This window comes from Camelina sativa, chromosome 17 (genome assembly GCF_000633955.1).
Source record: "Camelina sativa cultivar DH55 chromosome 17, Cs, whole genome shotgun sequence".
NCBI lineage: Eukaryota > Viridiplantae > Streptophyta > Magnoliopsida > Brassicales > Brassicaceae > Camelina > Camelina sativa.
In genome coordinates, this window is record NC_025701.1 from 11,055,062 (window position 1) to 11,121,962 (window position 66,901).

The 66,901-nt window shown below is 36.9% G+C and overlaps 13 protein-coding genes across 17 annotated transcripts in view; 7 read left to right on the forward strand and 6 right to left on the reverse strand.

Annotated features, from left to right (window-relative positions):
- LOC104756648 lies at positions 8,038 to 12,027 on the forward strand. Of its 2 annotated transcripts, XM_010479268.2 has the most exons (13): positions 8,038 to 8,576; positions 8,698 to 8,785; positions 8,902 to 8,967; positions 9,057 to 9,122; positions 9,218 to 9,283; positions 9,379 to 9,444; positions 9,540 to 9,605; positions 9,701 to 9,766; positions 9,862 to 9,927; positions 10,065 to 10,152; positions 10,944 to 11,186; positions 11,284 to 11,472; positions 11,563 to 12,027. In XM_010479268.2, exons 3-13 carry the CDS (start codon positions 8,918 to 8,920, stop codon positions 11,743 to 11,745), a joined length of 1,149 nt encoding a protein of 382 aa, XP_010477570.1. In that variant the 5' UTR covers positions 8,038 to 8,576; positions 8,698 to 8,785; positions 8,902 to 8,917; the 3' UTR covers positions 11,746 to 12,027. The 2 variants fall into 2 exon arrangements, with proteins under 2 accessions (XP_010477570.1, XP_019094270.1); XM_019238725.1 differs by lacking the exon at positions 9,862 to 9,927.
- On the forward strand, positions 18,630 to 23,413 carry LOC104756649. Of its 2 annotated transcripts, none has more exons than XM_010479269.2 (11): positions 18,630 to 18,990; positions 19,104 to 19,222; positions 19,327 to 19,771; positions 19,889 to 20,004; positions 20,082 to 20,838; positions 20,937 to 21,362; positions 21,483 to 21,671; positions 21,754 to 21,981; positions 22,101 to 22,416; positions 22,504 to 22,687; positions 22,775 to 23,413. In XM_010479269.2, the coding sequence occupies exons 1-11, from the start codon at positions 18,775 to 18,777 to the stop codon at positions 23,196 to 23,198; spliced, it is 3,420 nt and encodes a 1,139-aa protein (XP_010477571.1). In that variant the 5' UTR covers positions 18,630 to 18,774; the 3' UTR covers positions 23,199 to 23,413. The 2 variants fall into 2 exon arrangements, with proteins under 2 accessions (XP_010477571.1, XP_010477572.1); XM_010479270.2 differs by having other exon boundaries at positions 22,507 to 22,687; positions 22,775 to 23,198.
- LOC104756650 (thiamine biosynthetic bifunctional enzyme TH1, chloroplastic) lies at positions 27,647 to 30,333 on the forward strand. The gene is made up of 8 exons (XM_010479271.2): positions 27,647 to 28,029; positions 28,119 to 28,194; positions 28,295 to 28,370; positions 28,453 to 28,587; positions 28,801 to 28,865; positions 28,955 to 29,082; positions 29,217 to 29,470; positions 29,564 to 30,333. Exons 1-8 carry the CDS (start codon positions 27,721 to 27,723, stop codon positions 30,090 to 30,092), a joined length of 1,572 nt encoding a protein of 523 aa, XP_010477573.1. The 5' UTR covers positions 27,647 to 27,720; the 3' UTR covers positions 30,093 to 30,333.
- On the reverse strand, positions 30,528 to 32,846 carry LOC104756651 (uncharacterized PKHD-type hydroxylase At1g22950). The gene is made up of 9 exons (XM_010479272.2): positions 32,417 to 32,846; positions 32,286 to 32,333; positions 32,015 to 32,191; positions 31,762 to 31,912; positions 31,570 to 31,656; positions 31,351 to 31,475; positions 31,076 to 31,194; positions 30,841 to 30,952; positions 30,528 to 30,754 (listed from the first exon to the last, which is right to left on the reverse strand). The coding sequence occupies exons 1-9, from the start codon at positions 32,729 to 32,731 to the stop codon at positions 30,689 to 30,691; spliced, it is 1,200 nt and encodes a 399-aa protein (XP_010477574.1). The 5' UTR covers positions 32,732 to 32,846; the 3' UTR covers positions 30,528 to 30,688.
- LOC104756652 (pentatricopeptide repeat-containing protein At1g22960, mitochondrial) lies at positions 33,148 to 36,035 on the reverse strand. 2 transcript variants are annotated; one of them, XM_010479273.2, is made up of 2 exons: positions 33,595 to 36,035; positions 33,148 to 33,510 (listed from the first exon to the last, which is right to left on the reverse strand). In XM_010479273.2, the coding sequence occupies exon 1, from the start codon at positions 35,978 to 35,980 to the stop codon at positions 33,725 to 33,727; it is 2,256 nt and encodes a 751-aa protein (XP_010477575.1). In that variant the 5' UTR covers positions 35,981 to 36,035; the 3' UTR covers positions 33,148 to 33,510; positions 33,595 to 33,724. The 2 variants fall into 2 exon arrangements, with proteins under 2 accessions (XP_010477575.1, XP_010477576.1); XM_010479274.2 differs by having other exon boundaries at positions 33,148 to 33,524.
- LOC104756654 lies at positions 36,328 to 38,203 on the reverse strand. The gene is made up of 4 exons (XM_010479275.2): positions 37,849 to 38,203; positions 37,661 to 37,754; positions 37,356 to 37,565; positions 36,328 to 37,205 (listed from the first exon to the last, which is right to left on the reverse strand). The coding sequence occupies exons 1-4, from the start codon at positions 37,921 to 37,923 to the stop codon at positions 36,520 to 36,522; spliced, it is 1,065 nt and encodes a 354-aa protein (XP_010477577.1). The 5' UTR covers positions 37,924 to 38,203; the 3' UTR covers positions 36,328 to 36,519.
- On the reverse strand, positions 38,327 to 40,111 carry LOC104756655. 2 transcript variants are annotated; one of them, XR_762317.2, is made up of 6 exons: positions 39,996 to 40,111; positions 39,810 to 39,903; positions 39,489 to 39,698; positions 38,723 to 39,381; positions 38,527 to 38,622; positions 38,327 to 38,433 (listed from the first exon to the last, which is right to left on the reverse strand). XR_762317.2 is itself a non-coding variant. In XM_010479276.2 (5 exons), the coding sequence occupies exons 1-5, from the start codon at positions 40,083 to 40,085 to the stop codon at positions 38,578 to 38,580; spliced, it is 1,098 nt and encodes a 365-aa protein (XP_010477578.1). In that variant the 5' UTR covers positions 40,086 to 40,111; the 3' UTR covers positions 38,327 to 38,577. The 2 variants fall into 2 exon arrangements, 1 of the variants encoding a protein (XP_010477578.1); XM_010479276.2 differs by having other exon boundaries at positions 38,327 to 38,622.
- On the reverse strand, positions 41,195 to 42,027 carry LOC104756656 (ethylene-responsive transcription factor ERF069-like). The gene has a single exon (XM_010479277.2). It carries the CDS (start codon positions 41,729 to 41,731, stop codon positions 41,204 to 41,206), a length of 528 nt encoding a protein of 175 aa, XP_010477579.1. The 5' UTR covers positions 41,732 to 42,027; the 3' UTR covers positions 41,195 to 41,203.
- On the forward strand, positions 44,737 to 45,831 carry LOC104756657 (heavy metal-associated isoprenylated plant protein 22-like). Its single transcript, XM_010479279.2, has 3 exons — positions 44,737 to 44,891; positions 44,987 to 45,062; positions 45,359 to 45,831. The coding sequence occupies exons 1-3, from the start codon at positions 44,805 to 44,807 to the stop codon at positions 45,652 to 45,654; spliced, it is 459 nt and encodes a 152-aa protein (XP_010477581.1). The 5' UTR covers positions 44,737 to 44,804; the 3' UTR covers positions 45,655 to 45,831.
- LOC104756658 (myb-like protein I) lies at positions 52,281 to 54,057 on the forward strand. Its single transcript, XM_010479280.2, has 3 exons — positions 52,281 to 52,544; positions 52,658 to 52,733; positions 52,890 to 54,057. Exons 1-3 carry the CDS (start codon positions 52,506 to 52,508, stop codon positions 53,855 to 53,857), a joined length of 1,083 nt encoding a protein of 360 aa, XP_010477582.1. The 5' UTR covers positions 52,281 to 52,505; the 3' UTR covers positions 53,858 to 54,057.
- LOC104756659 (multicopper oxidase LPR1) lies at positions 57,290 to 59,830 on the forward strand. The gene is made up of 4 exons (XM_010479281.2): positions 57,290 to 57,824; positions 58,121 to 59,245; positions 59,325 to 59,660; positions 59,744 to 59,830. Exons 1-4 carry the CDS (start codon positions 57,591 to 57,593, stop codon positions 59,795 to 59,797), a joined length of 1,749 nt encoding a protein of 582 aa, XP_010477583.1. The 5' UTR covers positions 57,290 to 57,590; the 3' UTR covers positions 59,798 to 59,830.
- LOC104756660 (ferric reduction oxidase 3, mitochondrial-like) lies at positions 60,134 to 63,684 on the reverse strand. Its single transcript, XM_010479282.2, has 9 exons — positions 63,509 to 63,684; positions 63,232 to 63,399; positions 63,030 to 63,132; positions 62,743 to 62,943; positions 62,070 to 62,304; positions 61,539 to 61,866; positions 61,206 to 61,449; positions 60,466 to 61,118; positions 60,134 to 60,362 (listed from the first exon to the last, which is right to left on the reverse strand). The coding sequence occupies exons 1-9, from the start codon at positions 63,603 to 63,605 to the stop codon at positions 60,223 to 60,225; spliced, it is 2,169 nt and encodes a 722-aa protein (XP_010477584.1). The 5' UTR covers positions 63,606 to 63,684; the 3' UTR covers positions 60,134 to 60,222.
- LOC104756661 (U-box domain-containing protein 11-like) overlaps positions 66,408 to 66,901 on the forward strand; it is a gene marked incomplete at its 3' end in the record, with an annotated part of 2,119 nt that continues 1,625 nt past the window's right edge. The window contains exon 1 of the mRNA XM_019238888.1: positions 66,408 to 66,779. Within this exon, the coding sequence (XP_019094433.1) occupies positions 66,498 to 66,779 (282 nt within the window). The remainder of the gene's footprint in view (positions 66,780 to 66,901) is intronic.

The window sequence follows — 66,901 nt, forward strand, 5'->3', positions numbered from 1 at the left end:
AACGCGTTCCTCATGGATGCAGCGGTGAAATAATCCGCACCAAAAAGCCGAGCCCAGTCTCGCATTCAGCTAGCAGGCGGTTAAGTCTGTATAAGCCAAGTTCTCACTTGCACTTTCTTGCCGACCTCGTGGCACACACAGGATAAGCCGGACACCAGGGCCGCACCTAAAAGGTACGACGAGCTCATCTTGACTACCACCCTAAACACTTGGAAATCGATACGTAATAGGATAAACCGAGAGACGTCTCGTACCGTAAAGTACAAATCGATACCAAAGATAGGCGAAATACAATTTTTATTTCATAACAAGAACGACCAACAAAAGCCACGCTCGGCACAAGTTCAAAATAATAAAAACAAACAACAGAAGGCCATTCTCGGCACAAAAAAAAACAGAAACAAAAGGCCATGCTTGGCATATGCATCACGCACAGGCGTTCAATCGTCTAGCCCCAGATCGGCATTAGAGGGAACATCAAACTCCAGCTCATTGATCGTCTCCCGCCAGGCCAGGCACTCCTCACGCAACTTTTCCAGCGTATACATCGGGACATCCACACCCTTAGCGGCCAGATTCTCGAGATAGGAACAAATTCCTTCAGTACGGTTGCTCTCAACAAAGATGTGGTCCGTACACTCTAGCTGAATAATGTAACGGCGCAACACATCTATCCGAGTTCGGCAAGCATCGATCTCCGGATTACCTTCGAAAGGCCTAGTACTGGGGGGGTCGAGATCACCCTCTTCAAGAGCAGGAATCTCCTCCGCAGCTAATACCGCTTCTCAATGAGAGCGTTCCTCAAGCAAGCGATCCCATCTCCACTTTGGAACAAGGAACCCTTCGTCGATCATAGTCTCAAGATACGCAATAGTCCCGTCCACACGAGAAAACTGGAAATGAAGCTCGAATTTCCGACGCGTAGCCAGAGTGTAGGCTCTCAACCTTCGGATCCAAGCACGATAAAACTCGATCTCAGAGCGAATTATATCATCCGATCTCACAGAAAGACGCTCTCGCGCCCTCCTCAGCCATGCCGACCTCGTTGTCACTGGCATAATGCCGATCTCAACTGTGCAAAACCAAAAGAGATTTTTCTTTAAAAACGGAATGAAGTGGAATGGCAAGAAATGAGCATTTGAGGAGCAATTTATAGAGCAAAGGATACAACATTCAAGACGAAGTAACCAATACAATGATTCTCGAAAAACACATCCATCAAACGATCAACACATGTCAAAGACCAGAAGGTAAAACATAGGAAAGTTCCAAAAAGTACAATGCCTAAACGACTCAATATCCGGTCAACCCAACGATAATGCAAGGTCCCAAAAAGAAAAAAGTACAACGCCTAACAAGGCTCAACATCCGCTACATCACGGGGATAGGATCCAAAGATACAAAAATAACACAAAGATAACTAAGACAAGTCACTGGTCGGCATCGACCTGAGCGTCCGAGGTCGCGGGTGCCCCTGCCGTAGCGACCTCTCCCCCGACGATCACAGGAACCTCAGAACTCACCGGTGCCACCTGAGGAATCGCGTGGCCGAGCATGCTCTCCAGGCTGATCGTAGTCTCTGGCAGGACCTCGAGATCGCTGTCCAGAACATCAGTAACATTGAAACCAGCGATCTTGTCCTCCAGTATCTTCGCGTCAGTTTCCAGCTGAAGCAAATTCTTCGGCGGGATGGCCACGCCTCCCGCCAATAGCTCCTGGAGACACTCATAAGTACCCGACACCTGACACAACGACATCAGAGACTCATTCGCCGCTCTGTTATCAAGGATGTGTCTCCTCAATCTCTCAATGCGAGGCCTATAGCCAGCAAGCTCGGCATCGAAGCCCTGCCTCTCTGCTCGCAACTGCTGCAGCTGCGCTCCCTGAAATGCGTTATCTGCCTCAAGCTGCTCGATGCGGGAACGGGAAGCTTCCAAAGAAGCCTTGTGCTCGGCCAGAGAAGCCTTGTGCTCGGCCAGAGAAGCCTTGTGATCGGCCAACTGCTTCCTATAACCGGCGGCTTGCTTCGTCAGGGCAGCAGTCACCCCTCGCTCCTTCTCAAAATCCTGGCGAAACTCCTCGGCCGATCTCCTGGGCGGATCGGAAAGGCGAGCTCGGCAAGACGGCGCTCGTATGAGATGACCATACGGTTCACCAAACCACCATCCTGAAAGCATCAGAGATAAAAAGTCAAGACAACAATTAAAAGTGCTAACTCAAAACATGAAGAGAAATGCCAACCTGAAAGTGTCTGCGAGCCCATGATCGGTACAACTCAGGATCGTGAAGGGAATCCACATGAGGCAACGGATCGGACGAGACGCGAAGTTTGCTAGCAAACTCGCCACAAGCAACTCCATGGTTGGCAAAAAACTCGCCCTTCGTCTTGTAGGAGAAAGAGAACGTGTCATCAAGCTCAGTGGTATCACGCGATACGCCGTCCCTCCTAGATCTCTTGGATGACTCGGGCTCAGAAATAACCACCTCACCAAAAGAAGCTCTCTTCCTAGTCGAAGTAGAACGACCAGAATCAGCAACAACAATAGCTAGGGCATCAGAAGTCTCGCCGCGCGACTTCTTCTGTGCGCGAGGGGCAGCAGAAGGAACAGTAGCAGCCCTCTTGTCGGCACGAGCAGAAGCCATCTCCACCGATCTAACATCACCGGCAGATCGCTGCTCGGCATCGGTTCCCGCGGCAGGATCAGCGATCTCGGCATCAGCAGCACGCGCAGAAGGGACAACGTCAATGCTCTTCTTGAACTGATCGGCGTAGCGAGGAAAACGAGTGTTCACCTTTCCCATTCCTAAGCGTGGTAGGCCTGGGAAGAAAACAAAGCGTGACAATCTAAAAATCATCTAACACAACCATCAAAGACACCGGAGTTTATAGAGAACTCACGAGATCTTTTAGTAAGTGAAGGCCAAGCAATCGCCCCTTTCGCTCTGATCTTCCTAAGATTATCGAAGAAGCCTGGAGGATGAGCACGCAAGCGAACGACGGGCTCTGCAANCTTCCTATAACCGGCGGCTTGCTTCGTCAGGGCAGCAGTCACCCCTCGCTCCTTCTCAAAATCCTGGCGAAACTCCTCGGCCGATCTCCTGGGCGGATCGGAAAGGCGAGCTCGGCAAGACGGCGCTCGTATGAGATGACCATACGGTTCACCAAACCACCATCCTGAAAGCATCAGAGATAAAAAGTCAAGACAACAATTAAAAGTGCTAACTCAAAACATGAAGAGAAATGCCAACCTGAAAGTGTCTGCGAGCCCATGATCGGTACAACTCAGGATCGTGAAGGGAATCCACATGAGGCAACGGATCGGACGAGACGCGAAGTTTGCTAGCAAACTCGCCACAAGCAACTCCATGGTTGGCAAAAAACTCGCCCTTCGTCTTGTAGGAGAAAGAGAACGTGTCATCAAGCTCAGTAGTATCACGCGATACGCCGTCCCTCCTAGATCTCTTGGATGACTCGGGCTCAGAAATAACCACCTCACCAAAAGAAGCTCTCTTCCTAGTCGAAGTAGAACGACCAGAATCAGCAACAACAATAGCTAGGGCATCAGAAGTCTCGCCGCGCGACTTCTTCTGTGCGCGAGGGGCAGCAGAAGGAACAGTAGCAGCCCTCTTGTCGGCACGAGCAGAAGCCATCTCCACCGATCTAACATCACCGGCAGATCGCTGCTCGGCATCGGTTCCCGCGGCAGGATCAGCGATCTCGGCATCAGCAGCACGCGCAGAAGGGACAACGTCAATGCTCTTCTTGAACTGATCGGCGTAGCGAGGAAAACGAGTGTTCACCTTTCCCATTCCTAAGCGTGGTAGGCCTGGGAAGAAAACAAAGCGTGACAATCTAAAAATCATCTAACACAACCATCAAAGACACCGGAGTTTATAGAGAACTCACGAGATCTTTTAGTAAGTGAAGGCCAAGCAATCGCCCCTTTCGCTCTGATCTTCCTAAGATTATCGAAGAAGCCTGGAGGATGAGCACGCAAGCGAACGACGGGCTCTGCAAACATCAACAAAAGAAAAGTGTTAGAAACTAATCAGAAAAAATCCGCAGGCAAGGATAAGAAACAGCAAAGCTACCGGGAACCATATTCCACTCAGTAGCGTAAAACATATCGAGGTTTTCAACCGAAGTCTCATCTAGCTTGACAAAGAAAAAATAACGCTGCCAACGACGAATCTTCTTCTCAGCTCCGGTGACGATCTGATAACCCGACTTAGCACTAGTATAAAAGTACCCAGGACTACCTCTGACTTTCGTAAATCAAGTGGCTTCCTCGAGGAAATGCGCGTCAACCTCTACACCACAATCGGTACCAAGTATCGCCAAACCAACTGCGTTGCGGATACCTCCCACAGAAAGCTGTGAGATAGCAATCTTGCGTCGCGCACAGTAACGCGTCAAGAACTCCGGCAGCGGAAACCAAAGACCGCAATCAGTGAAGTAATGCGTATAGAGAGTGATAAAACCTGCTGGAGGTGTCCAGGGACGCTCATGAGATTTGGGAATCTGAAGCACCAACCTGTCGGCCATCTTACACCACTTCACCATATCAGTAATGGTGTCCGATTTACACAATGAAGGACCCTGATCGATCGGACCAACGGCGAGCTCGTCATCGGCACCAACAGGAACGGCACCAAGACCCAGAATAGCTGAACTCGGAACCGCATCCTCAGCCGGTACAACATTCATAGGACTCCCACCAGAACCACTCTCGCTACCCTCACTGAACTCGGGAATATCATCAAAATTGAAATCGTCGCCCAAACTATCAATACTGAGATCTCCACATTCTCCCCCAATGTCAACACCATCAAAAGAGTCCCAACAGTTAATATCACATCTCCTAGAGAAAGCGCGTCGAATTCCCGCAAGAGTTTTGCCACGCGCGCGAGCTGGAGCTTGTGGTCCCGTTAGAGGCCGATTTCCCCTACTCGATGTCAAGCCGAGCTCAACCTCTTGCTGATCCGACCCAATTCGCCGACCGACGAGATCTCCGCTATTAATCTCTCGACCTCCTAACATGAGATCAGCATCCCTATCGTCGGAATCAGCTCCGGATTCCCCGCTCAACAATCCGGAATTGACGACCCGCACACGAGAAACGCACATATCGTGAGTATCCACCAAACTAGCTCGCCGACCGCCGAGCTCACCGTCACTCACATCGCCGATCATATCGCTGCCGAGATCACAGCAACTGAAGCCGCCAACATCGGGTCCGCTGATCTCGGGACCGCCGACCATGTCTCTACCGAGCTCACCGTCACTGAAACCGCTGATCTCAGATCTGCCGATCTCATTTCGCCGTTCCCTCTCCACACAAGGACTGCCGACCTCCCGACCTATGGTTCCATCAACGCCACCCTCGATCCGCCGGCTTCCCATGTCAAGACTGACATCCCCGGTTCCTTCCTTGCCGACCTCGAGTTCATATACACCAATCTCTCCTCGCCGAGCTGCCGTACACGCGGCGACCTTGATNCACACAAGGACTGCCGACCTCCCGACCTATGGTTCCATCAACGCCACCCTCGATCCGCCGGCTTCCCATGTCACGACCGACATCCCCGGTTCCTTCCTTGCCGACCTCGAGTTCATATACACCAATCTCTCCTCGCCGAGCTGCCGTACACGCGGCGACCTTGATCCCGCCGAGCTCAAAATCAACGGACTCACCGCCGAACTCACGACGAACAGAACTCGGCTCGCAAATAGGATCGAAGTTCCTACCTCCATTCTTAGCCATCGAACCAACACGGCGCCGACCATCATCACGATGATCGTTATCTCCGCCGTTTTCACTATTCTCACCGACTCCCGGTACCATGACTCGGTGTAGCACAACAAGGGCGACCAACTAACGGATCTTGCCGTTCGCCAATCGTGGACAATCTCAAGCTGCTCGGCGGCCGAACTAGGTCTAAGCAAAGATGCAATCGACCAAAGAGAAAAGTAGAGAGAGAAAGAAGTAGAAACATGAAAGTAATAAATGAGAGAGAGAAGAAATTACCTTTTATGAAGAGGAAGGAGCAAGTGAAGGGAATGAGAAGATGGAGATGCATAAATAAGTAAATAAAATGGAAAAATTACTGACAAGTCCATCACCTCAATCCGCAACTCTCTTCTCTATTTCGGGGATGTCATTGAAAACCGCACTCAGGATAAAGACCGCGGGATTTTCCCGGTGTTTCTCGAGAAACGAGCCTGGAGGTTTCATAAAAAAATCACAGAAGAAACTACGGAAGGATCACTGTAGCAGTTTCACTCCCAAAAGCAACCCGAGACGATCTGTGCCGAGCAGACATATTACAGATAATTCACGCGCGCCCGCCGATCGCAGAAAAAAAACTGACGCTCTCCGGACTAAGGGGGGGACTATTGTTGGACATGGGCTGCGCCCAATATGTCACTCGGCCCAACAAGACAAGATAAATGTGATTTCGGCCCGACCAAATTGGGTGAAAGTCATTAGTAACTCGTGAAAGGGCAATCTCGGAAATTCACGATGGAAACCCTAGAAAACCCTCGGTCTATAGTCCGCTATATAAAGCAACAATACTCACTGGATAAATGATCGGACTCACGGACAATACCCCGAGAGCAAAACTTTGTGTCGAATCATAGTTATTGTTTCCTGTATAATTCTCGTTAGCTTCCGAGCTCGTCATTGTTCGCTTGTCAGTTCTCCTGTGAACTGACGAGCACAATCTTGACTCGTTTTAATGACGACTTCACATTTCTATCGTTAATAAAAGAGCAAACTTCACTCTTCCCCCAAAAATCGATATTTATTTAGTGTTGTGCAATCCTCAGTACAAACAGCTGGTGGTTGTAAGGAACGCTTTATGGAAAAAGAAAGAGTTTTGTAAGTTTACGTTACGACTTTGAAGAAGAAATAATCTACATACTTGAGGAAACCAAAGGGAGAGAGAGCATGACAACACATAATGAAAGCTTGCATTGAAATTTGTGGAAGAGCGTGAATGACTAGTAGATTTAATGGTATAGTCAAGGAAAACATCTACTAGTCAACTATATGATAAATTCAAAAAAGCTATTAGTAAATACAGTAAGTTTCTTAATTAACCACGTTTTTTAGATAGGTTTTTTCGCATTATTTCTCTTACTTCACGACGTTTCTGTCACATAATGGCTTAAAATAACAATGAGTCAAGTGGATTCTGACGAGTGATATAGAGTGAACCCTTATTGTCTTTTTTAAAACATTTTGGCTTAGTTTAACAAGTAATGGGTTAAAGTAAAATATAAATATATGTGTTTCAATCTTCACCGTTGGAATTACACGTGAGGGAGCATACAGTAATTCATATTCAATGTTGTTAATCAAATAGATTATATCCAAAGTTAGACAAGTAATTTTAAAATTTTCATTTTTTTTGTAAGAGAGAATATTATAAGAAGAAGAAATTTGAAACCTTACTTTTCAACCGCTAATATGCTAAGTAAAATTATATCATAAGAAAAAATGAGTATTTGAGAGAGTAACATTAACAATGTGTGTTTAAGAGAAATTTGGAAAATTCTATCAACGAGATACTTGAGCTGGATGAGGTTTGTTTGAGGCTTTGAGCAGTTCTCATTTGTGGTTTGTGGGATCGTTATGAGAGATTTAAAAATGATATGTTCCCTTAAAGAACGGGTCGGAAACATGGTTACATTTGTGTTCTTCATTCTTCCTTGGTTATACATTTTTTCTTAACCGTTCGTGTCGTGGGATTGTTTTGAGAGAGTTCTTGCACAAGCCTGCATACAGTGTGAAAATCAACAAATTACTTGTGTTGCATGCATAATCATATAGTGTGAAAATCAACTTTTACTTGCGTTTGCATATACAGTAGTGTGAAAATCGAAAAAATAACTTTTTATTTTATTGCGTCTTGTGAAAATCAGAGACGAGACTAGGGTTGTAACGAGAGCCAGATTCAGAAATGGGCCAATGTGAAGTTAAATTAAAGCCCACTAAATGCCCTGTAAAGCTAAAACCTAAAAAGAGCTAAATTAGAACATATACAGTGCAAATTGGTGTGTTACTTTTTAAACCTGAGAGCAAAAAGCCGCCGCACGCATAAGAGATAAGAGGGCAAAGTACATGTGTGTTAGATAGAGAGACGATCACCACCGTTACTGTGACGGTCAGCCTCCATTTTCGCGGCCGCGTTTCCGTCGGGTCCGTTGGTAATGAGAAAGATAGCCGGAAGAGGAAGAAGAGCTTGTATTAACTCGATAGCAAGGCGCCGAGAGAGAGAGAGAGAACATGTCTTGGGGGTTAAATAGAAAGGCCGTTGCGTCCGTTGTTAAGGGAGATCGACCTCCTTTAGATGCGTCCGTTGCAAATGAGAAAGCGTCGAGCTTGTCGGAAGAGGAAGAATGGCCGCGGGAAGGTGACCCTTGGGGGCGGAGGAGAGAAGCGATCGAGGTTCCGGCTTAGTGTGAAGGATGACGTGGCATTTTATGATTTAAGATCCCGCCTAAAAAAACCCTACAAATTACAATCTTTCTCCCCACTCTACTGCTGTCTCTCCCTCTCCATTATAAGGTGATTTTCCCCTTGTTCTTTTTTTTTTTTTTTCTGGCTGATTTTAATTTTTTCTTCCACTGATATCAGTTTTTTTCTTCTTCTCCGCTCTGATTTTTTTTTCTCTCTCTCTGCATCAAAGGAGAAAATCACAATATCGAAGGAGAAAAGCACAATCGATGGATGGAGAAGAAGAAGCAAACGCTAATTTGCTCTGAATCGAGTTCATAGTAAGTCTCTGCTTCGTCTTCTTCCTTATAATCTTCTGATAGGCTAATTAGGTATGAGATATCAGTTTTTTTCTTCTTCTTCTCCGCTCAGTTTTTTTTTTCTCTCTGCATCGAAGGAGAAACGCACAATCGATGGATGGAGAAGAAGAACCAAACGCTAATTTGCGTGAATCGAGTTCAGAGTAAGTCTCTTCTTCGTCTTCTACTGATATCAGTTTTTTTCTTCTTCTTCTTCTCCGCTCTGATTTTTTTTGTTTTCTCTGCATCGAAGGAGACAAGCACAATCGATGGATGGAGAAGAAGAAGCAAACGCTAATTTGCGTGAATCGAGTTCAGAGTAAGTCTCCTCTTCGCCTTCTTCGTCTTCTACTGATATCAGTTTTTTTCTTCTTCTTCTCCGCTCTGATTTTTTTTGTTTTCTCTGCATCGAAGGAGACAAGCACAATCGATGGATGGAGAAGAAGAAGCAAACGCTAATTTGCGTGAATCGAGTTCAGAGTAAGTCTCCTCTTCGCCTTCTTCGTCTTCTACTGATATCAGTTTTTTTCTTCTTCTTCTCCGCTCTGATTTTTTTTGTTTTCTCTGCATCGAAGGAGACAAGCACAATCGATGGATGGAGAAGAAGAAGCAAACGCTAATTTGCGTGAATCGAGTTCAGAGTAAGTCTCCTCTTCGCCTTCTTCGTCTTCTACTGATATCAGTTTTTTTCTTCTTCTTCTCCGCTCTGATTTTTTTTGTTTTCTCTGCATCGAAGGAGACAAGCACAATCGATGGATGGAGAAGAAGAAGCAAACGCTAATTTGCGTGAATCGAGTTCAGAGTAAGTCTCCTCTTCGCCTTCTTCGTCTTCTACTGATATCAGTTTTTTTCTTCTTCTTCTCCGCTCTGATTTTTTTTGTTTTCTCTGCATCGAAGGAGACAAGCACAATCGATGGATGGAGAAGAAGAAGCAAACGCTAATTTGCGTGAATCGAGTTCAGAGTAAGTCTCCTCTTCGCCTTCTTCGTCTTCTACTGATATCAGTTTTTTTCTTCTTCTTCTCCGCTCTGATTTTTTTTGTTTTCTCTGCATCGAAGGAGACAAGCACAATCGATGGATGGAGAAGAAGAAGCAAACGCTAATTTGCGTGAATCGAGTTCAGAGTGAGTCTCTGCTTCGTCTTCTTCTTCCAATTTTTTTTCAAAAAAATTGTTACGATTTGCCTTGCTATAGCTTTAGCTGAATCAAACGCTGCCTGAATCAAACGCTGAACAAACCTGTTTGTTTTTGTTTCCTATAGGCTCCGAAGGATTCGTACTGCTTTTTTCATTTTCATGGAAGACTTCACCAAGAATCACTCCCAGAACCAGAACCAGAACTTTACGGATGTGAGATTTTTCTCAACTTGATAATTTTTTATTAGCTCGTGTTGATGTGTGATGTGTGAGTAAGCTCGTGTTGATGTGTGAGTAAACTCGTGTTGATGTGTGTTGATGTGTGATGTGTGAGTAAGCTTGTGTGTTGATGTGTGAGTAAGCTTGTGTGTTGATGTGTGATGTGTGAGTAAGCTCGTGTTGATGTGTTTATGTGTGAGTAAGCTCGTGTTTATGTGTGAGTAAGCTCGTGTTGATGTGTGTTGATGTGTGAGTAAGCTTCGTGTTGATGTGTTGATGTGTGAGTAAGCTCGTGTTGATGTGTGTTGATGTGTGAGTAAGCTTCGTGTTGATGTGTTGATGTGTGAGTAAGCTCGTGTTGATGTGTGTTGATGTGTGATGTGTGAGTAAGCTCGTGTTGTGTGTTGATGTGTGATTGTGATGTGTGAGTAAGCTCGTGTTGATGAGTTGATGTGTTGATGTGTTTATGTGTGAGTAAGCTCGTGTTGATGTTGTTGATGTGTGAGTAAGCTCGTGTTGATGTGTTGATGTGTGATGTGTGAGTAAGCTCGTGTTGATGTGTTGATATGTGTTGATGTGTTTATGTGTGAGTAAGCTCGTGTTGATGTGTGAGTAAGCTCGTGTTGATGTGTGTTGATGTGTGAGTAAGCTGTGTTGATGTTGATGTGTGAGTAAGCTCGTGTTGATGTGTGATGTGTGAGTAAGCTTCATGTGTGTTGATATGTGATGTGTGAGTAAGCTCGTGTTGATGTGTAAGTAAGCTCGTATCTTTTTTTTTTTTGTAGGCTCTAAAAGCTGCTACTCTTAGATGGTGCTCCTTATCCATCTATGCGAGACTGTGTTACTTTGCAGCTGCTTTCATGTACAGTGAAAGCAACTACAAAGAACACCTTTTCTGGCCAGAGGAAGAAGATGAAGAAACTGATGATAAAATTGATGAAGAAGTCGATGAGAATTCTGCCCTAACTCCCTTCCTCATCTTCCTTGCAATGGAGTTTCGTACTTCTTCTGATATTGATATTTCTATGGTAAGAGTGTCATATCTTCTTCTTCTGATCTTCCAATTGATGGCTTCATATTTTTTCCCCTAAACATCAAATTCTATGCTTTTTCTGTTTGAATCAGATTGAAACAAAGTGGCAATACTTGACTGAGAGGCAGAAGAAGCCATATTATCTCTTAGCCTCTAAGAGATTGGCCGAGTATGAGGAGAATCATATCAACTCTCAACCGCTTCCTGATGACTCACCCGTAGCTACTGGGTTGACCACTTTTCTCTCTGAGAATAACATAGCACATGATGTTCGTTCTTTTGTGAGTCTACTTTCTCTCTCTCTGATTTTGATCTCTCTCTCTCATTTTGAAATAGCTAACATTACATTTTACCTCTGTTTTTGTATACAGGTTGAGAGATGGACATCTCTCTCTTCAGCAGAGAGAATGCCCTTCTTCATTAAGGCTGACAAGAAGATGAAAATATATGAAGATCGTTGTCTCACATTCTTGAAAACTGAATATGGCGTCTCTCTCTTCCCTCGGAACTCCTCCATGGTAAAGAGGCTTCACAATTCTGGAATTTTTGGTTGACAAGGAGAGATTGGATAGATTCTGGAATCGTTAAAGGTTGTTAACAAGGATAGATAGAGAGTGAGCTTATGAGTTGTTGATCTTTTTAGCTATGAGTTGATAATCAGAAATTTGTTGATCTTATGAGTTGATAGAGAGTGAGCTTATGAGTTGATAATCAGAATTTTGTTTTTTAGCTACAGTTTTTGCAAATGTAACAAGTGACAATTTGTTTTTTAGCTACGATGATTCTGAACCTTACAGGTGACAATTTAACAACTACGCTACACATTTAATTTTCAACTTGCGTGTTTACTGATAAGGAGCATCTTCAGCAGAAGCTTAGAAGATAACCTTTGCTTTGAGGCTTTGATTCATTTGTTTGTAAACCAGAAATTTGTCAACCTAGCTAGTTTCTATACATACTGTACCTTCTTAGGCGCAAAGTCAGGGATGATATTTGCATGCATGTGGTGAGGCTTGCTATGAGTTTCTGATTTTTCTGAGTCTAAAAGGATTGCAAGTACTAGTTCCATATCACGTTTGTTCAGCTGGAGGAAGCTTGTTGATGATTCAGATCTCGGTTTAGCTTCTTCATATGCGTTGCTTAGCTTTATCACGACGTGTTGACTGTCGTTTGCTTCTGTGATAGATCCAGTGGCTGATTCATGTAAGCCTCAAGGAACGTTTGTTGTTGTTGAGACGTTGACTGCAACAAAAATTTCATGGCTGCACTTGATGATCGAGCCGGTGTTCTTATACAACTCTCTTCCACGACCACCAGATTAGCAATCTAATGTGGTTAGTACATGTTTTCTCTGACCTTGCTCTCTGGGATTGTGGATTCTGGAACACTATATGTTGTCGTTAATAATGTGTTCTGGAGATACTTGACAAGTAGATATACTCATCGGAAGGGGGAGCTTTTGTTAGATAGTTATAAGGGGATTCTTTCACTTCTGTGAAGCTGTTTGCTATGGATATTGCTCTTTCTCAGTATGAATCTTGCTTATGGAGTAATATTGATAGATTCTGGAATTATCTTAGTTGTTCCTCGAGAGGGGGGGCTAATTAGCAAGTCTTGGCCAGAATCTTGCATATGGAATTGCTGTGGACTGTTGCATAGTGCTGGAACTTTGGTAGTTTATTCTCATCGCTCACAAGATGTTCAAAGACTCATTTGTCCTGGCCAGAAGCTTAAGTCTCTTTGTCAAGCCACTAGCTGTTGGGTGTTGTGTGATATCGTTGATCCTGTTGCAGTGAGATTAATTCAGTTGGATGTAGTTGTTGATATAATGGAGCAACGTATTTTTAGGCTATTCATGATGGTGTCACGGTTTATAAGTTCACTCCAAGTCAGGGGGAGCTCTGCTCAAACTTTTTCACACTCACAACATCTTTGCGCCATCAGATTAGTTTATTCTGCTTTCAAGGAGTTCGATCAAATCTCTGTTGGTGTTGCGCTTTGATGGAAACAGATGTCATGGCATTGAGAGTTAAAGTTGATCTCAGTGTTACTAGCACATGGAGACTCCTTGGTTTTCTCTTCATTTCAGTGGTTCATAGTGACAAAGGAGATGGTTGCTTCGTCCTCCACATACTTAGAACGAGTTTCCCATATGTTCTTCTACATTGTACAATAGAGTTTTTCTACTTGAAGTTGTTCATGAGATGAGATGGAGGCCTCACTTGCGGTTGCTCTCATCTGATCCAAGACAGGGGGAGATTGTTTTGCATCAGCTTAATCATCTGCTTTATTGGACAAGAAGTGTCTCAAGACCAAGACCACGAGATTTCATTTTGTTCTCAGTCTCATATCCCTCAAGTTCACATAGTCGTTTTTTGTCGTTAAGGAGGTTATGGAAGTCTCACACACATATGCAGTTATTTATGTCCAAGATGGCAGAGACTTCCATCTTGAGGGGGAGTATTAGATATCATATATAGGTTAAACTAGATTGGTTTAAATTGATTTAGATTAGTTTCGGTTTAGTTCATGTATTTAAGAACTTGTGTACAGTTCATTAACACTTGAATGAAGATATTTTCTCAATTCTGTTTCTCTCCTGATCAAACTCGAGAGAAAATCAATCTCGTATATTTGATACAACACAAAGTCAGCAACATTATTATGACCATATCACAGATCTCACCAGGTAAATTAATGTCATACTGACTGACATATCCTTCCATTAGCCAACAAGAAGTAGTTTTTGTCTTTAGACTAGCAGAATAAACCCCAAGCTCCACCATTTTTCTCATTTTCTAAGCCCTTCTCGGTCTTTCGTTTCTGATCCTTTTCACAAGCTTCCTTAACTGCCTGAGGTGTGAACTTCACTTTTCATCATGCAGAAGCTACGGAGTTGGCTGATCCTGTCACCCTTGGTTATTAAATAATATTTATGAAAATTGTGAGAGTATTTTCGTTTTTTATTTGTAAGAAGGTAATTAAACTGCAGAAATTAGTATGTATAATTTATAATTTTTTTTTTTATATATATATATACTATTAATTTGTTCGTTAAAAACTTTATTTGTAATGACGACGGGAGATATTGACAAACGATAAGATTAACTTTAAGTATTTAACTATGTAATATTAATAAAGATGTATATATATATATATTAGATATGGAAACGAATATTAGGACAAATTAATTAATGTATCCCTATCTTTTTAATTTTATTTTAAGTATTTTTGTTTATAAAAACAAAATCCTCTTTTTAGTAAAAGGGAAGTACACAAAAAGTTTTTGTAGACTTTATATTTTTAATAAATGATTACAAATTGTTACAAATAGGTTATAGATATGTTATAGATTAATCCATATATTAATATTAATGGTTACACCTAAATATTAGGGATATTCTAAATTGATAATTAATATATTAATGGTAACAAATAAAATCATGGATATCCCAAACTGTATTTTTGGAAGATTTGTCTTATATCACGTTGTTTCCAAAGATATTTAAACGTAATATTACAAATTTATTTTAAACATATTTTATCGATAAACCACAACGTTAACCAAAGATAGATTACGAAAGTGATAGATTACGAAATTGATAGATTGATTGGTTACAAGTTAAATAGTGAGTTATAAGATAGATTAGAAAATAAAATTTAACCAGTGTTATAACACGGATACTTATCTAAAATCATTAACAATATAAAACTTACAAGATAGGTAATTTTTTTCAATCCTTCATATTTAGCATATGATTTTATTGCATAATATTTTATCCAAAAAAAACTTTTTAAAACAATAACATAAATCATATTTTATATAAAAAATATAATATAAATAAAATGAATTTCAATCCGTGCTCTAGCACGGGTCTTAATCTAGTATATTATTATAAAGCAGGAAATGCGAATTAAAAAATAATTTCACTAGTGAGAGAATAAAAATGAGATTTATAGAGATGAGAAAAATTCAAATTTATAAACAAATTCAAAAATTCAAATTCAAAAGATATATTATCATACTCTTGTCCGACCCCGGTCGGAATAAGCTTGAAAAATCTTATAGTCCAAACATGCTGAATCCAAAAGACCCAATTTTTTCTGGACATATATTTTAGGACCGGCTTGGGCCAGCCTGATCAACACCCCTACCGATATATAATTTCACTTGTAAACCCAAACCGATATATAATTTCACTTTAATCGTAAAATATAAACTCTAACCATCTCATTTGTAAATTCAACCGACATAGAATTTCGTTCTAATTGTAAAATCTAAACCCTAACCATCTCATTTGTAAACCCAAACCGACATAATTTAGTTCTAATTGTAAAATCTAAACTCTAACCACCTCATTTGTAAATTCAAACCGACATATAATTTCATTTTCATTGTAAAATCTAAGAGGGGGTTATTGGTTCTATGATTTTAATGGATTTGGAAATCCAAACAAAAATCATGTGTTATTCAATCATTGATTTTAAAATATTTATCAAAATTATGTGTTATTGGTTCTATGATTTACAAATATTTGTTAAAATCCCATGTTATTCATTTAATGATTTGTTTTTAGATTTCCAAATCCATATTATGTTTTAAATGGATTTGAATGGATTCGAAAGTGTAAAATAGAAGGATTCAAATCCAAAGATAAAACATGTTATTTCAAAATCCATGTGTTTTGATTTTTAAAATTTAAAATTCTATATGGATTTAAAAATCATCTCTCCAACCTTAATTCTCACTTATAAATCCAAACCGATATATAAACTAGTTTAATTGTAAAATTTAAACCAGACGAATATTTAACTTTCCTTAAATAAAAGTATACAGAATTTGTTTCTTTAATTTGTTTTACTTTTTTAATTTAATTTTGACTTATTTTTTAAATGATATATTAGATAAAATATTCTGATTGGTTGAAAGAGGAACGGGTGAATACAAAGGTTCACCTCTAAGTATTTTTCATCTAGGACAATACTAGAACTTAAGTATTTTTCATCTAAAAATCTGATGATTAGTTTAGCTGTCGATTAGTATAACTTTTAAAACTTTAATTATACTATTATTTGCCATTATAAGATCGATCATGCGAGAATGTGGGTAAAATAAAATTTTCTAGAAGTTTTAATGACTAAAAGAGAGTTGTCCTTGCGATTAGTATAACACAAATTTCTAGAATTTGGTATTTGTGTGTTGTCCTTGCTACTTTTAATGACTAAAAGAGAGTTGTATGGAAAGTGTGTTTAGCCGTTTGTGTTGTTTATCTCTGCTATGTTTTTCTGCTTAATAATGTCTTAAGACTTTCAATGATTAATACTATTTGTTTTTGTAAAAAAATTAAATTACTGAACTAAGCTAAGAAAAGATTTAAGCATCTCACCATCCATCAGATATAAAGTTTGTGTTGAAACACTTACACACGTTTCCATGATTTCACATAAGTGTTGTAGTTTACACACGTCTACACACTATGTGAAAAATCATGAAATTATTGACAAGTGAACCATTCATTTGCCTCACAATTCAGTAATCTGGTATCAATACTCGATTAAAACCTCACTACAATATTTAAATACGCTCAAATATATTATCATCATATGTCTCACAATTTGGTAATTCGGTAGCTTTTCATGTTACTCTCCACTTAATCCCATTATGATTTAAGCATCAGAATGTCATTGTACAAAATTTTATTTTGTCAAATAAAGCCAAACTACGTTTTATTTGCTACAACTATTGTATTGGGTATAACGTATTAATCGAAAAGACAGATTGGTTTACTACAGACGTACGTAAGACTGTTTTATTGTAGTGTGGAGTTTGATCAGTTACAAGCAAATCCTCTTTCTCGATAGCTCAAGTACCTAAACGTGGGTGGACAAAAGATACTCCTCCTATCACCAACAAACATTCTATCGAAACTAATTTTCTTTTCTTTACGATCAAAATATATAGTGAGTTAATATGCTTTTCGGCTTCTTTAGTATATACGATGGAGAATTATATCGAGTTAACTCTCAATCATTTGCATATTCAATATATCGCATTTCATCCATTGATATGTTAGTGTAAGTTTATATATAACAAAAAACAAAATTCGTTAAAAACAATTCATACGTCTTAATTAGTTTATATATAATTAGAACCAATCCTCAATATACTTTTATAAACTTGATACATTTGAATTTTGATGACAAGTCTACGCAAAGAAGGTCGCAGAAATTGAAGTGTTACATTCTTATAAAGATAATACCTAAGTGCTTTTGCATTATACGGGTGACCAAGGTTTGTTACTCAAAAGCTCAAAAACTCGAATCTTTGAATAGTGACAAGTGGAATAGCCTTTAAAGCCAAGTTGATTAATAAATTTCTTCCACCAAAAAAATTTTCAATTTTTTTTGGTTGTGATCCTTCCGGTACATAAAATTTGAGTGAATCATATTAGATAAAAGGTCCAAATCATGTATAAAACTTTAAAAAGCATTTAATCCCTCTTATATATAACCTATTATAAAACTTTTATCTTAATTATTAGTATATGGAGATATAGATTAAAATGACAACTGTCGATTAAAAATCAAACTTTCAAATTACCATGGAATCCTCCATGAATTAACAAAATTGTTCGTATAATGCACTTTGGCCTTTTGTAATTAGTTTCGTTGTTGGTCTAGAGATTAACAATCATACCATAGTTTCGAGATTCAATTCCCATGAAGATACACTTATTTTTGTTTGATCGTGGATGAAAGCAATCATACAAACTGAAATTTATTAAATAACTATATTATATGCGTTACGATCGGTAGATTATGATTGTATAAAATACAAATTAAATTAGTAAGATCCTTTCTAATAAATAAAGATAACAAAACAAACAAAAAAACGTTTGCTTGCTTGTTAACGCAAAAAATGGCATACATCATGCCACCACCACTAAAGTCTTCTAATCTAAACTTCCAACGACCTTTTTTGTTTACATCCTCACTCAAAACCAGCTGCTCGAGAAAACATATAAACCGTGTTGTCGTGGTAAACGAAAGAGGAGTGGAGAACTTTTTTGATCACGTTGGTTTATAATCTAAAAATCTGATGATTAGTTTAGCTGTCAATTAATACTAAAATTATACCATTTTCCATAATAAGATATAGATCATGCGAGAATGTGGGTAAAAATAAATTATTTCTAGAAGTTTTTAATCAGTAGAGAGAGAGATCAGAGAAGTAGGTAGCGTCAGAAAATTCTGCTACAACAATAGGGGTATTAACGTCATTTTAGTCAAACAAACACGGTTCGGTTCCTCGCTGACGTGTCGTGTTTAGTTTCGATCCACGTTTTGTGACCAAACACAGTTCTTTGTTAGTATTTTTCTTTTCTTTTTCTTATTAAAATTTTTTTTATAAAACAAAACTGACTTTTTTTTTATTTAGTTATTAAAAAGAAGCGAAAGAAAGAAAATACACAAAGCAACTTCTTTTCTTTCTTGTTTTCAGAGATTTTTTCATCTCTGAAATTTTCGGTTGGATATAAAAAAGATTCGTTGATCGAGATTGGTTTCACTGATTGATCGAAGGTATGGAGGAGAAAGATCGAGGGGAAGCGATGGTTTTGGAAATTTCTCCGGAGGTTATTAATAATAAGAATAATACTCCGGCGGTGATGATGATGAGAGTACCACGGAGGATTCGTGAGAGGCTTTTGTCTGACTGTAGTAATAGTAGTAATAAGAAGACTGTATCTTCTGTTCAAGATATTGAAGACAAGCTTCTTCATGCCCATCTTCGAAGACAGGTTCTTCTCTTCTCTCTTCTCTTCTCTCTCTTTCCTGAAATGACTTAAGTCTCTTTTTTTGTTACTTATTTTAATTCTGTTTTTTTCCCTTTTTTTCTATGTCTATGTGTTAGCAATTTTATCATAACGTTTCGAGAAAGGCTCGTGCCAAACCTAGAAGCCCTTCACGATCATCTGATGAAGAACTTGGCCAACGGATCGAAGCAAGGCTTCTTGCTGCTGAACAGAAAAGGTTTGATTTTTATCAATTCAAAGTCTTGAGTCTTTACCAATCGAAGTCTCTCTCTGTCTCTGTATGTGAAGTTTTATTTTTGATTGTTTGGGAAATTTTGTCAGGTTGGAGATACTTGCGAAGGCGCAGATGCGTTTAGCGAAGTTAGATGAGTTAAGACAAGCGGCGAAAACGAGTGTTGAGATACGGTCTGAGAGGGAACGTGTGAAGCTTGGAACACAAGTGGAGTCTCGTGTTCAAAAGGCTGAAGCTAACAGGATGAAGATACTAAAGGCGTCGCATCAGAAAAGGGCTTGTGCTAAAGAGAGAACGTCTCAGTCTATGATGAGGAGGATGGCTAGAGAGAGCAAGTACAAGGAACGTGTTCGTGCTTCGATCAATCAGAAACGTGTAGCTGCTGAGAAGAAACGTCTTGGGTTGCTTGAAGCTGAGAAGAAGAAAGCACGTGCTCGTGTTCAACAAGTACGTCACGTTGCCAACTCTGTTTCTAATCAGCGTGAGATGGAGAGAAGTAAAATGAGGGACAAACTTGAAGACAAATTGCAAAGAGTAAGCTTTGGTCTTTGTGTTTACTTGTAGTTTTTGTGTTAACTTGTATTTGTAATTCTGTTTTCTTTATCTTACGTTTTGTTTCTTTTTTGGTGTGTTTGATTGATAATAATTCAGGCTAAGAGACATAGATCCGAGTTTCTTCGTCAGAGAAGAAGACAACGTGATTCCATTAGTCTCTTTTGTGATATGATGCAGGAAGATGCTGATCTTCTCTCTAGGAAGCTTTCAAGGTAACACAGCGTTACATAATTCTATGTATATGCTTTCTATTAATAGCTTCTTGATAGTAATATGTATTACTTTATAGGTGTTGGAGGTGCTTTGTCAGGCAGAAGAGGACAACCTTAGACTTGGCTAAAGCTTATGATGGTTTGAAGATTAGCGAGTCATTGCCGTTTGAGCAGCTTGCGGTGCTAATTGAGTCTCCTGCTACTCTTAGAACGGTTAAATCATTGCTAGATCGTCTTGAAGTTCGCTTAGAAGCTTCTAAAAATGTTGTTACCATCGCTTCTCAACCGTCCAGATTGGATAACATTGATCACCTTCTTAGAAGAGTTGCCACTCCAAGGAGAAAGGTAACGCCAAGTAATTTGAGGAGCAGAAAAGGAAAAAAGGTTTCTTCTGTTAGGAATGTGACCGGGACACCAGTGAAGACGTCTAGGTATCCTGTTAGAGTTGTTCTCTCTGCATTTATGATACTCGGCCATCCAGATGCTGTTTTTAACGGCCAAGGTGATCAAGAGGCTGCTCTCAATAACGCGTCTAAAGGATTTGTGAGAGAGCTTAAGTTGTTGATAAAGGTTATTAAAGAGGGTCCTGTTGAGGTTTCTGGTGGAGAATCAAAAATTCGGACCTTGAGATCTCAGTTGGACTTATTTGATAAGGCATGGTGCTCCTTTTTGAATTCATTTGTGATTTGGAAAGTTAAGGATGCTCGGTTGTTGGAAGATGACTTGGTAAGAGCGGCTTGTCAGCTTGAGCTTTCCATGATTCAAAAATGCAAGCTAACTCCAGAAGGGGGTGGCACTATGCTCACTCATGATAAGAAAGCAATTCAGTTGCAGGTTTGCTTACTCAACCATCATCTTTGTTTATTGTTAGTAAGGGAAGTAAGGGACTCTTTTTGATATTTTTTGTTACGTAATGTGAATTCTTGTTGTAGGTAACACAAGATCAAGAACTTCTAACGGAGAAAGTACGACACCTGAGTGGAGTTGCTGGAGTTGTGCGTATGGAAAGTGCGTTGTCGGAAACAAGAACAAAGTACTTTCAGGCCAAGGAGAATGGTAGTCCTATGGCTAACCAACTCGCATATTTCTTTTCTCCAAGTCCAGTTTCATCTCCAGTTCAGTCTGTGTCTAGTTCAAGCAGCAGAAGTAAAGATAGTGTAGGTGTTGAAGGATCAAAACGTGTTAGTCGTGCTTTATTTAAGGATGATACTCCACCTTCATCTGGACCCTTAAGAGTCAGTAATGGCACTGTGGATGAGGTTTCAAAACAGAATGAGTTGATGGTGAATGCGTTCCTTCACGATTGGAATTTCAAGTTTCCTGGATCCACTGTCAAGGATGAAGAGGACAATCTTAAGGTTTGTTTTCTTTGCATATCCATTCATTGTTTGCGTTTCGACAAGTTGTACTCTAGGAGGATTAGATATGGCTTCTGCAGTTCTCCACATTGTTGTTGATTTTTTTAGTGTGTGTTGCAGAAAAAGATAAAGGAGACTATGGAGAGAGCTTTCTGGGATAATGTCATGGAATCCATGAAATTGGAGGAGCCAGACTATAGTTGCATCTCTAACCTTATGAAAGAAGTGCGTGACGAACTTTGCCAAATGGTACCAGATAGCTGGAAAGTAGAAATAACTGAAACTATCGATCTGGACATTCTCTCACAGGTTTGCCTCATCTCTTTGGTCCCATATTAAGTGACTGTCCTTTCTATATATATTTTGGTTCTTATTTCGATTTTTTTGGTAGTTGCTTAACTCCGGCACCTTGGATATCGAGTACCTTGGAAAGATGCTTGAGTTTGCATTGGCTACTCTGAGGAAACTCTCTGCCCCAGCTAATGACCGTGAGAATGAAAGCACTCACCGGGATTTACTCAAGGAACTTCATAGGTTGTGTCAAGTTAAAGATGAATCTGGTAACCTCCGTGCTGTTGCAATAGTCAAGGGGATCCGCTTCGTTCTTGAGCAGATTCAGGTCTGTATCCACAAGTTCTCTTCATTCATCATCAGCGGTCACATACGAAAGAAAAATGATCTTTTTGCTTTGCTAGTGGACTTATCAATATCTTCATTGTTTTGTTTCATATCCAACAGGAGCTTAAGCAAGAGATAGGCAAAGGGCGTGTAACAATCATGAAACCCTTTTTGCAAGGGCCAGCAGGGTTTGATTACCTTACACAAGCTTTTGAAAAGCGTTATGGACCTCCCACTCAAGCCCACGAATCACTACCAGTGACACGAAGGTGGATATCAACTCTTTTGTCTTGCAAAGACGAGTGGGAAGAGCACAGAAATACGCTTTCTGCCTTGAATGTGGTTGAGAGATCCTCCTCCATGGGAATTTCTCTCAAAACGGGTGGAAGCTTTGCAGTCAATACCACGTCCAAGCCAACTGCTACGGACACTGCAGGTATTGCTTGTTACCCAACTTTGCGAAGACTGTACATACTTTTAGCTTATACATACACTTATGAGTTTCATATGCTTTTTGGTTCAGAAGGTCAAGTATCAGAATGCAAGGGAGAAAGAGTTGATCTGGCAGCGAGGCTCGGATTGTTGAAGCTGGTGACTCAGGTGTCTGGTTTAACACCAGAAGTTACACCGGAAACTTTTCAGCTTAACCTCTCTCGCCTGAGGGATATCCAAGGCGAAATTCAGAAGATAATTGTGGTAACCACAAGGTATGAATGATTGGTTTATGTATGGTAAAGACTCATTTAGAGAACAAGAGTACTCTTTAACTAAAAAGTATTTGTTGTGTTATGCAGCTTGCTCATTTGGCGTCAAATGCTTGCTAAGAGCGAAAGCGAAACAGAAAGCATGGCAAAGAAGTTGTTAGAGGTGTTAGATGGGAAAGAAGAAGCAGGACTAACGGAGATTGTTGAGACAGCAATGAGTGAAGAAGATGAAGAGAAGAAGAACATGATGAAAGGATTATTGGGTAAGAGTTTGGCAGAAGGCAACACAGTGTATGAAAGAGTCACAGGTTGTATATACAAAGCGGCTCGAGGAGCTATGTTGGCTGGGAATGGTGAAAATGGGAAGAGGTTGGTGGAAGCAGAGATGAAGAAAGTAGGAGGAGGAGGATTGAAAGAGAGGGTAATAGAGACAGCTCGAGCCCTTGGTGTTGTAGCTTGTGTCTCGGTCAGAGTTCATGGTCTATGGTTGACTCATCTCATGCAGCAACATTGAACCAAACCAACCAACCAAAACTCGGTAACTTGTATAGTATCCATTTGTATATATACATATGATATATATCTACAATAATTACACGTGTAATGTTAGCTGCTCTGTGATTTGATGATGCATGATGCTGATTTGTAAAACAAAAACAGCTTTGGTTCTTTTATAATCCTTGCGTGTCCGAATGAATAAAAATATTATAGCTTGTGATTTGTAAATTAGTCTGAAACGTCTTTTAAGATTTGTATGTACAGTATATGAATTCTTAATAATCAATTATATAAAGCTTGCTTTCAAATTGATCAATGTATCTATCTTCTTTTATTTATTGTTTCTTTTTTCGTGAACCACAAGTATAAATAAATCTATCATAATACTTGTTACTTAATTTTGGGTAAAGATTATCTATCATTATCCTTTTTGGTAATGAGATTATGTAACATTAATTTGTGTATTTTATTGGATAAGATCCGCGTTATTATGCGGGTAAAAATTAAAAAAAATTATTGATAATAATTTAATAATATATATGCTTTTAGATTTTATTTTGTAACATTTTAATATTAAATATAGATTCCTCATATTTCATTTTAATACTCTTTCAGTTTCTTTATATAAGAGTTTAAGGCTTTTTTTTACTCTACTTTATAATATTGTCTCAAATTTCTATTTACAATTTTTATTAATATAACAGATTATGACTATTTGAACTATGCAGTATATTTTCCTTTTGGTTGAAGTTTTATGAAAGAAATAATATTTCTTGTTTATTAATCTTTATTCTTTTACCCAAAAACTATTATAAGACAGGAAGTATTATTTAAATATCTATATCATCATAATAAACCATATTTTAAGTTTAATTACACATTTCATCTTAATGCATAGAACTAAATATCTTATATCAAACACAATTAATACATGATATCAAATGTATATATTAGTAAGAATAGAAAATACAAATAAAAATTAACAAAATATAATTTGCAAAAAAAACTGAATCAACATTATTTAATATATATTTGTTGTGTTGTTATCTCATAAGTTTTAATTTTATCTCATGTCATAATCAAGTTTAAATGAGTGAAATTTATAAAATAAAAACATATATAAAGATATAGAGACATTCTCATCAAATAACTGAAGATTCCTTCCTATAAATTATAATTTATTTCGAATATCTTATGTTTAACATATGCATTATAAGAATACATGTGTTGAAATTATAAAATCAAACATAAAAAATTACTAATATTCTTAAATGATTTTGTTTAAATGATAATATTAATATTTGAAAGTTTTTTAATCTAAAATAATTTTCATCGTTAGACATTCAGTTTATTAATCACATTTAACTATCTATTTCATCATAAAACCATAATTCACTTCTTCATGGATTAGAGTTAAAATTTTAATAATAAAAATAATATGAGCATCATACGTACGTATATTGGTTAGTATTTAAAATTTAACAATAAAAATAATCAGTAAAAAATCAGTTAACATCCACAAAATTTTTGGAAATCCCAAAATATCCAAAATATTATTTTTCTATATTTCATAATTTCATAAGTAATATTTTTGTCAATTTTCATCGATAAATCAAAAATTCACTCCTACAAACTCATTTTTTTTTCAGGTTTCTCATATTACTACATGTATTAAAATCTTTAAAATAAAACATGTAAAACTACACTAATACAAATCATGTATTGAAATATTTTATTTTTAAGTTCATTATTCTTTCATGGTTTATTGTACTTACTTACAATAAAAATTTATACGATAAATACAATTTATATCCGACTAAAATTATGTTAAATAACTTATGTTATTCTTTTTAACTTTGTCATTCATTGTTTATTGATTAATATACATGCTTAATAAATTAAGGTTAAAGTTCTATAAAAGAAATAATATTTCTTGTTTATTAATCTTTATTATTTTACCCAAAAACTCTTATAGAACAGGGAGTACCATTTAAATATCTATATCATCATAATAAACCATATTTTAAGTTTAGTTACACATTTCATCTCAATGCATAGAACTAAATATTTTATATCAAACACAATTAATACATGATATCAAATGTATATCTTAGTAAGAATAGAAAATACAAATAAAAATTAAAAAAATATAATTAGCAACAAAACTGAATCAACATTATTTAATATATATTTGTTATGTTGTTATCTCATAAGTTTTAATTTTACCTCATGTCATAATCAAATTTAAATGAGTGAAATTCATAAAATAAATATATATATATAAAGATATAGAGACATTCTCATCAAATAACTGAAGATTCTTTTCTATAAATTATAATTTATTTCGAATATATTATGTTTTAACATATGCATTATAAGAATACATGTGTTGAAACTATAAATCAAACATAAAAAATTACTAATATACTTAAATGATAATATTAATATTTGAAAGTTTTTTAATCTAAAATATATTTCATCGTTAGACATTCAGTTTATTAATCACATTTAACTATCTATTTCATCGTAAAACCATAATTCACTTTTTCATGGATTAGAGTTAAAATTTTAATAACAAAAATAATATGAGCATCATACGTACGTATATTGGTTAGTATTTAAAATTTAACAAGAAAAATAATCAGTAAAAAACCAGTTAACATCCACAAAATTTTTGGAAATCCCAAAATATCCTAAATATTTTTCTTCTATATTTCATAATTTCATAAGTAATATTTTTGTCTATTTTCATCAATTAATCAAAAATTCACTCATACAAACTCATTTTTTTTCTAGGTTTCTCATATTACTACATGCATTAAAATCTTTAAAATAAAACATGTAAAACTATACTAATACACTTCATGTATTGAAATATTTTATTTTTAAGTTCATTATTCTTTCATGGTTTATTGTACTTACTTACAATAAAATTTTATATTTACAACGATAAATATAATTTATATCCGACTAAAATTATGTTAAATAACTTATGTTATTCTTTTTAACTTTTTTATTCATTATTTATTGATTAATATACATGCTTAATAAATTAAATGTTTGCTTACATGTGTCAAATTTATTGAGAACACACTTATAATATAATTAGCATATAATAGAAAATATATTAATTTTGTTAGTTTTCTTTTTGATTTTAAAATTTAAATTTTTTAAAAATATAACATATAAAATTTCTGTAAATATAAATTAGTTGTCCTACTACATTTATTAAAAAAATAAAAAATTTGACACATATCAACATCTAATCAATATATTTAACACATGTCACGATCTTATTAATGAATAATTTTGACATCAAACTTTATATAATAAGATGTCACGTTAAAGTCAAATAAAATAGTTAGGATGACTCACGAGAATAAAATAAAAGAAATATAATAAAAGTATTTTTTGAATATAGTTTCCATTTGTATTTACATATGATATATCTACAATAATTACATGTGTAACGTAAGCTGCTCTGTGATTTGATGATACATGATGCTGATTTGTAAAACAAAAACAGTTTTGGTTTTTTTATGAGAAATACTTAGGTTCCATTCACCCCTCTTCTATCAGCCAATCAGAATCTTTCATCTAATATTTTATTTAAAAAATAAATCAAAATTAAATTAAAAGCAACCCAAATTAAGGAAACAAATTCTGTATACTTTTAATTAAGGAAAGTTAAATATTTGGCTTGGTTTAGATTTTTAAAACTAGAGTAAAATTATATGTCGGTTTGGGTTTACAAATGAAATGGTTAGGGTTTAGATTTTACAATTAAAACAAAATTATATGTCGGTTTGGATTTACAAATGAGGTGATTAGGGTTTTAGATTTTACAATTAGAACAAAATTATATGTCGATTTGGGTTCACAAATGAGATGGTTAGGGTTTAGATTTTACAAGTAGAACAAAATTATATGTCGGTTTGGGTTCACAAATGAGATGTTAGGGTTTAGATTTCACAATTAGAACGAAATTATATATCGGTTTGAGTTCACAAATAAGATAGTTAGGATTTAGATTTCATATATGTCGGTTTGGATTTATTAAAAAACGGTTTAAGTTTTTAATTTTATAATAATGTTTACATATTTTATAAAGGGTGAACCCAAGTATCGTTCTTCTTTTATAATACCTTGTGTGTCCGAATGAATAAAATATTATAGCTTGTGATTTGTAAATTAGTCTGAAACGTCTTGTAAGACTTGTATGAATTCTTATTAATCAATTATATAAAGCCTTCTTTCAAATTTATCAATGTATCTATCTTTTTTTTCGTGAACCACAAGTATAAATCTATCAATTATACTTGTTACTTAGTTTTGGGTAAAGATTATGTAACTTTTTTTTTTTTTGGTAATGAGATTATGTAACATTAATTTGCATATGCTGTTGTAATTTAAATATGGATTGTTTCTATTTACATATTTTATGTCACATTAAAGTCAATAAAACAGTCAGATGACTCACGAGAATAAAATAAAAGAAAATATAATAAAATAATCGAAAACAGAGAAAGGGAGGAGAAATGTATAGCTTAGGAGGAATAAGGAGTTTGCCGGCGAATTGGAGAAGCACGACGGCGTCAATTACGACGACGACGGAGAGTGTTAGAAAGGTACCGCAGGTTTTAACTGTGGCGGGATCAGATTCCGGCGCCGGAGCTGGAATCCAAGCCGACCTTAAAGTCTGCGCGGCTCGTGGTGTTTATTGCGCTTCAGTCATAACAGCCGTCACTGCTCAGAACACTCGAGGTGTTCAATCTGTTCATCTTCTTCCTCCTGAGTTCGTCTCTGAACAGCTCAAGTCCGTTCTCTCTGACTTCGAATTCGACGTCGTAAGCTCTCTTCCCTTCTTCTGTTCTGTTCATACAGGGCAATTTTAGTGATTACTTACTCTCTTATATGATTGATCAAAACTTGTCAGGTGAAGACTGGGATGCTTCCTTCTACTGAAATCGTTGAGGTTCTTCTTCAAAATCTATCAGATTTCCCAGTTCGTGGTAAAAATAATCAAAAAGACTTTCACTTTTGTGTTCTGTTTTTCAGATTTTGAAGGTTGTGTCTTTCAGTGCTTAATATAGTTTTGTTTTGTTAAGGTAGCTTTGGTTGTTGATCCTGTGATGGTATCTACAAGTGGGCATGTTTTGGCTGGTTCTTCTGTTCTCTCTATATTTAGGTAAAGCTTATATGCATTTGTTTTTTTTTTTTGTGTTTGACTTGGTTATGTTCTTTGTGATATATGGTTTCTTATTTTGCAGAGAGAGATTACTGCCAATTGCTGACATTATAACCCCAAATGTGAAAGAGGCTTCTGCTTTACTTGGTGGTGTTAAGATTGAGACTGTTGCAGAAATGCGGTCTGCAGCAAAGTTGTTGCATGATATGGGTCCTAGGTTTCAATTTACTCTCATTTTTCTCTGTAGTGTCAATTCTTATTCTTGCCATCCCTTAGTTAACCTTCTGTGGACGAATTCAGAAGAATCCTTCTACTTAGGATTCCTTGGCATAAAGTTTAATCATTTTAGGCTTGGTTGTAATGTGGTTATGCTTACTACATTAGCATTACTGTGTGGTGTTGATCCACTTCTTTTTCTTTACTTTAACAGATTTGTACTTGTCAAAGGTGGTGATCTTCCTGATTCATCAGATTCAGTAGATGTTTATTTTGATGGTATGATTATTCTTATATTGTCTCTCTTGATAAATCTTGGCAGACTTTAGACATTTGTGGTTATAATAATGTGGAACCCTTTTTTTTAGGCAAGGAGTTTCATGAACTCCGTTCTCCTCGCATAGCTACAAGAAATACTCATGGGACTGGTTGCACTTTGGCTTCATGTATTGCAGCAGAGCTTGCCAAAGGCTCTTCCATGCTCTCAGCCGTGAAGGTACATATATATATATATAAATAACCTTCTTTTCCAAAACATTTCTTTGCATAATATGCTATGCTTCATTGCTCTCTATGATTTTGTATTAACAAGGTCAATAATCTTGTTCTGGACCTTTCTGATGTTGGCAGGTGGCTAAACGCTTCGTTGATAATGCTCTAGATTACAGCAAAGATATCGTCATTGGCACTGGGAAGCAAGGACCTTTTGACCACTTTTTCAGTCTTAAAAAGGATCCCCAAAGTTCTCGATGCAGCATATTCAATCCAGATGACCTGTTTCTATATGCTGTCACAGATTCTAGAATGAACAAAAAATGGAACCGGTCCATTGTGGATGCTGTGAAAGCTGCTATAGAGGGAGGGGCCACAATCATACAACTGAGGTTTGATCATGTTTGCTATATATCTGGAGCTTCAAATCTTTTTATTGCTCTCTCTCTTATGAAAGCCCAAATGACATCTCAGTGCTTTTGCAGGGAGAAAGAAGCCGAAACACGGGAGTTTCTCGAAGAAGCAAAATCATGTGTTGGCATATGCCGATCCCATGGAGTTTGTTTGTTGATAAACGACAGAATCGACATTGCCCTTGCTTGTGATGCTGATGGAGTCCATGTTGGTCAATCTGACATGCCGGTTGATCTAGTTCGGTCTCTTCTTGGCCCGGACAAGATCATTGGAGTCTCATGTAAGACACCAGAACAAGCCCATCAAGCATGGAAAGATGGTGCAGACTACATTGGATCAGGAGGAGTTTTTCCAACGAACACTAAGGCTAATAATCGTACTATAGGGCTTGATGGACTCAAAACAGTTTGTGAGGCATCAAAATTACCGGTGGTTGCCATAGGAGGCATTGGAATCTCAAATGCTGGGTCTGTTATGCAGATCAATACACCAAATCTAAAAGGTGTAGCGGTTGTGTCAGCTTTGTTTGACCAAGAGTGTGTTTTGACTCAAACTAAGAAGTTGCATAAAACGCTTGAAGAGAGCAAAAGGGAAGTTTGAAGATGACCAAAATATTTGAGTAAGGTGTTTTAGTTTTACGTTCAACCGATGTTGCTTCTCAGTTCTCACATTTACCAAATGTTGTGGTCCTTTTATAGTTCGTCTTCCTTTGTACTTATATTATTGATTTTTGCATTTGTCCAAGTGCTCACATAAATTGATTTTTCAAGCAACTCTCTCTCACTATGTACAATGTATTTTGTGTTGAGAAAGCCAAAAGTTAATAATAACTGTTACATTATTGGTGACTAAAATAAAGTATTTTCATCCTTTGTCGTAGATGCTGAATAAAAGCTATTTCAGCTGCTCATGAACCTTTTCATTCATGTTTTACTTCCAAAAACTTCCACAATTCTATAATTCTCCAATAATTTAATAGGAATTTTTGATTTGTGTGTTTTTTCATTTGGCTTCTTCACTCCTCTTAGAAATTTATTGTTGTTACAGCAATCTGAAAAATGGAACAAAAATTTACCCTTGACAAAGGTATCTAATGCTTGCTTACAAACAAACGGTTTCACTTGCCTCTATACACATAGCCACTGAAATGATTTGATACAAAGAAGGCTTTTTGACATGTCCTTGTTTTGTTTTGTTTAGTCGGCACATGATCTTGAAGCCAGCTCAACAAGTGTCTTCTCTGCAGCTCTCCTAGCCAGCATCTGCAAATTACCAAAACACATGAGATGAAAGCAAAACAATTGCTTGTAACAACACATAATCTATAATGCCGTATTTATATACATACCTCTTTAGTTTCAATAACCGACTCACGTTGTCTTCTCACTTTCTCAAGTTTGCATCCTCCGCACCAATTTGAAAAATCTTTCTGATAATTCTTCATTTCTCGAAAAGTTGAGCTACAATGAGAAAGAAAGGGAAATATGAAAGGGTTCATATATCAGAGATGTAAACACATTGGCTGATGAAACTATCTTACATTGATGTCTAATGTAGCATTTAACGTTTTTGAAAAACTTTACCTTCTACACCACAAAATCAAGTTGGCTCGGTGTCCAGACGTTGTAGCTCTAGCACCATGGCGATGACGTCCACGATGAAGAATGGCATGGCCAGGTACATGAGAGTAATCATAAACTTCCTACAGAAGAACAAGTTAAGAAAGAATCTAATGGCTACACGAACTATGAATGTGCACAGACTAAGCTAATCAGTTCTAAACTCAATATAAAGATCGTTGTGGTTGATACAACATCATTATATGCACTGACTGCTTGATGGTTGGTGTCACAAGTACCTTTTCACTGCTACCGGAATTCACATGACTATCACATCTCACACCTCGAAAGAACAGCTCCCCACCGGAAAATTGTTTACCCAAGCAGACATTCAAACTAAGCTCTGAGTCATCCACATGGAACGCTACAATCAAGAAGCAAATTTTAGATAATCCACCAGTTCAAATCTAAAAAAAAACAAGGAAGAGACCCATTATGTAAAGCTTCCCCGTACTTACCAAGATCAACATCCCTATCTTTTCCATATTCAACAACATAGCCATGGTGAGAATCTAAAGCGGATCCACAGAATTCCGGAAACAGAGCTGACACAAGATTGAAAGCCAAGCCCATCAGCAAACATATCACAACAAAAAAAACAAACTTGCAATGATGAACACAAATCTGCAAATCACAATTAGAATCTAAACCTTGAGATATAGGACTTAAAAAGTCCTCAACCAACTGCTGGAGCATGCGATCAAAGCCAAAATCATCAAGGACAACACCAAAATTGTTCATCGTATTAGGTCTCATTATTGTGGATCTTGAATCATAAACCCATTTCTCCATATGTTCAACCTGAGAAAAACAATTCAAGAATCTGATAAGAAAGACAAACAACGACTTACCTTAGCTATAGCCAAACATTAAAAAGACGATAACTTTAAAGTCAATTCATACCTCTGCTAGTAACATTTCACAAAACTGTGGCTTAAACATTTCAAAAGTGAAAATCCCAGGAGCGGACTCAACCATCATGTTTCTAAAACTCTGCTCCGACTTCTGAGTAAAAGCTCTAATAAACGAAGGCACAAAGAAACTTGTAGGGTCAAGAGTATAGATCTCTCCATGCAGACGCTGCAAAACCAGATTAACAACAATCAAAAACGATTGAACCAACCAATTCAAGATTCAGACTTTTCAACCCCCAACTCGATAAAAAGAAACTTACTTGATAAGAAGACAAGATTTTTTTCCTGTATTCGTTATGCCTCATAACCTGGGACATGAGATACGAATTCAAAGCTCAAATCACAGTAATAGAAGCTCAGAAATGGGTAAAAAGGAAGAAGCTTTTTTTACCCGAACTCGTTCAGTGTCAGGGGAGTATCGGAGAAGAAGGTCTCTCATGAAACTAGCTTTATCGATTCGAGTGGAATTGAGAATCTGCTCAGGTAAGTAACGCTCAAGGGAGCTAAACAGAGACGGGCTAAAGTCCAAAGGTAGATCTTCATAGTTCTCAGGCTCATGTTCTTCTTTAGGGGTTCTCCGAAGTTTCAATCTTGCCTCGCCGTTTCCAGAGGAGGCTCGCGGTGGTTCTCCTTGTTGCTGCTGCTGCTCAGATTGTTTTCCGGAAGAAACGAGAGCCATAGATCTAAGATGAGTTTGATTGCACATTCAGGGTCAAGAAAGCGATACGCATTCTAGGGTTTAGGTTTGGATGAGTGGAAAAAAGAAGATGAAGATGGTTTGTTTGAGAGGTTAGGGTTTCGGATTTTTATAGAACCTCTCCTCCAAAGTAAAAAAAAAAAAAAAAAACGTGGGACCTTTTCTGATATTTGTTTCTTTCTTTGCTCCTACCATTTTTAGAAACGTTGATTTTATTTTTGTTGTTGTTGGTCGAAATTTAATCTGTAATAATACTTACTAATCAATCTGTATAATGTTGTTGTTGGTGGAAAACTTTAGGTTATATGCTTCATCATGTAAGTAAAAAAACAGTGACGCATGATTTTGTACAAAATGATTCACAGTGGGAAATAAATGTGACAGAGGCCACACAGAGCGCAATGCTTACAAAAGAGAGAGAGAGAGAGAAGTGATTCTAGTGTTTTTATTTTTTACCTAAAACATGCTAAGAGTGTAGAGAGAAACAGAGCTTTGTACTTTTGGTTGTTCTTCCCAAATATGAAATATTATGTTTTTTTCTTTTGACATTTTCTTTCTCTATTCCCAAAAATTGGTCCAAAGAATTAAACAATACATCACAGGAAATCTTCTTTCACTGACTGTGAACTTCACTTCCTTTGCAAAACACCATTTATGTGTCACTTCTCTTTATTCCCTATTCTCTTTGCCTTTGCTGTGTAAGAATAAGTGTTAAAGCTTTTAAAAAGCAATGAGCTTTCAACAACATTGGATCGATGATTCTGGCCAGAGCTCAGAGTATGTTTCCCCTGCAGACGTATAGCTGCATTATAATCTACAATCAATCACAGATAGCCTAGATGAAAGCTGAGAGAGAAGAGTTTGTAACATACCAATCAAGCTGAGCGATCAACTAGGCTGTGTACAGTAATTGTAAATATTGATCAATATGCACACTCAAGGGACAAACCGGCCAGCTCCAAGAAAAATATATGATCAAAGACACCCACCTTTGCTTCCTTGTCAACTGAGTAATAACTTTTCAAGTAACTCGACCTCTCGTGACGCGTGGTCTTTATTCAAATGCTTGAACAAGGCATTATGTGTGTAAGCATCTGGCTCAATCTCTTTATCTAGCATCTCTTTATACAAATTGACAACCTCTTCCCATTTCTCGAGCTCACAGTTTTTGCTTATAAGCATAGTGTAGCTATATTTGTTCGGTGAAAACCCCTCTTCTTCCATCTTGCACAAGAGTCTGTAAGCTTCATCTATATCACCAGCTCTGCAATAGCCATGTATAAGAGCATTGTATGTCATGACATTTGGACGGACACCTCTCTTTTTCATCTTGGTGGAATACTGTAAGGCTTGTTCTAGCCTTCCTGCTTTCGCATGACCATGAATCAACACAAAGTAGGTAATCACACTGGGAGATAACCATTTACTCAGCATTTCATCATACAAATCACTAGCCATCTTAAACCGGCCCTTCTCCAAATAAGCGCGAATAACCGTGGTGTAAGTAACATGATCTGGGACAAGACCAACTCTAAAAATCTTACGCTGAAACTCAATCGCTTTTTCCAGATTCCCAACCTTGCAGAGTCCGTCTATACGAACGTTATAGATGATCAGATCTGGAGCATGATGATCCTTTGCAACCATCTCTTCGTGCAGACGAAACGCTTTGTCTGAATCTCCAAGCCGCATTTCACCCACAGTCCTTGTAGTGTATGCATATCTATCAGGTTTAATTCCTTTCCTCAGCATCTCATCATAAATCTCGGTTGCCATTGAAAGATTCCCATTCTTAACAAATCCTTTTACAAGAGTCGTGTACGTAATCACATCAGGAAATATCAGTTGGTTCGTCATCTCTTCTTTTAACCGGAGAGCACCTTCCAAGTTCCCTGACTCACAAAGACCATCTATTAGAGTATTGTAGGTGACAACACTGGGACTGATATCTCCAACTCTCAAGTCATCAAACAAGAGAGATGCCTCTACCATCTTCCCCATCTTGATGTACCCATGCATCAAAGTGTTATAAGACACAACATCAGGAGCTGCCATACTAGATAACACCTGTCTGGCATCATCGATCTTTCCATACTCGCAGAGAGCTCGTATATAAATATTATATGTGGCTGTGGTTGGATAAATACCAACATTAACCATTTCGTCCGTAACTCCCCAAGCTTCATCTAACAAACCTTGTTTGCAGTACCCTTCAATCAAAGGATTAAAAGAATACGACGTAACAGGGAAGCCAGATCTTTGCATATCTCCATGAAACCGTCTAGCTTCCTCCATCTTACCATTCTTGGAAAACCCATTGATCAGTATATTGTAAGTCACCTCACTAAATTCAACATTCCTTCTCTTCATCTCTAACCAAATCTTGTCGACTTGCTCCAAATGACCAGCCTTGAAACAAGAATCCAACATAGTATTAAACGTGATAACCGTTGGCAAGATACCATTCTCAACCATCATCCCGTAAACCTCTCGTGGCTTACTCATCATCAACCTCGAATCCCTAAGAACTTTCAAAACACTGTTACAATTCCTAACACTAGGTAAGAACCCTTTCCTAATCATCTTCTCAAAACTAATCAAACACTTGTCCGCCATATACTTCCTAGTGTAAACCCACAACAACAGATCCAAAAGCTTGATAGCAATAAGCTTATCAAAGTTGCCATCAATCAAAAGATCGTCAATTTCGTGCATACCGAGATCGATACTTCTCTCAGCGACCAAGTAGGCTTCACTCATCCAATCATTCTCAGCTAAAATCTCAAGCATCGCTGCGAAAGCTTGACGTGACTGCTTCACATCGCTCTGCCTCTGTATCCAATTGAAAAAACGAAACGCGATCTCGGGCTTTGCCCTAATCATATTGAGTACTCTAACAAGCAAATCTGGATCAGTGAGAAGGATACGAAACTGATGAGAGGTCCACTTCTGATTCTGATTAGGTTTGTTTCCTCCGTGTGAGGTCAAAATGAGATTAGCGTAATAAGACTCGAGATTGGAGGAGGAAGAAGACGCAGCGGCGCAATGAGGAAGAGTAGTGAAGCGAAAGAGGAAGCGTGAGAGGTTATTGCAGTTGTTGGTAGTAGTGGAAATAGAGAAGAAAGATCTCGAAGCTCTGAGACAGAGACGGAGACATAGGATCATTGAGGAAACAGAGAGGAACACATAGGAACCAAAATGGATCTCAAAGGAATCGATGATTTCAAAAAACCTTGACAAGGTAGGAGGAGCGGCCATTAACTCTCCACGAAGCCTTGTGGTGCCATCTCTCCTCCCGTGCGTCGGCGATCAACCAAACTCTCCCGGAGCTTCACAAAATAAGGGTTTATCTCAATGTTCTCTTAACCGTACCGGTTCAACCGTAATTCAATCTCCCTCCCGGTTTGATATGTTTCTTTAACCGTATAAAATCCACGGTTAAAATCGTTAATTTCGGTTCTGTGCTCAACTTTCCATTCTAAAGTCAAAGGTTCCGACCGGTTTAACCACGATCCACAATGTAACCGGTTTGCCTTTTTGGATTTGGTTTTGGAAAAAACATTCTCATGTGCTTGTCCGTATCAGACTAAGCCTTACAAGTTAGCTACAATCTCACATGAACATGTTCAAAAGCATGTTCGAAATCTATTCTCAAAATCTATAAATTTAGGTAATGTATCACGTAAGCAAAAACACATTGAGCAATACAGATTACATGAATATTAATAAACAACACAAGCAACACTTCCCAACAAAAGCTAGCTACTGAAACAAAGCAAAGAAAAAATCCAAACTTTCTAATTGCCAATAGTAACATTCTCCATTTCAACTACTAGCTCAGCTTCAGATCTTTTGTCCAATTCAGTTTCCATGTGTTTCAACGAGTTTCGCAGCTTACCGCAAGCACCCGTAAACCCATCTGTGGAACTCTTCAAACACTTAACTTCAGCCTCAACTTCGTCGAGATTTCCAAGTATTATCTTCACAGTTTGCTTCATTTTGTCTATCTCCTGAGGTGGATAGACGCAAGCTCCAAGCTCATCGATTTGTACTCCGGTTCCTTTACACAGCTTCAGTAGCTTCTCAAGCGACTCCACGAACCCGCTGTTATCCTTTGGATTCTCCAGCTTAATCATGCTAGTGATAACTCTAATGAGTTCTTTTATCACCGTGATTGTCTCAGACACAATCTCACCAACCATTGTAGCAACTTCCATTTCTTCAGGAGACAAATCATCGCCTAAATCGTCATCATCATCATCATCATCATCTGACATATTATCACCAGATGCCTCACATTCAGCTGGCTTCACTTCTTTCATCTCCCTAAGAACATCCTTCATGGAGACTGCAACTTGTGTAATAGCCCTGCCAATGGCAGTAATGTTTGTTGCAGGAACCTTCTTGAAACTGGAGCATGCCTCCCAAACCACTCCCGAAAGCTGAGGAATAGATGGCTTCTTATCCTTTTCATATGATCCCTCTAGTTTACAGACACAAAAACAAAACCATCCACAATTAAAGCACTCAATCATTAGAAGTATGTTCAGGACTACACACACTACAGTATGACATAACGAGTTCAATAAATGATACATAATGGGAGAAAAGTATTAAACTTTTCAATTATTACCGTATAGAGAGACAGAACCCTGCAACAATCTGAAGCTGGAATCGACGATTTGTTTAACAGAAACATGTATGATTGAAGACAAAGTAGGACCAGCACCGACTGTGCTTCCAGGGCAACAAAGGAAAAAACCTTGAAGAGCATTGAAGTAAGACTCCATTGTCTCTTTAAGTGATTCAGCTTTTGGAGATTCTCCAGTCCATAGCATTCCCACTAGCATTTTAACACCAACCAAGCAAAGCACAAATTGAGAAGAAGAAATCTTAAAAGAGGAACCAAGAAAATTATAACAGTGAAATTCAAAAAACCTATGGTGGCTTGTTTAGAGAGGTGATCAGACATCTGAATAACGTCGTTCCAGTTAACTTTCTCCACTGTAGGAGACGCTGTTCGATCGAACAACTGCAAAAAATTGTGTAGCATAATCAACCTATGTTTGATTACGAATCTTAACTATGGTGTGAACTTGTGTGAATCAGTAAGTAGAGAAAATTACCTGGAGAGTATCATAGATGGTGTTGAGGTGAGAAATCAGAAACTGATTTAGATCTTCTTTCTTAGATTTCACCATTTTTTTTTTGTATTCCTTCTCAAACTCTTGACGTCTCTCAAGCGCTGCTAAGCTAAAAAGCCTAAAGGGTTTTTGACTACGGTTCGTAACGATGTCGTTTTAGGACTTATGAAACTAGTGTTATTATTTACAGAACAGCCCTCCCAAAGTTTTGCTTTTCAAGTTTAGAGAAAAACCACAGCAGGCCTTGAATGCTTTGGCTTGTTTTATTGACTGTCAAGTTATGAAAGATCCAGTTCTCTAGCAAAGTTGTTTTTATATGGTTTGGTTCAAAGGAATTGATGATAATTTTTAATTAGTTACTAGATATATAACTGTTTAGTTTGTTACTAATGGTTTTGTGAACTAGACCAAGCTAGTCTAGTGAAGTCCGACTACAAAGTGAACCAGTCTTTTCAGAACCTTTAAAGAAGCAGAGTCAGGTTTAACAAGCAACGCTCATGAACATATAAAGTCTCAAAAAAAAGATGAGAGACTATGAACTTGGGAAAAAGTGAAGCAGTCTTTAACCTATAAGAGACAACAGGTTTCTCTTGTAAATGCAGAGGAAACAGAACACTGAACAAGAAAGAAATAGCAGTGCAATGAAGAGAAGAGATCTACCTATGGTTGCTTGTTTAGAGAGGTGATCAGACATCTATAACATTAATCCGGTTAACTTTTTTCTTGAGTAGGAGGAGACGCTGTTGGATCGAACAACTGCAAAAAAAGTTTGGCACAATCTTTGTCTAATTACAATTCTGATTCATTGCGAGATAACATGACATGAAACAAACCAAAATGGTTAAGAAAAACATGCCTGGAGGGTATTGTAGATGGTGTTCTGATGAGCAATCATAATCTGATTCAGATCCTTTCTTTTCTCCAATCCAACTTCCATGACTTTGATCGCGTCTCGCATATTTCTGCAAACTCCCGGAAAGGCGTTGGAAGACCACTTCTTATGCTCAACTTCAGCCTCAACTTCATCAAGATTTCCCCCTAGTATCTTCACCGTTTCAACCATTTTGTCAATCTCCAGAGGTGGATGATGACAAACGCAAGTTCCAAGCTTTTCAATCTCTACTCCACTTCTTTGACACAGCTTTAGTACCTTCTCTAGAGAATCCACAAACTCGCTATCCTCCTTTGGATTCTCCATCCCAATCGTCTTAGTCATTACTCTAATAACTATTACCACCATGATCGCCTCAGACACAACGTCAGCAACCAATTTAGCAAACTCAATCTGTTCAGGAGAAAACACATCACAAGATGATGCCTCACACTCACGTGAAGGCCGCTTCACATCTTTCATCTTATTAAGAACATCCTTCATGATAACAGCAACCTGAGAGATAGCATTGCCTATAGCGATGAGGTTTGTTGAAGGAACCTTCTTGAAATTAAACAATGCCTCCAAAACTACTGCTGTAAGCTTCGGAATATACGGTTTCTTGTCTTTTTCATATGTTCCCTCTGCAAAATCATCCACAGTTAAGCAATTGCTACACTACCCTTATGACAAGACGAGTAGGTATTGATGAAAAATGGGAGCAAAAGTATTGAACTTTTCAATTTATTACCGTAAAGAGAGACAGAACCCTTTGACAATTCGAAACTAGAATCGACGATTTGCTTAACAGAGACGTGAATGAGTGAAGACAGAGTAGGACCAGCAGCAACTGCGATTTTATGGCAACAAAGCAAAAACCTTTGAAGAGAAATGAAGTAAGACTCAATTGTCTCCTTAAGTGATTCAGCTTTTGGAGATTCTTCATTCCACAGCATTCCCACTATAGCATTATTATTTAACCCCACAACCAATAAAGCAAAGCACAAATTGAGAAGAAGAAGAAGAAGAAATCACAAAATCAAAAGGAATCTGAGATAATTAACAAAGAAACCTATGGTGGCTTGTTTAGAGAGGTGATCAGACATCTGAATAACTTGTTGCCATTTAATTTGTTCCACTGTAAGAGACGCTGTCTGATCCAAAAGCTGTAAAAATTTGGGCATGAAATCAATGTCCGATTACAATTCTAATTCAACATACAAAACAAAAAAAAATGTAAGATTATGAAGAATAATACCTTAATGGCGTTAGGATGCATGATCAGAGATTGACTTAGATCCTCTTTGTTTGATTTCCCCATTCCCAAACTCTTTTGAGGGTTTTGCATGAATGCTTTATTTGCTGTCGTTTTTATCACCTAGGAGACTGACTAGTGTTATTTACGGAAAAGCCCTTGGAGAATTTTGGATTTACCAAGTTAAAAGTTAAAAAAAAAAAAAAAAAAAACTCAAGCAAGTAAAGTAACCGATCCAAAGATTGCTTGTTTTGAAATTTGAATTATTGAAGCAAAGAAATTTAAACACAGAAGAGAAGAAACGTTAACAATATTATTGCAAATCTTCAGGCCTAGAGGCTTTGGCATCAACTCTATCTTAGCTCATTTGAGGGTCCTTTAGGGAGAAAAAAGAACTCACTTTTATAGAACCAGGTTGTAAAAAAAAGGAGGGTCTTTTTTATTTATTTAGTTTATAGTGTTATGAGAATTCAGTTCTAGGTGTGAATATGTGACTGTTCTGTTTTTTTTAGATGAACTGAAAGGAAAAGCTTATTTTTTTTGATGGTCTTGTTCTGAGTTGTGAACCAGCAGCTTTGTGTTATTGTTAATGATGTGGGTTTTAAGACAAAACTGGTCCTACTACTGAGTTCCATCTCAAAAGCGAAAACCAGATTTCCTTCAGGAACCTTTTAAAAGAAATAAGTTCATGCCCCCACCCCACCCTGAGATAGGAGGAGGAGTCGGTCGGTTGGTTGGTACAACATCCCTAGCTGACAGCCATATTACCATTGCCTTTAAACACACATGAATCCTTTTTTTCAGTTGGTGAAAGTGACAACAACAACAAAGACCGATCAAAGTCAGGTTCGTTCAACAACACATAGAATCAGATTGGAAGAAGCAGCTACAACAGAGCCGGCATAAACAAAAGAGCTAAGGAGATGAACCAAGAGCCAAAAAAAAAATAGCAATTTTTAACTAGTAACTATGCCAATTCATAGAACAATAGTCTCAATTTCGATCCAATTCTGGCCAATTAAGAGAGACCGACCACCATCACCACAGATAACAATATACAAAATTCCAAAAAAAAAAAAACCAAGAATCTGGGAATGAGGAATTAGTAACTTCAGAAACTGAAAGCATGTACAAAGAGAAGTTGCAAAGTTATAAAAAAAAAAAAAAAAAAAAAAAAAAAAAAAAAAAAAAAAAAAANCAAATTTACAAAGTTAAACCACGGAAGGCGTCTTAGCGGAGGAGGCAGCATCGGAATCTTGAAGCTTCATCACGGCAGCATCAGGACGGCCAAAATTAGTAGGCGCATCAGGACCAAGAAGCTGAATCGCAGCGTTATCATAAGCAAGAGCAGCTTCCTCCGCTGTTTCAAAAGTCCCTAACCATATACGTTGAGGTCCTCCTCCTCCTTTACCACCACCGCCACCGCCGTTAGCTTTCCTACTATCACATCTAATCTCAGCCGCCCACTTTCCCCAAGGTCTCTGCCTCACGCCGCGGTACTTCTTCTTCTTAGTCTCCGTCGTCTTAGTCGCGGCAAGATACCTCGCCGGAATCCTGATTTTGAACCGAGTTTTCCTGACCTCGGCCTGGGGATCGGAAGAATCGAGGACGATCTCCTTGACTAGCTTCTTGCCTCGACGACGCGATGATGGAGGATCCGATGATGATGATTCGTCTTCGCTGCTTGAAGAATCGGTTGCTTCCATGTCTGTGAATGAAATTCGAACAATTCTCTTCATCTTCGCCGGGTGAATTTTTGAGACGACGACGGAGCAAAGGTTGGTTGGTTTTGGTTGGTTAGGGTTTGTTGTTGTGTTCGAAGTCTTAATAGAAGAAGAAGGAAAGAAAAGGAAGGATTTTGGCTTGTTCGTTACTTAATCACAAGTTTTAACCGACCTTACTGTGTATGTATGTATCTCTCTTATCTTTTTATAATCCGATGAGCGATGAGTATCTTGATTGATCAAATCCGTCCGAGTCGGTTTTGAAATTTTCAAATTCATCCACCAAAAAAAAAACAAAAATATGGAAAAAAAAAAAATCTGTTTTTGGGAAAGATAAAATACAGTAATGTCAAGTCGTGGGTGAAAAAGTAAAATCAATGTTCGTGTCGGTTTTGAAATTTGAAAATCAAAAATTAGTTTATTGGGTTTTCAATGCCCAAAAATACGAAAAAGCCCAACGTAGGCTGCATTTAGTCTTGGACTTGGAGGTCGGCAAAACCTACTTCTTTTGGGCCTTGAAACTTCTCTATGATCCCATGACCAAAGGTTTGGATTTTGTGTGTTTAAGTTGTATGTAGATTTTGAAGATTGCAATAAAGTTTCATTTTCATTCATCGAAAGTAGCATATGTGTTCATAAGATTGTCATTTGGATAAAATGACCAATTGACCATCCATTAATGACATTAAATCCATATTGCATGATTAGAGAGTTTATGATTTTTGATACTGTATAACACTTGGTGTTGAACTTTGTCTACAAGCTACCAATACGCAAAATTAGGACAATTTGAATTATGTATGGGCATTTATCAAAGCTATATATGGATCGAGAGCTCTTATTCTTATGACCATTTTCATGAACTATGTCAAAACCTGTATATGCTTATTTTTATAAAGATGCACCAGCACCACAATAGTTGATTACTTTCTTAATTAACCCTAAATCTTAATCAACAAGGAAACGTGATACCCACACTGATTAACGTAAAACACATGACATCATTTATATAAGATGAGTATGACCAAGTTTGAAAATAAAATAAAATCATATACGATGTTTTCTCTTCGAGCGATGTTTCGTTGCGATATCTTTCGCATGATTTCAACTATTTATGACGTACTTTATTTATTAGGATTATATCGTTTTCTCATATATATTAGTATATGCATATGATATGACTGATTTATTATCATTCGTCACCACAAGTTACTGAGACTATATTATTATCAAACAATTCGTATCCACCAGTTGCGTTGCACCACGAAATATGAAGAGAAGATAAAACCCAACGGGTGAAAGGGACGTTTACCAATATATCAACCTAATCTTCCCCAAACCCCCATTTTTCTTCCAATTAAGCTTATTATTAAGCACAATCAATTCTGTTTATTAAATTATACTCGTGACCACTGATTGTTTTTGTTGGTATATAATTTAATATATACCACAAAATATAAGAACATGACATAAGATTCTATAGAATATAACAAAATATTTTTTATTTGTAGCCAGATAGAAATCTACGAGAGTCGTATTACTGTATTTGACACGGCACTTTTGGTAAACGGGGTTATTAATTAATTTTTGATAGATTTATCAAAATGTTTATAAAAGTTATTTTTTCGACAATTTATAAAAATATCCTGAGTTCCAGACTTCCAGGTCACAACAGCGAAAGAATAAACCTCGATGAACTCTTTTTATAAAAATATGTAAATATGTAATTGATGTGGACATGCATGAATGAATATTCTACGACCATGATTACCATATAAAGATTAATTAAAGATTACCATATAAAGTTCTCTGATCAAATATCACGCTTAAGATTGGATAAAGATTAAAGCCACCATCACCATATATACATTTCTTTAGAGAAAACTTTCCTATATTTAAATGTTTAGGTGGCTACGGGCTACCATATCATATAATTAACATCCATTTCAAACTTAGAGATGTTATCTCAATTGGTATCAGAATTTCCATAAAACTACACTAGCTAATCCTAAGCGGATCAATCTCCCAACGTACTTTCTCGTTCTTCTTCTTTTTTAATTTTCTTCTTATTAGGGTTTTCAGTTTTTTTTTTTGTTCTTTTTAGCCGAAGAAAATTAGAAAGTAGTAGCTTTTTGTACTTGCATGTTTACTACATGTACGTATGTGTTATACGTTAACGTCGTCGGTGCTCTTGTTAAACCTAATTAAGAAAAAAAATACGGATTGACCATGGCAGCATGGTCGGATGGTCCAGAGTTAAAAACTAAAAATAGTACTTCTTTGTTACAGTTGGAAAAAAAACTATCCATATTAAAATGCAATAAGATCTTTGGATGAATTACTATGACAAGAGCAATCGCGATAGAATAGGAAAAGAATGTAAAATGCATGCATCGTTTGCATTGGTTGCTAAATTTCTAGATATGTAATTCAATTTTCAATTTTGTGTAGGTGGGCTCCATTTTTGTTTCCTGTATATGTTGTGTTTCAATTATTTGTATATACGTGTTTGTGTGGGTCGCAACTGCTGCTTTCGTGGTACACAAAATTATACTATCGATCCTAATTAGAGAAAAGTACGCAAATAAAATCAAAGTGCAGTAATCCCCTTATTTTGCAGATACCCAATATGCATACTAATTAACATTTTATCATTTTAAATGTTCAAAACCAAATGGTAACACTACAATTAAGTTATAATCAAGTTTTTCTATAGTTAATTTAATATATAAGACGAATAACTAACCCATTAAGAAAAGAAGAAAATGACCTCATGATGAGGGAAAGGAACATTAGAAACGTACGTCCTCGTTGTCCGCCGAGAAATATTTTGGAGTAGCACATCAGTTTACCAATAGATTAGATCGAGGGGAACCTCTAGGTTTAAGTATGTACACACCTCAATAATATTAATTAAATAAACGCTCAAATCATCAATAAATAAATCATTGTGTGTTTCCTTATACTCGGAACATTATATTCACCACCACACGGTCCACACCAAACTTTCCTATATAAGAAACGACACCCATTCTATTCATCAGTAGCTCCATCTCTTTCTCTCTCGCCTAGTTTGTGATAGTTAAACATGGGAGCTCTTGATTCTCTCTCTGAGTATTTCTCTAACCATTTCGACGTCTCAATAAGAAAACGGAAGAAGCGTAAAGTCATGCAGGTAATAAAAAAATCCCTAAACGATACGCGGTTTAGCTCTTGTTTCGTTTACTTATATCTTTGCTTACCCTTAAATTCTTTTTTGATATTGAGCAGACGGTGAATATAAAGGTAAAGATGGACTGTGACGGATGCGAACGCAAAATCAAGAACGCTGTTTCCTCCATGAAAGGTTCGATTCTCACCTCAACTCTCAAGTAGTTCCCTTCGCTCAAACACGACCATCTTCTCGTAGCAATCAATTGGTGCAAATATATAATTGTTCTACAAGTAATCTATCACCCACACGAAACTATGCATAGTTGCATATAAGAAAACTCTATACTTTGACTCTTTACCTTTATTAATAACAACCATGATTATGTAATCTAACACGTCATATATCAAAAAACACAATTCCCTTCCAAATCAGCCAAACACGGCCATACTAATACACACACCACTCGTTTTTTTTTTTCTTTTTCTTAGGAGCAAAATCAGTAGAAGTGAACAGAAAAATGCACAAAGTGACGGTGAGTGGCTACGTGGATCCCAAGAAAGTGCTGAAGACAGTGCAGAGCACCGGGAAGAAGAAAGCTGAGTTGTGGCCGTATGTTCCGTACACAATGGTTGCTTATCCGTACGCCGCCGGAGCTTACGACAAGAGAGCCCCACCGGGTTTCGTGAGGAAGTCAGAGCAAGCTCAGGCGCAGCCGGGAGGTACAGACGATAAGCTCATGTCCCTTTTCAGCGACGAGAACCCTAACGCCTGCACCGTTATGTGAATAAGCCGGTGTTATATAATTAATAATGTATAAGGTTTATAAAGTTTATAGTGGAACTTTTTTTTGTTACTGTATCAAGTCAGAAGCAAAACAAATATAGTACTTACTCTGCGTTTAACTAGCTAGTAGTGGCTTTTTATCTCCTAATAATATAGTTTTACTTGCTTTCTGTATGAATGATTTAAGTTGTTTAAATTGTGTTTCATGCAAAAACTTAGGCTTTGTCCTAGTTTTTGCCGGAAGCATTTTAATGAGATTTAACGCCTTAACATGTACATTATATAATTTTGGGTGGTTAATAACTTAATAACACAAAACCAAGTCTAAAATTAGTTAGAATAATAAAATGGTTTTGTTTTTCCAATCTGATCAATCGAAAAATGAAAGACAATATAGATGTAATTTGCATTTATTTAATAATCAGAGATAAATTCGATCAAAAACCGGATCCAAATTTTAAACTGAAAGATACATTCTATTTGGTTTTATTAAGCAAAAAAACACCACCATATTATAGACATAAACTGTGAATGTTTTTAATTCCTTCGGTTGAGATGTCGTCAACGGTGACATTCTTTTAAACATTCCGTGATTAAAGGATTAGCATGGCGGTGAACGGGTGAAGTATTAAAATTATAAATTTTAGTTTTTGTCCCTAAAATATCATTCATCGAATATATAATTGAATCCATATCCTACATCTGTTAAACTAAAGTATTCAAATAACTATCTTAGGCCAATAATTTTGTTTGTATTCACTTGATAGTTGATACTAGTAAAAGAGTTTTGTGGAGGCAGTGGTTGGTTAATAAAAAGTTGAAAGATTCTATGACGCTGAAGAAATCCTTGGCAAGTGAAAAGCCAAACATCAAACAATTATATGCCATCTCTGCCCCTTTGTTGTACACCTACGACAAGTGTAAGATCCGACGGTAAACAGTTTTATTCGCATGGGTCCTTATTGTATCACTACGTAATTTATGGTATTGTTCCTCGGTGGAAGTAGATATGTCGACGATGATGTCTTTGGATAAGATAAGATATTTGTTAGTCAATAGATATATAATGGAAAGTAAAACATTGAATATGCAATTGCTCAAAATTTTCCAAAACAACTTATTAAAATTTTGGAACATAGCATAGTTTGCCGACCACCAGCAAAGGGACAAGTTTTCTTGTTAGTAAAATTAATAAATTGTGTGTGTTCCTTATAATATAACGTGGTTGGTTAAGAGAAGCCTTAAGAAAATGATATACGACCCTCTAACGGAAAAAAGGAACTAAATATGAATATTATTTGATAATACGATCAGAGGACATGTAAGTACATTGTCGGGTAATGACATGACTAATTATTAATTACGACCCCAATCAAATGAACATATTCTGAAAGTCTATTATGGCATGTGAAAATTTGAAAAGACACAAAACTAATGGACAGATGAGGAGTAACACAGCAAACGCGTGGCGTCGAGACTTGAAGACTTTGAAACTAGGAGTCAACGTTTCGTTGATGCTGTGAGGCCCAGGGTTTTGGAGCTAATGTTTTATTGTCACGTGTATGGTGTTTGGGACATGAACAGTTAAATCATTCGACTTGAAACACTAATCGCGGCCGGGAAGGAAACAGAGGATAATACTGAAATGTGCAGTTTACATCAATAATTAATACGATAATGTTATGTTGGCTATGGATATAACAGTTCATGTGATCACTACGAATTTTGGTAACTAGATTTATCGTAAAAGGAACATGTATTGGACTATTGATAGTGGCAACTCCCAAATATGAAGTGCATCTATGACATTTAGTTTTGATATTTGAGTTATTGATTTGGGTATCAATGTTATGGTTTTGATATTTGAGTTGTTTATAGTATATTTGTTTTTGTTGTTGCAGTTTATTAGACGCTTGGGATTATTTTTTGTGTTGTAAAAATTTGCATTCCCAAATTACAGTATCAATCAAGATTGTATATGATTCAAATAACAAAAAAGTTATCATGTGGATCAACATTAGGTAACAAGTCTCATTTTCTATAGTTATTAGTTATTACTTATTACTATGTGATTTTCTCTCTGTAGACGTATGTAAGTGGGGTGTATTGAAACTAGGATTTTGGGAGATATTAGGTTTTTGTTCAAATCACTTGTTATTCAAATTGAGATTTTAAAACCTATTCCCAAATCACATGTTATTGAAACTGAACTTTATGTGAAATCATCTAAAATCACTTACAATCATGTGTTATTCAATTAAGTATTTATAAGAATCATATCAAATTCTTTGTTATTCAAACTAAACAATGTCTTTTAACAAAATTTCAAAAAATGAATTCCGTGAGATTTTTGATATCTTTATAGTTGAAAAACATAGCTGAGAAAATCACACCTCTGAAGGTGGGATTTGAAACAAAAAAAAATTATTAACATTGCAAAAATAATCATATCACCTCCTCACTCTCACATTCTCATTGCCAACCAAAATCTTTTTTTTTTTACCATTCTTTCACAAAAAAAAACCCCAAGAATCATCTTTGAGAATTCCATCTTCTCTTTTCCCAGGGGAATTGCAAGTTCCCAGAATCCGATTTCACATTCAATTTCTTTAGCTCCAGTCTTCTGTTCAGTTTTCTTCTTTCAATCTTAACATTTTTCTTCTTCTCCTAAGCCAACAATTTTTCATTCTTCTTCGGTTGTTTTTGCTGGGTTGGTCTAATTAGAATTCAATTTTACAAAAACTTCTTGATATGTTATCTGCGTTAGTTTTTTTATTGTATCGGACTTTGCTTCATAATTATATTTCTGAATCTTGAATTGTAAAATTCAATCTATGTTTGTTTATGCAAAACAAAAATTCTGGGTTTTTTATTTGCTGTCCTTTATATTGAAGAGAATCCTCTCGTTTTACGTCTGCTATAATCAACATCAACATTCTCTCAGGCCTTGGTATAGAATTTTGCTCAGTTGTGATTTCCACTTCTAGTCCTACCTAAGCTTTTAGAATTTTATAGATCTGAGAGAATACAAAAGACTCTCCCAGACACGATTCCCGAGAAGACTCTTTTAACCAAACTTTCCGACGCCGGCGGGGCTGCTTCTCGCTGGCGTCGGGATCTCTCCGACACATCTCATTCTCGTCTCCGATCTGCTTCTTTTAGTACTCTCTTTTGCAATTTTCTTCCCCAATTTTTCTCTTTGTTTAACTCTTCTCAAACTCTTTTGTCTGTTACCTCCATACCAAACCCCGACCTTGGTCTGTTTCTGCTGACCTTCTCTTCACCGAAGATGTTCTTTTCTCGCCAGAAATCTCTGCAACAATCGGGCAGCCGCTACAACCATCCGTCATTTCGGCGATTGATGGCGAAACTAGGGTTCTCCCCAGTGGACTTAGTTTCCAAAATTGATTCAGTTCATGGCCAAAGTCTGCTTCCGCTAGTTCTACAAGCATCGGAGATTTTATTTGCAACGCAAATCTTCCCGTCAAGTCTGGACAGACTTCTCACTCAACCCTTATTTTGGCAAGCGGTTGTGACTCTAGGGTTTTCCCCAGTGGACCTAGTTTCTAACCTCGAATCAAGACACAACCATCGGCCACTACCGCAGATCTGTCACGCACAAGAGTGGTTCTATGCTCCGCAAAGCTCTCTGCATTTCCCGGCCAGCCGCCACACCCAACCTCTTCCTTGGGTCTCGATTGGAAAGCTAGGGTTTCTCTTGGTGGACCATGTCCTATCTTCAGGCCCATTAAGCTTATCCAAAATAAAGCCCACAACTTCAACACCCAGGTCCATTATTTCTGAACTTCTGCTAAACTCGTTTCTAAGTGTATTTCGATATGGTATTTGTAAGAGTTTTCGACAACTTCTGCAACTTCTATGGACACTCTTGGTTCGAGAAAACTACTATCAATTGCGAACCCTGGGTCGAAGCTATTACTCGACAGAATCTGCTCATCAAAGCTCAAGGCAATCGAGACTCTCGCTTTTGTTCTCTAACCACACTAAGGGAATGCGGAAGAACGACACTATGACTCTGGTTCCACGGAACGAGAGTTACCGACACTTCCTCAATTCCCTGCCCTCATGCCCCGTGATTAACGACCCTAGCCATTCCCAATCTATCAATTACGGGTACTTCTCCCACTCAATTGCTGATCCAACTCTAAATCCATGTAAGTCCAATTATGATACTTTGCTCCATGTGTCGAAGCCATACTATAGCCGATGGTGTGATCAAGATCACTTACTCTGTGGTTTTCATTTGAGAAGTGTTTCGTCATCGTTGCTATGGCTCTGCTTAAATTCCTTGAGAATCATGGCACTAGTGTTCAGTTTGGCCTTGTTATTTGAACCCTCTTGCTTGAAGTTGTATGGCTCTTTGATCCCGATTCCAAGTTGTCTCCTTGACTACGGCTTTGGTCTGTCCAACGCTAGTTGTTCTTCGGCAGCAACTCTAGCAAATATCTTCAAGCTTCAGAGCACTTTCAACCATGCTCGAAATATTGTCAAGCTACTTCACCGTGAATCCAAACCGGTAAGAAGCTCAGCTCTGACCTCTTCATTAACGCCAAATCGTCTCATGACAATGGCTATCTCCTTTTCCACTGATTTGATCATGGAAGAGCTTGTCGACAATCTTGATCTCACATGTACCAAGTATCTTCATGAATTTGGCTTAAAGCTCTCAAGAACCCATTGCCGACTTTTCTTATCCTTAGCTGTATTTTCTGTTTATTTTGGCATTGGGGAATGCCCTTTTATCTTGTACTGTAACTCTGCTTGTATGATCCTTCACTCTGAGTAATGAAATGCAAGTGTATGACCAAAAAAAAAAAAATGATTTCCACTTCTAGAAATCTCCTAAAATCACTCACAATCAATGTTATTTGTTCAAATCTCACCAAATCACAATTAACAAATTCACTAAAATATCCTAAAAACTCACTTAAATCTCTCAAAATCCCAAATTTTATAAATCTCACAAAATCCTTTAAAATCATAGTTTGAATACACCCCCCCCCCTAAATATCACTACAAATCTAGTGATTAGTGTGAGTTTCAATTCAAGATTTACTCCGGTTACAGTACAAGTTTATAACAGAAAAAATTAGAAAAATACTTAGGTTCACCCCTAGGGGTGAACCTTTGTATTCACCCCCTCTCCTTTCAACCAATCAGAATGCTCAATTTAATATTTCATTTAAAAAATAAATCAAAATTAAATTAAAAACAAAACAAATTAAGGAAACAAATTTTGTATACTTTTATTTAAGGAAAGTCAAATATTGGCTTGGTTTAAATTTTATATAACGGTTTGGGTAGTTTAGTTTTTACAATTAAAACGAAATTATATGTCGGTTTGGGTTTACAAATAAAGTGGTTAGGGTTTAGATTTTACAATTAGAATGAAATTATATGCCGGTTTGAGTTTACAAATGAGATGGTTAAGGTTTAGATTTTACAATTAGAACGAAATTATATGTCGGTTTGGGTTTACAAATGAGATGGTTAGGGTTTAGATTTTACAATTAGAATGAAAATATATGTCTGTTTGGGTTTACAAATAAGATGGTTAGGGTTTAGATTTTACAATTATAACGGAATTATATGTCGGTTTGGGTTTACAAATGAGATGGTTAGCGTTTACATTTTATAATTAGAACGAAATTATATGTCGGTTTGGATTTACAAATAAGATGGTTAGGGTTTAGATTTTATAATTAGAACGAAATTACATATCAGTTTGGGTTTATAAAAGAACGGTTTAAGTTTTTAATTTTAAAATAATATCTACATATTTTCTTTCTTTATTTTATAAGGGGGTGAATGATAAGGTTCACCCTAACCCAAGTATTGTTCAAAAAATAAACATATCCAAAATAACATAACATAATGAAATCACACTACAGTATTTTGATATAGAACGGGCCTTGATTTTCTGTTTTCGGCCCATATTAGATTAATCTGAAAGGCCAAATCGCGTAACATAATAACATTGCATGTCTACCTTTTTTCTTTAAGTGTAGTAATAGTCTGAAAAGACAGAAAACAAACAAAGTTGCACGCGGGATAGCATCAAATAAAAAAAATCAAGTGTTGTTGACTAGGTTATGGTAACAAAGAAGATTGAAATGTAAATTGCAAAGCTACAACTTCTTTTTTTTTTGGTGCAAACGCAAAGCTACAACTTATTGTTATCATATTGTATAAAATTTCAGATATAATCATTTACTAATAATATACTTATAGATCAGCATATGTTACTATTATTCTAAGAAAAGAAAAGGGAAAACAAGTTGGGAGAAGAGAGGGAGAAGCTCGAGAAGAGTGTGGGAGAAGGCAAACCCCAAACACTGACTAGACACAGACCGTTGGGCCCGACTCTTCATGCATGCACTCTTCTGACATTTACAATATTTCTCTAAATATACAAATTCTTTACTATTTTCAATTTCATTACTGTTATACTTTTAGGAGTACTATTCTTGTTGGAGTTACTAAAATATAAAAAAGTACATGCCTTAAATAATGATACGTACAATTCAAAATGTTTTGTTCCTATGCAATTTAAACTCCAATATTTTCAAAATGTTTTGTTCCTATGCAATTTAAACTCCAAAAAATTCAGAATTTAATGAGGGAAGGAGTTGGTCAGGTCGCTATAACTTTTAAGTGTCAGTCTCACTCACTCGCTCAACATCTTTTCAAATTTCAGAGCAAAAGTCTCTACACCCAAAGCCCCCCTCTACTCAATTGCCTTACTTCAAAAACCGAGCTTCTTCTCCTAAAAAAGCTTAAAAGTTATCAAAACGCTTTACTCATCTCTCTCTTCTTTTTTCTTCATAAGCCATGACTAAAGATGAAGACTTTAAGCTCCTAAAGATCCAGGTAAAATCTTAAACACTTTCCCCCACTTTATCATCCTCTAGCTCCTTTTTAGTGTTGCGTTGATCTCTCCATTGTGTTAATGGTTTTTTGACTTTTAATATCGAGAACCACAGACGTTTTCCCTAAGAGTCAACATCCATTGCGAGGGTTGTAACCAGAAAGTCAAGAAACTTCTTCAGAGAATCGAAGGTTTCTCTTCTTCTCTCTCTCTCTCTCTCTCTCTCTCTCTCTCTCTCTCTCTCTCTCTCTTTCTCTGCTCAACCTTAAGTTCACAACATGCAAACATTTCTACTTTACTCATCTTGGATTTTTGACGAGTACATTGTCTGGTTTTGACTTAAACAGGGGTTTGCCACGTGAAGGTAGAAGCAGAACATCAAAAGGTGACTGTTACCGGGTCAGTTGACTCAGCCACACTCATCAACAAGCTCGTTAAAGCCGGCAAACACGCCGAGCTTTGGTCTCCTACCCCTAACCAAAACCAACCTCCAAAGCCCAAGACTAATGACGTCACCAAGAACACCACTCAAAAGGGTCAGAAGCAAGGCTCAGCCAAAAGTGGTCTTGAAGCTTTCAAGCCCAAGAGTAACCCTAAAGGTGGTGCCTTTGCCACGGAGGAAGAAGAAGACGGCGGCGAGGGAGAAGACGGAGACGTCCAGCTTCCAAAACCGGCGAACCAGCAGCAACAAACCGTCGTCAACTCCAAGAAAAACAATGGAGGAGCTGCAATGAACAATGGAAACAACGGAGTCAACGCCGCATCCAAGAAAGTCAACCAGAAACAGAGCAACCAAAACCAGAACACTCAACAAGCAATGGCGGCTATGAGAATGAGAGCCGGCGGAAAAATAAACCCTGGTGTTGAAAGCAACGAGATTGGAGCTCTCATGGGTCTAGCTGGATTCAACGGCGCACCAAACGCCGTTACTCATCCCACAAATGGGATACAACAACAGCTTCAAGCTCCAGCGTTGAACAACATCAACGGTGTCACTAACCACAACCTAAACAATGGTAACGGAGGCATGATGATGAACATGAATGGCTACAACAATCATCATCCAATGAACATGCAGAGTAGGCAAATGATGCATCATCATCCTCAGCCTCAGCAAATGATGTACCAAAGATCAGCTTTCGTTCCAACATCAAGCAATGGGTATTACTACAACTATACGCCAAGTCCCTACAGTTATTATCCTTACTATCCTTACCCAGCCGAGCAGCAGTCGCAGCAAAGTATTCACCCATCTCCAACAAACATGTCTAGTGATGAAGACACTAGCCATAACAGTGGCTGCAACATCATGTAAAATTGTCGTTGCTTGCTATGGAAGGTTTCTTTCTGCTTTTGGAAACTAGACTTTAAAATGTTAAAATCTTTCATGTTAATGTCTAATGTGATATATTTAGTGTTTGGTTTTTGTTTTCTTTTTTTAGACTGGGTACTTTTTTTATTTGTGTGTGAAATGTAGCTGTTTTGGACTGACATGAAACTGTGTTGGTTGATATATAACGGAAAAAGATGGCTAACTACACGAAGTATTGGAGAATGCATGATCACACATACCAAGTATAATATTGTATCCTCAACTACACGAAGTATATGTATTGCATGACCACATGTATGAACTATATGACGTTATGTGGTCAACACCATAGACATACAATCTGGTACACCGGTCGAATAATTCCGGTTAAGACCGACGTTGACTCCGGCGTTGACCAACATTGACCAAAAAAATTGTATTTTAATTTTTTTCTATGAAAAAACAAAATAATAAATTACTATATTAAATTATTTATGAATTTTCATGATTAGAAAACATTCTATTCAATATCTAAATATCTTAGGTATCTCTAATGTATTTATTCTTATAATTAATTAATTTTTTTTTAAAGCTAAAATAATAGTTAAATAAAAATAATTAATAATTATTTTCAAGATATTAATAGATTTTATCTTGATTTTAGGATATGTTTGCAAAAGGATATAGAATAAGAGGATTTTTGCAAATGCCCTTATATTATATATTGAAAATAATTATGTATCATTATATTTTATCTATTAAAAGTAAATAGTGTTAATTTTTTTGTTATTGTTTACATGTTATTAGGAGTATGTAAATTTTTTTTATACCAAAGAGTATCTAAAATTTTGTATACTCTTTACCATGCAAATTTTAAAGTAAAGAGTCATATACTCAAATCTTTTGCATATTATTTTCTAATGAAAATAGTTGAATTTGATTTTATTGATTCTTGTAGTATTTAAAATTTTAAATAATATGATGATCAGAGATTTATATATATAAAATCATTAATAATTACATATGTTATATATATATATATATATATCTTGAAAATAATTATTAATAATTTTATTTAACTATTAGTTTAGCTTCAAAAATAAAAGTAACTAATTATAAGAATGAATACATTAGAGATATAGAAATAATTAGATATTGAATAGAATGTGTTTTCTAATCATGAAAACCCATATATAATTTAATATAATAATTTATGATTTTGTTTTTTAATAGAAAATATTAAAATACAATTTTTTTTGGTCAATGTTAGTCAACGCCGGAGTCAATGTCGGTCTTTGCCGGAATCATTCGACCGGTGTACCGAATTGTATGTCTATGGTGTTGACCACATAACGTCATATAGTTCATGCATGTGGCCATGCAATACATATACTTCGTGTAGTTGATGATACAATATTATACTTAGCATGTGTGACCATGCATTCTCCAATATTTCAGGTAGCTAGCCATCTTTTTTCCATATATAAATCCCAGAATGTTATTTGATGTTTTTTGTGAGATGTTTTGCTTTGTGTTCTTTGTTTTTTTTTAACATTTAGTGGTTGGTGCGGTGCAAACAATTGTAGAAGAGCGTTTAGAGCGGTATGGTTTTGTCACAACGTGGTTTGTGTGTATCTCTCGAAAAGATATTCTCTCTATCCACTAAAAAGTTATTCCACCTGCTCGCTGCCTCTCGGTAGGTGTCTCGTTATAAGCGTCACCTATTCTTATTTAATGCGACATAGTTCGAGTTTTTTAAAATTGGACTAGTTATAAAATAAATGTCTTTAGCCGGTCATGCATCAATCAATCCTTTGCTTTTTAGTTTTGATACTTACAAGATACGTATGGAAATCGGTATTTGCTGATTTTTTTGTTTGCTTTTGGAGCTTGAAAATCGAAAACATACTGAACTGATTTGAACCATGTTTTGGGCCACATGAATTTCAACTATATGTTTAGGCCGAAAGATACATGTCCAACTTGGTTTCTTTTTCACAAAGAAGCCCTATATTAAATTCTTGATAGTCACACAAGATTCCTCCAACCAGGAGACAAAAACATGCAAACGAAAAAGGCAAAACATTTTGGCTGTTTATAAACGATTTTTAAATCGTATCCTAAGTTTGAGGTTTTTGATTTTGAACATTGGTTTCGAATGCTTGATCCGCATTCACCAATAAACTGGAAGAGATTTCTCAGCGGTGTTTGGTGTTTGATATGGTTTAATTATGAGTTTTCACCACAATCGTTGTCCAAATTTATTCATACGAAACCATCTTATTTATTAATTGTGATTTTAATTGTACCTGAAAACTCTATACAGTCAATATATGACAATTCTTAAACACAAATTAATAGCAACGCAGGACACTCAAATTATAGGTAACTGAAATAACATTTGGTACGATAACATCACTTGATGTTTGGTCCCTTTGCATACTTGTACTAATCTTTATATATAATAATGTGGTTTGTGCATAATGATGGATTACCAAATGGACACTTAAGAGTTAGACGTAAGAAGGGTCGAGGTTAGGATAGTGGACCCATCTCTCAAATTCCTTTCACACTTGAGAGTACCTAACTTTTTGCGCCACGAGCCGTGGGATGTTTGCCTTTGTTTATCTTATGGGTTTCAAAACTATCGGAGACTTGCTTATGTCTTAGTTACTCATAAAGTTGTCATTTAAAAAGTTGAACTTCTCGAGTATACAATTCTTTTCCGGTCCCCAAAGGTAAATTAGGTGCTTTGCTAAATGTTAACGTGTCTATACTCTAACTAGAGCTTTCTCGTATCACACTAATCAAGAATTTCAGTGTCACATTGTAGTATTAATTTATAAATATTACGAGGTTTAAAGCACTAATCTAAGATAGCATGCATATATAGATATCTTATAGCTACTTTTTATAATCGCCTTTCTTGTTGTAATTTTCATTGATGTTGTTCGCGTTTTCTGCTTTTCTACGTGTGCCATTATTTAATTTGTAACTATGTATACGTCGCTTACTAGCTTTTTCACCTGTGAAGCCCACACGAACATATTATTTTATTTTTATACTTTTAAAAAAAAACTAGCTTTAAGGAGCATATGATTTTTAAAGACTCGGAACTGATTTCTAACCACCACCAAATTAAGGAGTTTAAGATCTATTCTCGACCATAGACCCATAGTTATACGTACTAATCAAGCTACCTACATATCTACCTCGAAGACTATGCTAAGCTAAAAGGATGAATCGTCCGAGTTAGGCTCTCATTTGTCATTAAGCTTTATTAACTTTTTTGATTTCTCACTGGTCATTAAGCATTGAACATTTATAGGCAACTTTCATTAAATGCATACTCAGCTAAATCCGGTACTAACAAGGGTGCGACATGAGTGAAACTTTATAAAATAATACAAGACAAACAAAAGATCCCAAAATAAACACTTTGAAGAGAAAGGTCACTGAATATTAAAAAAGCAAAATGACATCTGCACATCATGCAACCATTTGAAGAATAAATAAAAGAGTTTTACAATATTAGATTAGCGATAGAATAAAAATGTAAAGATCCTATACTTCGTAGACTCAAGGGTGTGAACCAGAGACCACCACGTTCTCGAATAAAACACACACATACTCTCCTTATATATATGATCTAATTTAATGATCAAGAACTTAATTTCTCATACGAAGTTAATCGTTCACATAGACACACACACACAATAGACTTGAGTTGACAGAAATGGAATCTCTATTGTCTCCGAGGAAGATGAAGAGAGTGATGATGCTAATAGTAACATTGACGTGGCTCCGTAGCACGTGCGGGGAGCTGCTCGATGATCAGCTATTCGAAGTGGGAAAGCTTAAGATGTTCGTCGACGACCTCCCAGATATGCCTAGACTCCATGGATTTAACTCTTTTCATGGCATCCTCAAACCCACTTCTCTTCAAATCGGCATGTTCTCCACTAAATGGGTATTCTTCTTTCCCTCATTCCATTTTTTTTCCCCCAAAGAATCAGATTCTTCTAGATTGGTGAGAATAATCGTATTTCACTTTGTTTACGTCGTTGGAAAGAAATGATGAGATACGTCTATACGTTTTTACTCTTGACCTCACTTATTTAGTCCTGTTGGTAATAAAAGACATAACGAGCTTCGGCCTATAAACTCTCCTAGGCCCAGTTACAAATGTCTTTTATAAATAGTACTATATAGTAGTAGTTAGCACACTTGTAACGATTATAACTAAACAAATTTATGGTGTGACAGAAATTTCATAGAGATTTGCCAGCGACACAAGTGTTCGCATACGGTACATCACGTAGCAAGGCAACAGTTCCTGGTCCGACGATCGAAGCCGTGTATGGAGTAGACACATACATTACGTGGCGAAATCACCTTCCTTCATCTCACATTCTTCCTTGGGATCCTACAATCTCTCCTGCGACCGCGAAACACGGTGGAATCCCTACGGTGGTTCACTTACACGGCGGAATCCACGAACCAGCCAGTGATGGAAACGCTGATGCGTGGTTCACTGCCGGTTTCAAAGAGACTGGACCAAAATGGACGAAAACGACGTTGCATTACGAGAACATGCAACAACCTGGTAACATGTGGTACCACGACCATGCCATGGGTTTGACCCGTATCAACAACCTCGCCGGTATGGTAGGCGCCTACGTTCTTCGCCACCACGCCGTCGAATCTCCTCTGCGGCTACCCACCGGAGATGAATTTGACCGGCCGTTGATTATTTTCGACCGGAGCTTTCGTAAAGACGGGTCAATATACATGAACGCAACTGGGAACAACCCATCGATTCACCCGCAATGGCAACCGGAATATTTCGGCGATGTGATCATCGTCAATGGAAAAGCGTGGCCGCGACTAAACGTCCGACGTCGGAAATACAGATTCCGCATCATAAACGCAAGTAACGCAAGATTCTTCAAATTCTTCTTCTCCAACGGTTTAGATTTCGTCGTGGTAGGTTCTGATTCTGCTTATCTCTCAAAACCTGTGGTGACCAAATGGATTCTCTTATCTCCGTCAGAAATCGCAGACGTTATCGTTGATTTCTCGAAATCGCCGTCGAGGACGGTTGTACTCGCTAATGACGCGCCCTATCCTTACCCTGGTGGTGATCCCGTCAACAAAGAAAACAGCATGGTAATGAAATTTATCCTCAAAACTGAACCAGAGGATGACACAAGTATAATTCCCAAGAAGCTTATTGATTACGCGGCTGGTGATGTGTCGAACGCAGTCCTCACGCGTTACATCTCTATGTACGAGTACGTAAGCAGTTCTGATGAGCCAACTCATTTGTTTGTCAACGGCTTGCCCTATGACGCTCCCGTCACGGAAACTCCAAAAATAGGAACCACTGAGGTACGTTGTGTTAATTAACGGTCTAATACGTAACTGATTACAAAAATTTTAATGATACAAAATGTGAAAAACTAATCAGGTGTGGGAAGTGATAAATTTGACGGAGGATAACCATCCGTTACACATTCATCTCGGACTTTTCAAAGTGGTTGAGCAAACGGAGTTACTGGCGGCAGGATTGGAGGAGTTCAAGGAGTGCATGACGAAACACAACGACGCCGTCAAGTGCAAGATTAGTAAATACGCACGAGGGAGAAAGACTGCGGTAACGGCACACGAGAGAGGCTGGAAGAACGTGTTCAAGATGATGCCGGGACATGTGACGAGGATACTCGTACGCTTTTCTTATATCCACACTAACGCATCTTACCCTTTCGATGCCACGCAGGAACCCGGCTACATTTACCATTGTCACGTAAGTTCAGAACATTTTGAATTAGGTAATCGTTATTACATAAACTTCTTTTCAATTGGACAATAATATATTTTACATTGCAGATACTGGACCATGAGGACAATATGATGATGAGGCCGCTTAAGGTCATTAATTGATATGTATTCAAAAGATAAAAAAAAAAAAAAAAAGAAGAACAATGTTACACATTGAGAATGTATAATATAATCTCTACTTTATTAATCCCTAGTAATAATTAATTAGTTCTAAAAATTAGTACTGGCTATGTTGAAAGAACCATTCTTTCCTGAATTTGTTCAACTTATGAATCCAAATTCAGAAATAATAAGAATTTTCTAAATTGATTACATTGAGTTCTATGATACTTGATAAGCCTTTATTTTAAACTAAGTTTAGACCCATAAGGAAAACATTATAAAAATAAGTTGGAGAAAAAGTTTGTATAAACCTACTGTAGTTATTATCATCGACTAAGAGAAAACAAACACAAACGATAACATTATAATGAGAGGGATCAAATTACTCCCCAATCATTTTCTTTTACACCAATCAAAAAAAAAAATCACCAGGTGAAACTGATAGATTCAAATTGAAGATTCTCAGCCGAACCAAAGGAACAAATATTTGCAACCTCTTCTCTCATCTTCCTTGGACCACAAACAAGAACTCCGACGCTTGAACCATTTAAACCAACTAGGAGCTCTGCTTTCACACAATGAACAGCGTGAGAAATAGAAAAAGTAATATACTCTACAAGTCTAATACATGTATGAAAATGTTATGTATATTCGATAAGTAGACTTACTTTTAAGATTAGGCCTTTCTCCATAGTGAATGTTGGTGACTTCCGATAGCAACTGATCTGGCGAGGTCTCGATCATCAATGGAGAAAATGCGTCATCGTTTTCATCTTTTTCCTTATAATAATTCTTTTTGTTACACAACATAGCGACCATAGACGTAGCCACCACGCTAATGGAGATTGCTAGAAGGTAAATGAGAGATTTATAAGCCGCAGTGTACTTTTTCGAGCTTTGATCTATTGGGTAGATGTGATATCTTGTGATGATTGCGATGATGATGATAAAGATCATGAATGAAGAAGAGAGGATGGTGGCGAGCCATAGCCAGGAGTTGGATCCGAGGATTGGTGAGATGGGTTGGTCTGAGACATATGGTTTGAAATCTAGGGTTTTGATGATGTTCATATTGCAAGTTGATTCTTTCTCTCGGGTGACGAAGGCTTTGATCTGGATATCTACAAAGGAGGGGATCTCTGTGGAGATTGGTAAGATTAGGTTGAGCATGGAGAGGTCGGAAGAGGTCTTGAAGGCACAGATTAAGGTCATCTTTGGGATTTTACAAGTGTTCGTTGAGCTTATGTAGAGTAGATCGCGGATTATGGAGATGAATGGTGTAATCCCACTACCTCCACTAACCATCACAAGAGTATCATGTCTGCGAAATAAAAAAAACAGAGCTATGTTACTTGTGTTGCAAGGGATCGAATGTTGGACTTCTCTGATTGGGATTTAGGTTTATTACCGTAAGTAATCAGTGGAAGCTGGACCGTAGGGTCCCTCGACGGAAACAGCAAGGTGGTCGATCGGATCAGAAGAAGAAAGCATATGGTAAAGCTTAGTGGACCATTTGCCTTGGCACTTGATCATAACACTTAGCTTCTTTGGTTCGAGTTTGCTACTAGAAGTTATCGTAAATGGATGCCACTGCAGCTTCGAAATACTCGGTATGTTCACGAACAATGTACTCGTCGGACTATAGATCAGCACTGCATTAACATGTTTAGCATATAATTCTTGAAATAGATAATCAATTGAAGAAGATCACTAAACAGAGGGATCGTTAGTTAAAACTCACTAGGGTTTTTGGAGAAATTGAGCTCGACGGTTTCACAAGGAAGAACACGAGCAGAGACTAGCTTGACATTGTTGCGTGACTGGAGAAATCTCAAGAAACGATCGACGATGAAGATGTAGAAACCGGGAAATGAGATCAACGAGTAAGAGATGCCAACGTGGAAGACAAAGAAGAGCATGAAGACCATGTAGAGATAATGAGTGTAGAAGAAGACTTCGAAGTATCTCCTTCTAATCGCCGGGAATGTGGTGGTCCACATCAAAAGTCCGGCCACCAGAGCTATCTCTCCGGCTAAATGCGAGATACCTGTCCTATCCCACTCCAACATCTATTCATACGAACAAGTAGGGGTAGCACTGAGCATTAGAATCAAGCACAACTTAACTTCTTAATTAAACTTGTTAATTAATCATGTTGTACACTGCATACAAGTGTAGATAGATATATGTATATATAAGTCAGAGTTATAGTTAAAACCAAATATAACCAAAATTTTGCCAAACTTATAATAACCCATATAGACTAACTAACCTGAGAGACTTGATTTGTGGATATCCAGTAGAGACAAAAACAAAGACCGTGGCTGGTCAATAAGGTCATGACCAAGTTACCGAGCCATATATGGTACTTGATGCTTGACTCCGACGTAAGCCCAACTGCAGTCAGCAACGATGAGCCACGCGCTACCGGATAGAACAAGAACCCCAAGCATATGTTCCCTGTTAGACCTAACCTTACTGCTATTGATTTCAGCCTCGCTTGCCATCTTTTGAGTTTTCGCCATATATAAAATAAACACGTAAGAGTATCATATATATTTCAATACAAAAGTACAGTAACATTTTAAAAATGGTTAACTTGAAATATACAAAAAACATCACATAATTCGTTTATAAAAAAGGCCAAATTGTTTACGATATACGATATATATATTTGAATGATTCAGAGAATTACAGGTCAATCAATTATGTTATTATTTTCTATATTTATTTGAGTTTCCTATTGAATTCTGACTAACTCAAAATTTCAGACCCACAATATTATGAAAAGCATCCCTGCAATTCAACTAAATAATAAGCCTAGCTAAGTGTTAAATGAATCTACATGATTATTATATGTAAACTATATGGTGTATGTATATTTCGCGATACATACAAAATAAACGTTCATGGCAAAAAAAAATCCATATATAAAAGGAACTTACAAGTTATCTCCATCAGTTGGAATTGATTGAGGAGTGATGGTGGAAAAGGTAACGTAAAAGTAATTGGCTAAGCTCCAAAGAAGAAGAGCCAAAAACATCGTCAAGAACATAACCTCAGTCACTGTCACTATTCCTAATCCCTTCACCAGCATTGGTTTTTTCAATGCACCAAACTTGTTTCTCTTCTTCCTCTCCACTCCACTTTTTTAATTAACATAAAAATATATATCAATATAAAAATTTGTTAATTAGATAATAATCAATTGGTAGTTTAAGTGTTTAATTACCTATTTAATTGGCTAACTGTCGTTTGTTTCTTCAAGTGAAGGTAAATAGATCCAAGAAAAGCCAATAGAATCATTGGAAACATGTAAACCAAAAGGTTTACTCCTAATAATAGAAAATGATATTTGTTAAAAAAAACTAATTTAAAAAAAAAAAACAGATTAGATCGATGGCGACTTTTCAAGAAAAGTGATGTGAATTTACCTGGTCTCCCGAAATAAATCGATTCGCCGAGCTTGGCACGCATGGATTTTAACCAGATTTTCTTGTAAGTAGACGTTGGCATCATGATCCAAATCACCATAGTACCAATCAAAATCACCATCGTTAAGAGCTTAATCACATTCTTAATCACTTCCTTATTCATTTCTCCTAATACCATATTACAAGAAATGAAACTACACTTTTATCAACAACGAAAAGAGAGAGATGAAGTTTTGCAAGAAAATATATATGAAGAACAGAACAAAGCGAAACGAACTTTTTAATGGATATCTCTGAGTTTGTTTAGATTTTCTGACAAGGGATGGAAAGCTACTGCGGCCACGCGCCACCACGAGTGAACCACGCGCCACCATGAGCCAACCACGTTAAGTATCAAGAACGGCTTGTGGTTCCCACTTCCTCGTTCCTTCGCCATTCAACAACCTAAACTACTCGTCTCTCTCTACACCGTTAATGAATAAAATAAATAAATTAATGAATAGACAATTTCCTTGAAACGTTCTGATTTTGACTTTTCTCATACCACATCATCCAAAATAACGGACCAATGAGAACATCAGAATACACCACGTCACGGTAAAGTTTTCATAAGATAAGAAAAAATGCGCCAAATAAGGGAATGTGCCGTGGCATTGTAAGTCATACAGGTAGTAACGTAGCGAAGCATACAACAAGGTTCATGCCTACATTACAAAGCCTTTTTATGCACTAAAACAAAAGCCTTTTATTTATAGCTGACGACACTTGATATGAAAATGTAAAATCTCAAAGTACAAAGGCCTTAAACTGAAAACACATATAAAAGACCAATTCCACCACACTTTTTTAACCTAAGAAAATTTATGATAGTGCTCTTGAGACCCCGGACCAGACTATAATAATATCTCACTGGGCTCAATTATCTTAGACGGGATCGAACTGGCAGTGCAAGGTTCAAATTCCTTTGGAAGCTAACCGAAGTATGTCACCACCAGCCCACCGATATACGAAGCATTAAGCATACATTTTCAACTATTTAAATTCTCAATCTTAAATATACACTAGCTAATTTTTTTTTTTTTTTGAACTAAAAATATACACTAGCTAATTAAGAAAACAAAATCTAGTAGAAATCAACTTCTCTCTTTTTATTGCACAAAATAATTCTACGTATTTTAAAAGACACGAATGTAAGTATTAAAATGTACATAATATGGTTGATGTACTAATTGTCAAGTAGGGTCTATTACAACTTGTGAAGTGTTATCATTGGCTGGCTTTGGGTTATCTATGTGTCTGGAGCAGAGATATTTTCATCATATTAAATGTTTCTTGTTGTCATTTGTCAGTTGTTCACTACTCTCTTTGATTTCTTATAGACATATTAGCTATCAGGGTACGGTTTTATTATTGCGTTTAATACGGTTCAGTACTACGGCATAATTAGTTGGATGTACTCCTCGTTCACTCTCGCCTAGTCACGGATATAGAGTTTGAGCCTTTGAGGTGAGTTCTCTTTTGTGATCTCCACTTTGATTCTGGAAAACCAATAACTGGAGAGAATTCCCTAATTTTAAAACCCCATACCATGTAATTTTCACAAGTCGATTGCAGCAAAGAGCTAGAAGAACCACAATCACTTTGGATTTTGATTGTTCCTATCTCCCAATGATACGTACGAGCTTATAGTAACTAATTAGGTTTTGATTTTAGAGAGGCTTTGATACCAATACCATGTAAGTTAGAACTACCATTTAGTGCACTGATCATTGACTCGAGTCACTCGACTCTTATATACACACGTACACGACAACATGCAGTAACATGCAAGTATATTAGTTAATTTGTTCTAAAAAATAGGAATACCTAGCTAGCTAGTACTATATATCTATTGCCAAAAAGAATACAAAACGGAATAAATTGTTTGAAGTACGTATGAGCAAAATAAATTCAAAGAAACCGTAGAAGAACATATAATTATATTACAAATAAATGATTGATGATGATAATCTTTTAAAACTTCATAATTGGTTCCGGCCAGAATAAACAGATAACTAATTTAACATTGTGGTCCGAATACTTATTAGATTTGACCCATCATGTTTATATTTTCTTTTATTAAAAAACCCATTACAACCTTTTCTATATTTAAAAAGAAAGAGATGATAATATATATGTAAGGGTCGGCTTTACAACGAAGCAGGCAAAGAAAATGTAATGGTGCTCGATCACTCTTATGTAATGTATAATAATTAAAGCGTGTGTGGGGGTGTGTGTGTGTGTATGTGGTTCATTTCAATTATGTGTGTTTGGTTTCATTATAAACCATAATATTCCAATCGCCAACTGTATCCTTCCTTCTCTTTTGTTTTGTTCTCTTCTTCATTCTCCTCCTCTCTATCCACCACCGCCAATCTCGCTTTCTTTCTTTTCGTATTTCTTTATTTTATTCTTCATTTGTTTATTTATCTACTCATTCTTTTCTTTTTAATATTAAATAATCGTTGGACTTGCAAAGACAACTAATAAAAAAGAAAAGTAATAATCTGAAATTATTATTAACAAAATAATAAGTGATATTTCTGACAGTTTATAAGGTTTTTAGACTTTAGAATTGTTTTGTGGAATTAGATTTTAGGATTTAGCCCTAAACCCTAAATTCTTCATTGATTATTAGAAGAAAAAAAATTAAAATAGATATGTTATATTTTTGAAAATGAAATTATTCTACAAAAATACATATGATTGACAGTTTTAGTTATATAACCTTTATGATAAACAATTGTATATCTTTAATACATCCGACCACGAATATAACTCTTACATACACTACTTTTGAGATTTGGTGACCAATAAATAAAAATCTCTAACAATTATATTTTCTTAATGCACCCGAAAAAAAAAAACTTATAACTTTAAAATTTGGTTTACTTTTTTTTTTTTTTTTTTTTTTTTTTTTTTTTTAAAAANAAGACAGACTAATTTACCGGAAATAATGTTTTGACTTTTTATGTAACATAAACTAACCTTACTTTTTTTTAGAGTAAAAAAGAAAAAGAAAATAAAAGAAAAAGGTGGACCAAGACGTAGGTCCTCGCAAAAACGGTGCCGTAACAGCGACCTTTCTCTCTCTCATGACAAAATTGGTCGCGTGGATAAATAAAAGCAACGTCTCTCGTTTTCCTGAGTGAGTAAAAAAAGAGCGAATCCCAAAGCTTCTTTTTAATTCATTTTTTTCCCCCGATCGACGGAGTTTGATCGGCGTAATGGCCGGAGGAATCGTCTCACCCGCTTCTCTACTCGACCTAATCACCGATATCGTCGAGACTCAACTCAACGCCGGCGTGTTCAAGAAGGATTGCGCGGATCTCACCCGTCGAGTCTCTCTCTTGACGCATTTGGTAGAAGAGATTAGAGACTCAACTCCGATCGATTCCGCCGCTTCTTCTTCGTCGGATAATAATGATTGGTGGTCTGATCTTGTTTCCGGTCTTCAAGCCGCCAAACGTCTTCTCTCCACAGCTCGATTCCAAGCTCGCGACTCCTCTGTAAGCACCAATTTCAAATATTACGATTTTGCTCATTGTTGTTCTTGTTCCCAGATTCAATCATAGAATTGCTGGTTTAGTTAAAATGTAGTTAGACCGTTGATTATATAGTACGGTTATCT

Excerpts from the sequence above, each read along its gene's own strand:
- LOC104756648 (XM_010479268.2), top strand. The coding sequence starts at position 8,918 with ATGGATGGAGAAGAAGAACCAAACGCTAATTTGCGTGAATCGAGTTCA. Across the intron at positions 8,968-9,056 it reads TTGCGTGAATCGAGTTCAGA|GAGACAAGCACAATCGATGG; the intron begins GTAAGTCTCTTC and ends TCTGCATCGAAG. Across the intron at positions 9,928-10,064 it reads TTGCGTGAATCGAGTTCAGA|GCTCCGAAGGATTCGTACTG; the intron begins GTGAGTCTCTGC and ends TGTTTCCTATAG.
- LOC104756649 (XM_010479269.2), top strand. The coding sequence starts at position 18,775 with ATGGAGGAGAAAGATCGAGGGGAAGCGATGGTTTTGGAAATTTCTCCG. Across the intron at positions 18,991-19,103 it reads ATGCCCATCTTCGAAGACAG|CAATTTTATCATAACGTTTC; the intron begins GTTCTTCTCTTC and ends TCTATGTGTTAG. Across the intron at positions 22,688-22,774 it reads ATAATTGTGGTAACCACAAG|CTTGCTCATTTGGCGTCAAA; the intron begins GTATGAATGATT and ends TGTGTTATGCAG.
- LOC104756650 (XM_010479271.2), top strand. The coding sequence starts at position 27,721 with ATGTATAGCTTAGGAGGAATAAGGAGTTTGCCGGCGAATTGGAGAAGC. Across the intron at positions 28,588-28,800 it reads TTGCATGATATGGGTCCTAG|ATTTGTACTTGTCAAAGGTG; the intron begins GTTTCAATTTAC and ends TTACTTTAACAG. Across the intron at positions 29,083-29,216 it reads CCATGCTCTCAGCCGTGAAG|GTGGCTAAACGCTTCGTTGA; the intron begins GTACATATATAT and ends TGATGTTGGCAG.
- LOC104756651 (XM_010479272.2), bottom strand. The coding sequence starts at position 32,731 with ATGTGCAATCAAACTCATCTTAGATCTATGGCTCTCGTTTCTTCCGGA. Across the intron at positions 30,953-31,075 it reads TTGATTTTGTGGTGTAGAAG|CTCAACTTTTCGAGAAATGA; the intron begins GTAAAGTTTTTC and ends TTCTCATTGTAG. Across the intron at positions 30,755-30,840 it reads CGGTTATTGAAACTAAAGAG|ATGCTGGCTAGGAGAGCTGC; the intron begins GTATGTATATAA and ends GGTAATTTGCAG.
- LOC104756652 (XM_010479273.2), bottom strand. The coding sequence starts at position 35,980 with ATGGCCGCTCCTCCTACCTTGTCAAGGTTTTTTGAAATCATCGATTCC.
- LOC104756654 (XM_010479275.2), bottom strand. The coding sequence starts at position 37,923 with ATGGTGAAATCTAAGAAAGAAGATCTAAATCAGTTTCTGATTTCTCAC. Across the intron at positions 37,755-37,848 it reads CCATCTATGATACTCTCCAG|TTGTTCGATCGAACAGCGTC; the intron begins GTAATTTTCTCT and ends AATTTTTTGCAG. Across the intron at positions 37,566-37,660 it reads CTCTAAACAAGCCACCATAG|TGGGAATGCTATGGACTGGA; the intron begins GTTTTTTGAATT and ends TTAAAATGCTAG.
- LOC104756655 (XM_010479276.2), bottom strand. The coding sequence starts at position 40,085 with ATGCAAAACCCTCAAAAGAGTTTGGGAATGGGGAAATCAAACAAAGAG. Across the intron at positions 39,904-39,995 it reads TGCATCCTAACGCCATTAAG|CTTTTGGATCAGACAGCGTC; the intron begins GTATTATTCTTC and ends AAATTTTTACAG. Across the intron at positions 38,623-38,722 it reads CCATCTACAATACCCTCCAG|TTGTTCGATCCAACAGCGTC; the intron begins GCATGTTTTTCT and ends CTTTTTTTGCAG.
- LOC104756656 (XM_010479277.2), bottom strand. The coding sequence starts at position 41,731 with ATGAAGAGAATTGTTCGAATTTCATTCACAGACATGGAAGCAACCGAT.
- LOC104756657 (XM_010479279.2), top strand. The coding sequence starts at position 44,805 with ATGGGAGCTCTTGATTCTCTCTCTGAGTATTTCTCTAACCATTTCGAC. Across the intron at positions 44,892-44,986 it reads AGAAGCGTAAAGTCATGCAG|ACGGTGAATATAAAGGTAAA; the intron begins GTAATAAAAAAA and ends GATATTGAGCAG. Across the intron at positions 45,063-45,358 it reads CGCTGTTTCCTCCATGAAAG|GAGCAAAATCAGTAGAAGTG; the intron begins GTTCGATTCTCA and ends TCTTTTTCTTAG.
- LOC104756658 (XM_010479280.2), top strand. The coding sequence starts at position 52,506 with ATGACTAAAGATGAAGACTTTAAGCTCCTAAAGATCCAG. Across the intron at positions 52,545-52,657 it reads TTAAGCTCCTAAAGATCCAG|ACGTTTTCCCTAAGAGTCAA; the intron begins GTAAAATCTTAA and ends CGAGAACCACAG. Across the intron at positions 52,734-52,889 it reads ACTTCTTCAGAGAATCGAAG|GGGTTTGCCACGTGAAGGTA; the intron begins GTTTCTCTTCTT and ends TGACTTAAACAG.
- LOC104756659 (XM_010479281.2), top strand. The coding sequence starts at position 57,591 with ATGGAATCTCTATTGTCTCCGAGGAAGATGAAGAGAGTGATGATGCTA. Across the intron at positions 57,825-58,120 it reads GCATGTTCTCCACTAAATGG|AAATTTCATAGAGATTTGCC; the intron begins GTATTCTTCTTT and ends ATGGTGTGACAG. Across the intron at positions 59,246-59,324 it reads CAAAAATAGGAACCACTGAG|GTGTGGGAAGTGATAAATTT; the intron begins GTACGTTGTGTT and ends AAAACTAATCAG.
- LOC104756660 (XM_010479282.2), bottom strand. The coding sequence starts at position 63,605 with ATGGTGGCGCGTGGTTCACTCGTGGTGGCGCGTGGCCGCAGTAGCTTT. Across the intron at positions 62,305-62,742 it reads CCAACTGATGGAGATAACTT|ATGGCAAGCGAGGCTGAAAT; the intron begins GTAAGTTCCTTT and ends AAAACTCAAAAG. Across the intron at positions 61,450-61,538 it reads CAATTTCTCCAAAAACCCTA|TGCTGATCTATAGTCCGACG; the intron begins GTGAGTTTTAAC and ends ATGTTAATGCAG.